Source organism: Triturus cristatus, chromosome 12, assembly GCF_964204655.1.
Source record: "Triturus cristatus chromosome 12, aTriCri1.1, whole genome shotgun sequence".
In the NCBI taxonomy this organism is placed as follows: domain Eukaryota; kingdom Metazoa; phylum Chordata; class Amphibia; order Caudata; family Salamandridae; genus Triturus; species Triturus cristatus.
In genome coordinates, this window is record NC_140595.1 from 558,890,943 (window position 1) to 558,963,031 (window position 72,089).

Below are 72,089 nucleotides of genomic sequence, written 5' to 3' on the forward strand. Positions count from 1 at the left end.
CATATATGATTCCTATTTTATTTGACATCCTCGCTATTCCTATGCAATTCGTGGGCTTTCAGGATTCCACCAGAACTGGGAAGTGTCTCCTGCACAGCACACTACTAAACTAATAGATTTATGTGTACACTGTCGGCTGATAGGGAACGGTGAGGGGGGGCGGCGGTTAGAAAATAAAAGAAGACTTACCTGCTGGTCGCCAGTCTCCAGACACCACCTCTCCTTCACCCTCCCTGTTTTCCTGGCAGCACCCAAGCTCCCCTAACCAATCAAGGAGCTGCTGTCACCAGCTTCCAGTCCCAGACACTGCGACTGCATTTGTTACAACATTGCAATTTAAGGGTACCTCTCGGACCATGGAGCAATGATTATTTCGTCAGTGGAGTACTACAGAAGTTGTCTCCACATGTGAACACTTAATGAACTGTGGTTACTCATAGAGTCTTGAAGAAAAATGTTTAGCGTTTTAGCTTTCTAGCATTGATGTGTCAAGTTCATGGAATCCTTTACTCAAAACAACAGATGAGTTGCCTGTATCGTTCATTTATCTTATGAAAAAGGCATTTACATTGAACAATAACATACAACATTACATTTAAATCAAAGACAATGAATTAATCAAGGCAAAACACCAATGAAATACTGACAAAACAAATCATATATACATACTAAAAACAGGACATTCTTAACTATCTGTACTGGAAAATTTCACATAAAATGGGGACATGCTATGCAATAGATGTACCCTATTGTCCTACAATGCCACTTAATTGGTGTAATAAATTATGTGTGTCCGAATTTTACTTAGAGTCGGAAACTATTGTTGGTGTTCTCAATTTTATACTACTGAAGGGCCCTGAGTGAGGTCAGAGGAAGGGTGTAAATGTTCTTGACTCAGCCATGTGAATTGAGCTTGTATGTTCAGTGCTTTTACGCAGTGAGTTTCCACATGGTGACTCTTGGCCTCAAAAGAAAGGGCACACATCTTTAGGCCTTACATCTTAGTAGATATGGCCCATTCCTGTTCTCTCCCTGTCATGCAACACCACACAGCACATTGTCTTGCTACATTGTGTTGTATGACAATTTGACAAGGTGTCAAGCTATACTAATATTTTAGCCAAAAGTGTAGTTTGCTAAAATGGGCCTGGGAACAATCGGCATTTTTTAATTGTAGGTTTTTTTTAATCAGAGCCTCCTGAACCCCACATCACTTAAAAAAGTAGATCCACGATAGAATCCTCCTGAACCTTTCCTATGCCCCCAAAAGAAGCACCACTTTACTCCTTCAGTCCATAGGAGGAATGTTTTTTTCAGTCTTCCAGGTCTCCAGAACCACAGTAGAAGCAGTAGCTTGATGGAGCACTGGGCCCTGAAACATAATCTCTTAGTCAACTCATCAAAGATTCTGCTCCACTGGTTATATGGACATTTATTAGCTGACTTGAAGCATTGAAAGTGACAAAAACTTCAGCAATACATTTCCTACTAGTGAAGCCAATGTGGCTCCACAAGGGCCAGGAATCACTGAATATAGTTAAAGAGTATTATACCGGCCGCTCAATCAATCCAGTATATGTGCAAACCAAAAATAGATACAATAAATGCAGCAACAGTAAAGGTAAGCTGAAGAATCTCAGTAGGTTAAGGCAAAACAAAATGACATATTGAATTGGAATTACCACAATTGTATAAACACAAATTAACGTGTACAGGTGTTCCATAAAGAAACCTAGGAAAGGGATGTTTCTCTCCCCTAAACAAAGATCAAATATAGGGTCCTCTACTGAGGATCTCTAAGTCGGAAGCACTGAAGAAGAAGGTGTCAGCATGATCAGAATTCAGTAAAAGTCCAAAAATAAAAAGAAATAAGTGTTTAGCATAAGGCTTCACACTTGTAAGATTAATACTTCACACATGTAAGAAAAGGGCAAGCAGGGTAGTCTGCTCTACCTTCAGCTTTGTGAACACCAATTTAAAAGTAACAAGAGAGTCAGAAGCATTCTTATCTCCTTCAAATCACCAGCGACCAATCAGAACACTATTGAGTGCAACTGACACATGGCTTCAGGTTCACATCACATCAGACTAAAGCTTTGGTTCCCAACCTTGAGCAACTTGCCATCCAGGTACATGATGAACAAAAGGCTTCTTTCTACCATTGTGTCCACACATTTACTACTAAGTTTCTCTCAAGCTTCTATCCGTTGTTTAATACAGGCAATAAATGTTTCTCTAGCTAATGTAAATCATTTTAATTAGCCAGCAAGAAAAAGAGAAAACATGCTGGCGAAGTAAAAAGCATTTCAACTGAGGCGTTTAGTCAGGCTAAATTTAGTTAAGCATTTAATGAGCACCTCGAATACATGGTTATACATGCAGACATGTAACTTTAAAATAAATGCAACCTGAGCAAAAGATTACATGTTTACATAAGCAAATATCTCAAAGTGTAAAGGTAAAATGTGAATAAAGAAATACATGTCTTTGTGTTTAAACTAAACATTAGTGCACACATGTATATACATCTCTAGTTTGTACAGTGAATACATTTAAGTAATGTATTTAGATGCTTCACACAAGTTAATAAGATTAAGCCACACAGTGCATATAATGTCAGGTACACGTATATTCTGTGACGTGAAAGGGTGGAGATATAATAAAGCTGCTCCAATCCCCCCTCTGATGGCGATGTTAGCTATCATAATCAACATATGAATCTTATCAGATGAGATTAAATCAAAACCCTGAAATTTCATAATTTTTCATTTACAATCTTCCAGGTACTTCATAAAATGTGTACTGACTCTTCTCTAGTTCTATGTCCTTTCTTTTTCTTTTTCTATTCCCCTCTTTTCCTGCTGTACTTATCTTTTTGCTTTCATACACTTGTATCCCTTAAAGATTACAAACAGCCATATTGCACACAGGGTAATAATTATAACAAGAGGTTTTAAACAAAACCAACTATTCAACTTGTAAGGTTTCCAAACCAATTTCCCACTGCAGCAAATCCATTTACACTCGCTTCACAAGCACCTTTAGCTTCCCACGTCTTTAAATCTTCCTTTAGGTCTGTCAGGCTCTTAATGTATTTCTTCACCTCTTCACCCTTGTCAGGTATATAGGTGCAGCATTGCTGAATATTTAAGATCTTGCAGACTCCGCCCTGTGTGAGACGGATGTCTAATGCAAGGCGGTTCTTCATTACCTTAGTCCTTATCGATATCTTTTCAGTGTCCATAGCTAACAATGAACTTGCAGTACTAGTAGAAAGCTTTTCAACTATAGTGGACGACATGTGCCATACCATCCTCGTGGTAATGTGAACTAGGCTTGATCTCCACAAACATAATAAAGCCCAGGAATAGCAGGGTCTTGTCCTCACATAATTAATGGCCAATTACCTTCACATTCAAAAATTGATCACAGTCACTCCTTCCAGTGTTTCTAGTGCTAACTGCAGATTTGAATTTCCGCACACACAACTTTCCTTTTTGATTCCAATTTAAACGGAATTCATGTATAACTGCTGATAATTGAACTCCTCCTTAGCCCATTGGTTTCTATACCTCTGATCCCACCCTGGTTTCCAATGAACATCTATTGACCTTCTCCTGTCCTCTCCAAATCTAAAAATGTATTTTCTACATCAGTTAGGATACAAGTTAAATGGTTTCTATTGGTGTGAGAAACATCTAACGTTAGAATGTTGCAAGAGACTAGCAGCCGATTCTATCTCTTGAGCTTTGGGGTGGTGATCCAAAAGTTTGAACAAAGGGATTTCAGAAAGCACTACATCATAATTCGTGAAATAATACTGGAAATGACCCTTTCCATATAAAAGATGCATCAATAAACTACATGAAACTCCATATGTAAGAGGAATATGGTGGTAGGTGATACCTTCTGCGGCTAATGCAGGCAACTGCGTACAAAGGTAGCAGTCCTTTGCATCCACGGTGTCAATGTACTCATAAAGCAACTTGAAATAGGCGTTTGAGGAAACATCTCCTCTTAACAAATGTACATGCTATGTTTTAAAATCAAATGCATGTAAGGTATTGTCAGTAGGATTTGGAGTTCTAGGGGTAGTTCTAGATCTAAACTCAACTGAATTGGGAAATGTGGGGGAATATAGTCTCAGAAGCAAAATAATTAGTCCTACAGTTACAGCAATCAATACACCTGCTAAAATAATCCTACTCCTGCTGTGGTTAACAGTTTCCATTCCTTCTCTAGAATCCGGCCGTTGAGCAGACATTTGCAGCAAGCCAATTTCTTTGTGCATTTCTACTTATGCAGATGACAAACAAAGTCTGTGTATCATGTGATGAGTTTGTTTTACAAAGTTTTCGTGAGTCTTCCTTAACCCTGCTCATTCTGCAGCCTCGGGCCTAGGTAATTTTCTTAATTCTTTTTAACAAAGTCTATTTAATTGTCTCTAGTAAAAGCGTATATCAAAGTTCAGCTTAGAGATTAGAGCAATGATAAATCATGTCAGTCTATTCAGTGCCAAGGAAAATATGAAATGCAGTTCCGCCACAATCTTTAGTTCACAGAGGTTCAACTGGCATTACACTGTTACCCTCCAAATCTCAAAGTTATCTCACTCTCTGTCATTGTGGCAAAGTATGTCAATTCAGGGGATAACTACATCGGACAGGGCACTCTAGCTCTCTTTGATCTCCTGAGTCCAGGTATTTTGTTTTTACTTTCACTCAGCCCAGAATGCTCAGTTTCCTCTGGGATATTGTGGGGCACATGCTCTGTAGGCAGATGCAGTCTCTCTCTCGCTCTTACCTTCATGCCAACTGTCTTCAGCTCACACTCGGATTGCTACAGCACTAAGCCCTTCGCTAGGGTCTGAATTTAGCTCAGTTAACACCACAGGACTCTTTTGTCTCAATCTCAGCTGTCGACTCATCAAGACCCCCCTCAGTCTGAGCACATGCTGTTTCAAGTTCTTGCCAAATTTCTGTAATTTTCTCAAACTCCTCCTGCTGCCTTTCAGTTGCAACTTGCACTTCTGGGAGAGGTACACATCATCAAGGGAATGCTTCACCCTGCGAGTATGGGCAGCATGGATCCAGTTGGGGAGACCTCCACGCTTAACAACAGGGTTTGTTATGAGGATAGCAGGATAAGGTCCCCGCCATCGAGGTTCCAGACACATTTTCCAAAACTGATTGTTCACCAGGACCCAGTCACCAGGACTGAGGTCGTGGCACTGCTCCTGACATGATGGGGCGGAAGCAGCTCCAACCTGGTGAGACACAGAATGCACCATATCAGCAGATCCTTTGCAGTAATCATTAATCATGTCATCTGTAATTCTCAAAATCATTTTCAGGTACAGCTGAAAGTCTCACTGCTTTACCCATCATGATTTCATGGGGTGACAATCCTGTCCTCCAATCAGGAATGCTGCAAAAACTCATGAACACAAGGGGCGCATCTGGCCATTTCAAAGACGTTAAAGCACACACAATTTTGCCAATCTGGATTTCAAAGTGCAGTTGACCTGCTCCACTATACCTGAAGCCTCAGGTCGGTAACTGCTCCACTTGTAATGCTGCACACAACATCTTCAGGACCTCATTATTGAAATTAGTCCCTCAGCATGGCTACAACGAAGTCGGGAAACCAAACATCGCTATGAGCTCCCTCAACAACTTAGCTACTGTGAGATTATCATTTCTTCCGGTAGGGTAGGCTTCAACCCAACGTGAGACGATACACACAATTACCAGGATGTATTTCAGGCTGTTGCACACAGGCATCTTGATGAAGTCTAATTTCATCCTGTTGAATGGCCCACCTGATCTTCCTATGTGGCTCACTGTCACTACAGTTCTTTTCCCTACGTTCATCTGTTGGCACACAACAAATATGAGGCACAATCCTTCAGCCATCAACCTAAATCGGGGATTAAATCAATTCTGGAAAAAAATCTGACCATTGCATCCCTCCCAGCATGTGTGGGGCCATGGAAATGTCTAGCCATTGGAGACAACAGGCTATCTGGCAATACAGGTCTTCTATCTGCTGAAACCTACATTAATCTCCTTTTGCACAACCTGCTCTGACCCAACTCTGCTGTTCTACCTCTTAGACTTCCTCCTGTATTCTCTTCACTTGCTACCAAGTTACAGCTGTTGTCAACAAAAGGTTGTAATTGGTCTCACCTTCAGACTCATTTACATATTCACCATTGAATGTTTGGCTCCCATAGGCAGAATACTTTGCAACCTCATCAGCATATCATTTGCTTATTGTCACATAGTCCTCTCTGTGCCGATGGGTAAAACTCTTCACAACTGCAATTTTGGTAGGCAGTCGCAGTGCTTCTAGCAATCTCATAACATGTGCACAGTTTTGGATTGGAGATCCTGATGAAGTCATGAATCCCCTCTGAGACCTAGCTGACCGAAGTCTTGAATAACACCAAATCCAAACTGACTATCAGTGAAAATTATCACTTTAAGCTGTTCAGAAATACAGCATGCCCTAGTAGAGCGATTAATTCAGCCACTTGTGTGGATGTCACTTCTTGAAGCCAGGAGGCTTCCACTACTCCTGTGAGTTTAAAGACTGCATAACCAACTCTTAAGGTTCCTCCATCATCTCTCAGGAAGGGCCCACCAAGAAACTTTATGAGATCAGACTCAGTCAGTGGTTCATCCTGTATATCTAGTCTTGGCTTGGTGCACAGTTCAGGGACATCAAGACATTCATGCTCTACTTCTTTGTCATCACCATCAATTTCAGGCATGGGTAAAAGGGTTGCAGGATTTAAGGTAGCACACCTCTTAAAGATGATGTTCTCATCTGCAAGAATAATCTGCTCAGTCAGTCGACTGTGGGTCAGGTATTGAGTGCATGTATAAGTCAAATCTACAAAAAGGAGCTGAAGGGGCAGAGAACAGGTCGTCCCCCACTCAGTGCACTGTATACAAAAGGACCTGTCCACACTGTGAGCGAGTGATTCATACATCCGTACCTGTTGTCATGCATTTTAGACAATCTATAAAGCAAGCGAATATTTCATCTATGCTATTTCGTCGGTGTAGCTCACTTGAGAAAATAAAAGGATAGATAAATATTATGTATACGAGGTAGAGCAGAATAACTGTCAATGCGTCTAAAAACTTATGTCTCCAACACCCAAACGTGATGAAAAAAGAGTGAATGGGAGTGTTGGTGCCTCACGGTAGCAACACCAAGGAGGGTTAAGCAGGATGGTACTCGCCTGCTACCTCAAGATCTCATCATCAGCTACCAACACTCCAAAAGCAAGAAATATGTGTAGGAAAAACAATAATTGACTGTACAAGTGCTAGGGTATGTGGTTAAAGAAAAAAGAACTGTGCTATAGTATGTGCACCATATTGAACCCCATAGTGATATACAATGATATCGCAATTTTGAGCTAGATCACACTGGCTTGTGTTTTTTATTCTAAGCTGCGTGATTGCTCATGTTTAAAATGCCGACATGCTTCATTGCCACTGGACAAAAACTCACGGCAACTTCTTCAGGGCGTGGGGTCTGTTCATTTCACCCTGCACCTCTGTTTGTCAATTAAAAACAATTCGGGATATTGCCCACCATGGGCATACCTTTACCCTTGAGTCCTTGTGGCTGTATATATGCATTCAAGGCTCCGCCTGTTCAACTCCAATCGTGAGTCCTTCAAGCGTCCGTGCTGGGCTGAGTAAACGCCAGACACGGACGCTTGAAGGACTCACGATTGGAGTTGAACAGGCGGAGCCTTGAATGCATATATACAGCCACAAGGACTCAAGGGTAAAGGTATGCCCATGGTGGGCAATATCCCGAATTGTTTTTAATTGACAAACAGAGGTGCAGGGTGAAATGAACAGACCCCACGCCCTGAAGAAGTTGCCGTGAGTTTTTGTCCAGTGGCAATGAAACATGTCGGCATTTTAAACATGAGCAATCACGCAGCTTAGAATAAAAAACGCAAGCCAGTGTGATCTAGCTCAAAATTGCGATATCATTGTATATCACTATGGGGTTCAATATGGTGCACATACTATAGCACAGTTCTTTTTTCTTTAACCACATACCCTAGCACTTGTACAGTCAATTATTGTTTTTCCTACACATATTTCTTGCTTTTGGAGTGTTGGTAGCTGATGATGAGATCTTGAGGTAGCAGGCGAGTACCATCCTGCTTAACCCTCCTTGGTGTTGCTACCGTGAGGCACCAACACTCCCATTCACTCTTTTTTCATCACGTTTGGGTGTTGGAGACATAAGTTTTTAGACGCATTGACAGTTATTCTCCTCTACCTCGTATACATAATATTTATCTATCCTTTTCTTTTCTCAAGTGAGCTACACCAACGAAATAGCATAGATGAAATATTCGCTTGCTTTATAGATTGTCTAAAATGCATGACAACAGGTACGGATGTATGAATCACTCGCTCACAGTGTGAACAGGTCCTTTTGTATACAGTGCATGTATAAGTCAACAAGATCTCCACAGAATGGGGCGCAAATACAGTAAGGGGATGTTAGAAATGGGAGTCTCTCTGCAATCGTTTGCACCTTGGTTTAAGTAGGGACCCTTCTTCCTTGTCAGGGTAAGGGGGATACACCTCTAAAATAACCCCGGCTTAGCCACTTGGTAGCTTGGCATGAGCAGACAGGCTTATCTCAGAGGCAGTGTGTGAAGCATTTGTGCACATATACAGTAATACAGTGAAAACACTACAAAACGACACCACACCAGTTCAGAAAAATAAGTAATCTTTATCTGTGTCAGTTCCTTACACGCCGGGAAGGTGATGAGCCGGTTCCTTGCTCCAGGGGAGGTGATGCTTCGGTTCCTTACTGGAGAGAAGGTGATGCATCGCTTTTGTACAGTTCGAGGAGGTGATGCGTCGGTTTCTTACTGCGACCTTGGCGTTGTTGCAGACTTGGCACCCCGGGATGATGCATGGAGTACTTGATGCTGCTGCGGCACACTGGTGCTGCGTTGACATCTTCCCATGATGCATTTGTTCTGGCAGCCACACAGCAGGGCTCTGCGTTGGTCTCTTCAGCCACACGCTGGCGATGTGAGGAAAGATTTTCGTGCACGGCGGTGTTGTGTCACAAACAGGTGCGGGAAAACACAATGCATCGTTTTTCTTCAGTACTTTCAGGTTTCTCAGCTCCCAGTCACAGGAATAACCTCCAGAGGCCCAGAATTGGGGCAGGCACCTCCTGGCAGGTCAGAACTCCCAGTAAGGAAGTTCAGGAGAGCTGCTGGTGAAGTCTTTGTGTCCCTGAGACTTCAGAACAGGAGGCAAGCTCTACTTCAAGCCCATGGAGATCTTCTTCAAGCACGATACACAGCTCACAGCAAAGTCTTTGTCCTATCATTGGCACTGCAGGCCACAGCAAGGGGGCAGTACTTCTCCTTCAGCTTTCCCAGCTTTTCTCCTTGGCAGAGGTTCCTCTTGAGTCCAGAAGTATTTTAGATTTCTGGGGTCAGGGCCCCAATATTTATACAGCATTTCTTTGTTCTCTTGTGACAGAGAGGCTCTGTGCTCAGTCAAAACCAGTTCTGTCCTCTCTGGTCCAGCTTCCCGGCAAGAGGTGGAGACAGCATTGTGTAAGGCAGACCAGGCCCATGCAGGTGCAAGGAAATCTCCTCCCCCACTCTATTTGCAGCCCAGGTCTATTCAGCCCAGCCCTGACTCATACAGGAAAGGCAGGACATACCTCAACCCCCCAGGGGCTGTTTACAGTGAATGCACATCCTCAGCCCCTGTCACTCTAAAGCCAGATTGTCAATCCACAAACCAGCAGTGGCACACAGGATGGCTAAGCAAGAAAATACCCACTTTCTAAAAGTTGTATTTTTAAAACACACAATATACAAATCATCTTTACTAAAAGATGTATTTTTATATTCTGATTTCAGGAATACTAAACTCTATTCCTCTATCTAGTCCCAATTGGAAGTTATACTTATAAGAAGTTATAAGTAAACTCCCATTCTATCCTATGGGACAGAAGCCTTTCAATAGTGAAAAACGAAATACACTGTACTTCACTATCAGGATATGTCACACACATTATTACATGTCCTACCTCTCACATACACTGCACCTTGCCCACGGGAATATCTTGGGCCTACCTTAGGGGTGACTCACATGTAATAAAAGGGATGAGTAGGGCCTGGCAAGTGGGTGCACATGCCAGGTCGACATGGCAGTAGAGACTGAGTGCAGACACTGCAGTGGCAGGTCTGAGACCCCTTTGAAAGTCTGCTTTTGTGGGTGGCGCAATCAGTGCTGCAGGCCCACTAGCAGCATTTGACTTACAGGCGCCGGGTACACGCAGTGCACTGTACTAGGGACTTAGTAGTAAGTCCAACAAGCCAATTATGGAAACACCAATCCATATTCACAATTTACAAAGGGAGCACTTGCACTTTGGCACTGATCAGCAGTGGCAAAGTATCTAGACCAGCAAAAATGATATTCAGCACACAGAAAAAATACAGGCGGCAGAGGCGAAAAGATAGGGGAAAAACCACGCCAAGGATGCCAGGTCTAACAGGGGATGACCGATGACAATACTTTCACACTGCTCTATGCTGACACCTAGAGCTGCCATGGCTTTAAGACATCCGGCAACCCTGTGGCTACAGGGTCATGGGTGGCAGAAAAATAAGGCACAGGTCTTCATGTATTTTCATGAATTTGTGCAGGCACTGAGAGAGTGGAACCCTCCCTCTCATGGCAGAAAAGAGCAAAAGCATTATGTCAGGCTTCTCTTCTTCGCACCTCAAATAACACAGGAGCAGAAAGGACGTAAGTTCCCAATATCCCTCTTAGGATGTTCCTGTCAGGTTCTTAATGTTCCTTTACAGGTAAGTACCAAGGGCGGAAAGGGGATTGGGACAGAGAAAAGTCTGTTTACTGGCTGCTCTGCTTGTTCAGCTTCGTCTTCTTCTTTCTTCTTACTGAACTGTAAACAAATACATTCTCAATACTTCCTTACTGTAACCTTTTGCATATTAAACAAGGTTATTTGATCTTACCAGTACAACCATGAAGCTAAGCCTCTCTTCTAAAGATTTTCTCCAGTAAAATTAACTTTATTCACTGGAGAAGATGCTGACTCAACTCCTTCTTTTTCTCTTACAGGAGGTGAATTGTGTATTCGTGTCCTGCACTAATGCGAAGGAACACAGGTAAGTACAATTATATAACAGAGGGGTTAATAGAGACCTTAGCATTTACTATCTAGTAAATGTCTGTTTACTCACTAGAAGTTTGAGTCCTTTTATCCTTTCTGTGAATTCGATAGGAATCTTTTTTAGTGAATAAATGTGTTTGACTACTGCTGCATTTACCATGTGTATTTAGCCTGTCTATAGAATTCTTATTGACTCCTAATGTCTCATAAATAAATTAACACAGCGCGAGGAATTCACGCGGCTGTGTTCTCTCACTCCTCTAGTAATTTAAGGTAACCCTTTGGCTCTAGACACAAGTCCTTTTATTCTCGACACTTCGATACTTAGTAGCGCAATGCGTCGCCATGAATTGTTCGCGCCCGCACTACGCGCTTCACATCAATGACTGAAACACTTTTCTCTGGTAAACATGCGCAGTTCTATGCTGAAGAGTACTGCGGGCATGCATCTTGGGATAAACACTAACCTGAATCAGGAAATGAACTGGAAACCGCCGAAGCTAGAACACGACACACAGACGCCAGCTACCCTAACTAACTCTCGCGGCGAGGATTAGGTGAGCTGCCTCTCTGGGTGGAAATCTTCGGTGAACTGCGCCATAGAACATTGGCGCGCGCTTCACCAAACCTGGAAATCTTAATGAGAACTAGACCGCTGAACAGCAGGAATGCTGGCGGCCATGTTGGAAGTCCAGCGCCGCCAGCATGCACTCCAGCTAAGGGTCTCTGGCTGGGTTGAAGGATTTGGGGGGCAGAGACAATAGTCACAGTAGGGTCACGAGGAGGAAACCTCCCATGAACCCTGACACGTTATTATAATTGGGTATTCCCAGTGCTGTGCACGACAGTAACTTTCTATCAGCTCTAGGAAGGCAACCAAGCAATCATTATCCCATGGTACCAGATCAGACACATCCTTATGTGTCAATCTCTGTAAAGGCTTGGCCACTTTGGAAAAGTTGGGTATTCAATGTCAACAGAAACCCACTATTCCCAAAAACATCCTGACTTCTCTCTGGGTGGTTGGTGGATTCATTTTCAGAATCACAGAGATTCTTCTTGAGACACCTGCCCTACTCCCTTCTCAGTGTATGACCGAAATACAGAACTTCTTTTTGACAATACTGTAACTTATTCGGTGTCAGGAACACAGTCAGGGACTTGAGCAAGTACTGGGAACTGGGTAGAAAACGTACCGTGCACAGAAAGAGTAGTACAGTGCTGCCCAGGATCACACAGGGAGTCAGAGGAGAAAAAGAGATCCAAAGGGGAAGCCTGTACAGTGAACAAAATTGCTAAGACTCAGCGAGGAAGGGCACTCACAAGGTAATTTAGCATTCAGACTACACCCAGGACGGACGTGCAAGACATATATATAATACAACATTAACAATAAAGGGAATGTGGGGTAAAGCACTCAGGAGCTCCACACGGTAAGACTGAAGATTAGTACGTTCCTCACCCACAATTGCTGTTACAGATACTGACTGGAAATACCCACATATAGGATATGTATGCAAAGGCAGGACCTGTGGAGCTTATACCTAAGGTGATGTTATAACTGTAACTCAAAGACAATACTTACAGTGAACAAGAAACACCACCTAGGTAGTCAGCTGTGCCCACGGATCCTGGCGATCAAACAGAAAAACACAAGGCAGTAACAGCAAAGGAATAGAACCAAACACAAGCACAATAGACAAGGCGCTAGCAAGGAGGAGTGCTTAACAGGAAAGGAAGGAAATCACAGGGCACACTTGGCAGAAAGCAGGTAACAAACATACAACAGACGCAAGACAGCAGAATAGAAAGACAGCAAACTAGGAACTGGAACCAAGGAAATGGGAAGAAAGGCAGGGACTGGAAAAGGATATACAGAAGGGGAGGCTACAAGGGTATACTAGAATAGTGCAGATTCAGGAATCAAGAAGTCAAAGTAGCATAGATGGCAGTGCTGGGACAGGAACAAGAATTGAGCTAAGGCTCAGGAGTCAAGGTAGCACTGCAGGCAGTGCTGGTTCAGGAACAGGGAATTACTAAAGCTTCAGGAGTCAAGGTAGCACTGCAGGCATTGCTAGTTCAGGAACAGGGAAATTACTATAGCTCAGGAGTCAAGGTAGCACTGCAGGCAGTACTGGTTCAAGGAAACTGGAAATAGCTACAGCTCAGGAAACAAGGAGTCAAGAGAGCACTGCAAGCAGTGCAAATCAGGAACAAGAAATAGCTGAAGCCCAGGATGACTATAGCTCAGGAAACAAGGTAGCACTGCAGGCAGTGCTAATTCAGGTACAAGGATTAGCTATAGCTCAGGAATCAAGGAACAAGTATTAACTATAGCTCTGGAATCAAGGAATATCACAAACTCAGGAAATAAGGAACGGTCTCACCGGAAAACAGCTACAATGACCAACCCTGGGCTGAAGGGAGCTGGGGCTTAAATGAGCTCACAGTAATCACATGCATCAGATGGTAGCAGGCTAGCAGCAGCCAGCCACAGGTGACCTGAATTCCTCCACCCATCCTTGGCCTGCAGGGGTGGAGACGAAGCAGTCAGCAGGGAATTCTGGGTAATGGAGTGTCAAACATGAGCAGGCTGGCTTCAAGCATGAGCAGGCTGGCTTTCACAAAACCGGGCATGGATTGGGAATGGATGTCAATTCCCCAATAGTGTCCAAGTGGCTGGAAGTTAGAATATGCATGAAGGGGAGAATCCAGTAGCTTATTATGACACTGGCGAGTCCCACAGTTCAGCCCCCTGGTGGTGGACACGGGAACACAGGGAGCAAGTTGTGACATTCGGGGGCTGAAATCTGCGTAGCGAGTTGCTAAAGGAGAATATGAAATTGCCGACAGAGCACTAAAGAAGATTGATATCAGCCAACCCGTTCACCGTACCACGCGACTAAAAGACAAACGGAATAGACCAATACCACGTTGTTCCCTAACAAACGCCTGTGGAGATTTCACAGCTCCATGAGTAGCCCCTAGGGGCTAGCGAGCCACCAACACTACGAGAAAGGCTTGGAAAAAGCAAAGCGAAAATACGAACCAAACAAACACATGAGGAAATGTGCAACTGACTTTTAGGATCGCAACACGGTCTTACAAAGTATTGATTTCATTGCTAAGGAGAAGAACGTCATCATCAACATCGACTGTGGGGACAACTCTCACTACGTGCACAATACTAGAATACAGAACATTAATCCCCTCATCTTTGCCCGCGATAAATTCGCAAACAAAAAGGTCCTGAAGAAGGTGGCAAGAAAAGAAATTAGATCCACCGAAACGTGCGTCGACCGAGACAGAGTGTCACACCCTAGTAATTGGCACCATAATCTTAGGGTTGAGTAATTAGCCCAGCTCTGGCTAGTCCAGCAACATCGATGGTGCATATCTGGGGTGTAGTGTGAATGTGTTGTATGATAGTGAAATGTATGTGGTATGAACAGAGGAGTGATTGCTGTGGGGATTTTCTCTCAAATCACAGGAGAGAGGTTTTTTATAATGAGTATTTGCTTATATCTTCAAGTATATTGTTGATAATATGAAACAAGCACAGTAATTCAAAATATCACTGTATAAGGTGTGTTTAGGAATAAGATGATATTTGTATAGAATGTATGTAAATAGAAAAATGTATATGAGCAAGTAAATATCTTAAAAATAATTTATATAAAAAATAACAAATAAAAAATAAATACATGAGTTGATATGCCCATATACAATTGTCTGTCTCCTTTTCATGTGAACCCACACGAAATCATTTGTTAAGTAAAAGAAATAGAGGTCAAGAGGGATACCTATCAGTCTTTGTTTACAGTGACATTCGGGGGACCCTTCATGTCAATTCTCAGTCAAACGGTTCAGCAGGGCAATTGTGCCTATGGTAGGGGAGGGCTCAGAGGAAAGAAAGTTTGAAGAGCTCTGCCCTAAGGGCTTTACCAGACCGTATGTCATTCCAAAGGAGCCTTTCGACCCGACTGTACTCTGCCATATGCCCCTATTCACAGCATTCCGTCAGCTGAGTAGCCCTAGTCCCAGTTCCAGGACACCTTAGACACAGCAATGTGCTTTACAAGTGTTATTTACATTACATTGCAGTCACACCTATGACTAGACTGCTCATGGATTTCTTCAGCAAGTGCACTAATCAACAGAGTTTTCTAACTGTTGTTATACGCTAGGAATTTCTGGGTAAAAAGATCACTTCAGCAGGTGCATTGACCTGTTAAATATTTTAAAACGGAATCTGTTTGCGATCAGCAACATCAGCCAGAACAGATTAATTCTCAAATATGTAAATTGACTGCCTATCTGCTCCTCAGGACTCCGCCCCCGTGACTCCACTCTCTTTCTGTTGCAATCCCACAGTGAATTTTTCCATTACCATTAATGCTGACAGTCCTTATAATAATCATTCATGGCACACTGAAGTGAACTCAAACGGCCTCTAAAATGCATAGTTGGTTATACAGCTCTGTTAGCATTCTTAAGGTCTCCTTTAACAAAATTATTTAATGAGATCGAGTGCCTCACCTGCATTAGGTCTGCCATGCCAGTCTCATTTACCATGGCACGAGAGCGTACATTCAGGGGTAAATTAAGTGCACATGGTACAACGTCAGACTGTCATTGTGCGCCCCAGTCTCAAACCAAACTATTTCTGCTAAGCGTCACGCAAAGTGCTGAGCAGTGCTGCGAAACTTAGTAAGGGGCTCTGATCTGCTCGAGATTGTGCAAGAACTCCCGCTCCCTTCTTAAATGTCCTCATCAGAGACCACTGCTCAAAGCCCGGCCCCTGTGAATCATTGGTGGCAGTGTTTGATCTTCGCAATACAATCAGGTCTCTCTCTGCTAAGACTGCGTCAAAACATTCCAAACTTCATCGTTCAAATATGTCTGGCCGTGGCCGACCAATCCTCTGCAATTTTAAAAGGAGATGGGGGCAGTTCGAGGGGTGTGGGATGGATGGCTCTTGAATGCATCCCTGTTTTTTGACAAAGGATCGTGTCCGCATTTTTGCACTGGTAACGTGATCAGCAAACGAGTATAATCTGTCTGAAAAACAGCACAACTAAACTAATTAATTGGTATGACAATTTTGGCAATCACTGAAAAAGTGAACACATGGGGAGCACCGAGTGATACACAAATGAAACACTTGTATGTTGCTGTTTCCTAGTCAAATGCTGATTTGTTTCTGTCTTCTCTGGTGATTTGCAGGGTTGTCTTTGCTGCCTTCTCTGCTGTTTCTTTTAATTCCTAAGTCTGATGTTCAGTCTTACTACTTCCATATTTTCCAGAACCTCTTCAGTTAGCCCAAAGTAATGAAATCGTGTACCTAATGTCCATGTGTGTGTGGCACTGCAGGAGAGGTCGAGCAGTGTGGGCTTTTACAGTGCAATCTTGGGTGTGACTGTGACCTTTTCAGGTTTCTGATTTAGTTGTGTCAGTAAGTATGGACTTCCAGTATGGAAAGCCTGCATTTAGTGAGAGTTTGCCTGTGGTTTGTGTTTCTGACACAGTCACGTATATTGCAAGTTGGATATCTGGAGAAAGTCTTCAGTAGCCTTCTGTTTCTGGGTTGCTCAGGCAGCATCTCCCAGTTCACTATGTTTTGCATTTCTGAGGCTTCTCTTAACTTTCAGATCAGCACCTCCTTGGGTATAGGGGTTCTAATACTGTGCTGCTCAACAGTGACACTGCTGGGGAAGCCACCACTGCGTTCTGTATATTTCACTTTCAGTGATAAATAACTCATAACTGAATTTTCACTTTCGATGAGTTCCTTGTTCTCCACCGCAATTCATTCTCCTTCCATCCGCCCCATGGTCTATCCTAATGTCTAAGTCCTAGTGTTCCTATTATAGCACCCTCTCTTCATATGTTCGCAGTCTTCATTCCCACTCACTTTCACTAGTGTCTCTTGATCTTGTTTCATCACATTTGGCTGAAAACCATGACCAACAGAGGTAGTTTTAGATCCCAAAGGTTAGAACAAATCTTTATTCTGGAACTAATAACCTTCTCTCCAGATTGCCCCATATCAAATGCTCTTTCCATTCTCTGTGGCCTGCAGTCTTAGGATGAGAACAATAAATCTGCCACTGACATCTGCAGACAGTAAAGTGCTGCTCTGAAATGTCAAGGACAGATTTCCAGCATGGAGGCTCCGAATTAGTCAATGGGCCTGTGGGAGAAAGGCGAGCTGGACTTGCAGCATACGTGTTGCACTGTTCTGCCAAGGGAGCCGTTGACAACTGATGAACCAGGCGTGCACCAAGAGCATTAGTGTAGGTTAACTACAAAGTCCATTGTGAGGTGAGATCCTTCTCCTATCCGGCAGAACATATTCCCTAGGTAGAAATCAAAAATTCACCCAAGATGGCCGCCGTCGCCCAGGCACCAAAACAAAAGGGGAACACACCATGTGTCATTCTTTCTGGCAGAGGGGAGAAGGATCTCAAGTGTGAGGACTGCATCCAGGAAGATGGACGAGGAGGTAAAGCACTGTGCTGGCAAGCCTACCATTGACTACCAATGAATCAGACATGCCCCAAGTGCTTTAGTGTAAGTTGACTACAAAAAACCATGAGGGGAGACTCAAGGCCTTCACACACATGGGTCTTCCCATCTAACCATGTGGAACAGAGTGCAGCATTGTTTTCATGGACATGTTTGATCAGGTCAATGAAGGATAATGTTGAAGGTTCAATTCTTTACCCTAACCTATTAGTACAAATAAAACCCTCTACACAGTGGGCAGTGACACTTATTTTTGAGCACAGATAGGGAGGAGGAAGAGAAAGTTAGGAAACGAATAACAAAGGGAAAAAGCAGGCTGCAAAGATGTGATAAGGAGACATCCTAGCAAACACTTAGAGCACTCATGTTTTTACAAATCAAGCACTGCCCGCATACAAATGTTTATGGCCTTCATGTGTAGTGATGTAAAGGGATTGTATTGTACTGCAGAGAGGACATAATTTTTTTTTCTCAAAGTCAGAAATCCTATAGGGGGCCAGGGGAAAGCATAGAGACTTGTGCATCAGCGTCAATAAGGAATGCTCAGATATCTGTGTCTGCCTCGCCTTGACCCTGCCTACATATGCACTCTTTGATGTTATGATGTAGACCACTAGCAAGGTATTTAGTACCATTGTGATAAAGAAGCACTTTTATTTTGCACAGCTTTTATTCCTCGCTTTGTCTATTCTGCACCATCCATATTCATGCCCACAGAGATATACTGTTATAGTAAAGAGAATTCAAGATGAAATAACTCTGAGCTCTGCATATCAGTGCCATGTGTACTTCTGAGTCCATGTGTCTACATATGTTCATCTAACCCTTTCATATGTTTGTATCTGACCCTGCATCTCTGCCCCTTGTACTTTACTGGCTATGAACTGCATCCACTGAGCTATTTGCATGTGTAAGTTAGGGTTAGATGTGCAGATAACCTTACCTACCAGTGTGAAACTACTTTTCAAATTCAGAAAAGTTGGTTTTACACTCACATGTTGATTTACTTGCACAGAGGTTTCCATGTGAGTAAATATACTTCTCCTGTTTGTGGCAAGTTCAATGGTGTGGATGTTCTGTCGTTCACACAACAAATATTTGTTTTATGATACCTTGCCACTCAGGAAATAATCAGAATTATTCATAAAGCAGTAAATCCACTTTATGAACGGAAAGGAGAAGGAAACATCCCCAAATTTGGAGAATTGTACAATTACTCCACAGAGAACGGATTATTCCCAAGGAGAAAAAAAGTTTTCAATTGGATTTACATTTGTTGTTTTTATTACATGCTAGAATATAAAAAATGTAATTCTCGCGTGCAGAGATACATTCACAAAACTTTCCTGGGATTATGCCTGGATAGCTGTGACTTGCAGAGGCTTCTATATGTAACCTGGTATGGTTTTGTTAATTCTTGAAATGTAAATATCTGCACCAATGCAAGGTAAAAACTCTCCTGGAACTTTCCTCTCCGAACGAGGCCTCATGTGTTTATCTGGGTACCCATGAACCTATTGTGGAGAAGTGTGGCTCAATGGTTAGAGCGGCAGACCTCGATGCAGAGCACTGGTCCGGGACCAGCGTTCGATTCCCGTCGCGGCAGGGTCTCGGGCTCTAAATTCCTCGGACCTGATATTCTCGCCTCAGTGCCTATTCTAATCATGGGTCCCACGCTGCAACTCTGGGCAATAGCTTGCTTAATCTCCACAACGGCCCCAACAGCGCTGGGATGCCTGGCTTCACCATGGGGGTGCCCAGGAGTGGACACTTCACACGGATAGCCAGGAAGGGTTCCTACAGTGGTATGAGTACAGCGCTGAGATACCCCTAAGGGTGATTCGGCGCTATATAAGCACATACACATTTACATCTCTGTAACTGTGTTCACCCTCTGTGACCTTTCACCATAAATGCTTCTGTACCTTTTATTGATTCCTGCTCCGTCCATGTTTGTCCAATGAATCTGCATCCTCGTGACCATTGCTTGCCTTCACTGCAGCAGTTCCTGTGTGGTTCTCCCATCCCCGCTGAGCCAATGGTAGTGGGGAATGAAACGTGAGAGCACTTGTTATGGGAGGGTTGGTCCCCAGGGTTTCAGATCAGGGAAGCTGGCGGTGCACACTTCAATACGTTTTCAAGCCAGGCTGGTCTCAGACCTGCCAACTTTTATTCTCCTCTATTGAGCATGTTATGGAGGTGTGGTGGAAAACGGCTACACCTGAAGGAGTTGATACTGGAATTAATGAGACAACACCACTCATTGGCTAGCAGTCAGAGCACAAAGGGCACTAGTGACCAGTAGTTGTCTCATCTACAAAGCTAAGCTGGTATGGCAAGGAAGATAAAGCAAGGGTAGTCTGCAGAACTTAAGATCGTCCCTATTTTTTTAATGAAACAAAGTATTTTTTTAATCTGCACAGCTTTAGCAAAACAAGTGATGGAGCATGGTTTTTGCTAATAATAATGCCTAATCAAGTCTCCTCATAAGTGTGTCATTAATGAACTAAACTAATAGTGTGAAAATTTTCAAAAGTACAACGTAAAAACGTGCAAGAAAGACACGACACATTTAGTAATCAGGAGCTGCAATGAATACATGTGCAGAAAGCATGGAAAACATGAGATTTTATGGAACTAAAATAACACGAGAGAAAAACTTGATAAATGTGCTAAGCAAACTTATAAGTAGAATGTTGAAAGTAATGATAATGAAAATGCTTAGAGTAAAATGTTTCATTATTATATTTTCTTGTTCATAACAAGAAAGTAACTGATTATTAATAGTTTACGTTTTGAAATTAGATTATACTTATGAGTTTAATTAGAATAATGAACCATTGAATATTGTTTTTCTTATGTATTTTTCTCCATTTCTTAACAGTAGTATGTCTTATTCTTCAGAAAATGATGATTTATGTTTTCTTAACGACGTCCTCAAATCTGCTAGAGTTATTTCCTATTTCTAACGTAGGCCTCAGAAGAACGTAATTTGTCCTTCATTATTTCTAAAATGCTGATTTATTATTTAGTTGTGCACAGCATAGTTGTGCACAGCATATCACTAGAATTTCCTTTCTGAAAGCGGAAGCAAGTGTGAGGACATGAAGAAGTTTCAATTTCCTTTCCTGCTTCCGTGGACTGATAAAGACATCTAAATTAACAAAGATCTGAATTGAAAAAGTTCCGGATGAACTAGCTTGGAGAAAAATCACCTCGAGAACTTAACCAATAGAACTGAGTAAAACTGTGACAATTAAACTTTTGGTGGTTGGAGCTGTGAACGTCGTAGGGTATAATAATTTCTGTGGAAAAAGAACTTGGAGAAGAGAGCCTTTTGCTGCTGTACTCTCTATGTTACTCTGGCTGGCTATTATCTTGCAAATCTGAGCATGACATGCTGTCAGTCCAAATTCTGAATTTTCCTTGAAACTGAACCTACCTGTTTCTTTGCACTTCATAGGCTGGTGATGTTGCTCAAGCTATACCTTTTCGGCCGAAGGGTTAGCTACTTCTGACTATTGCACTCTGTGCATTAGTTCATTGATCTTAGGTTGGTATGAATCTTGAATTGCATATTGATATTGCAATACATTATTTCTTATCTCTCTCTCCTCTTACACTTATTATTGATTTATGATGTATTTGCCATGAACTGTATTTCCTTACTGTGATTTTGCCTATAACATTGAAATAAAATAGAATTTACATTTTATAATGTATTTGGTGTATTTACCATTCTATTTTGAATATTAGATAAAAGGGACTTAATAAGTATACAGAGTTTGTCTTTATTTGACATTGATGCATACTGTCACTGTTACGGTTGTTTACGCATTTTCTTCATTATAGGTCCTCATGAAAAAAATAGCATCCGTCTCTCAATGTCAAAGTCCCTATTAGCTCTCCCAAAGATCTATCAGAGGCCCAGATGTTTATAAGTGGTTATTGAGTTTCCATGGGCCCAAACTCTTGATTATAATAACGTTTATGTTCATTGTAATATTGGTGGTATAGTAAATGAGCATAAAACAATTACACCGCTTCCACTGGATCACAAGTCAGGTTAGGATAATTAAGGGCCAGTGAATAATTCAGATGTGAATTAAATATAACCATGATTCTAAGCCATGACATAAGACATATGTGAAACTTACTGATCCTGACTATGGCTGCTGCACTTTATCAACTGCTGAGGGAGAAAGCAGGGTACTGCTGATGCTCTTGTTGCAGCGCAGAAACCTGGGTATCGGGAATCAAGACGAAACCCCTTACCTGATATCCTCCTTCTGTCACAGACCAAATATCACATTAACACATTCACTCCTACAATCATTGGTGGGGCCCATATCACCAACATTCACACTTCACTTCTCATTGGTCTGTACTTATAGGAGAGATGAATGTTCCAAGCGCTGACATGAAAGGAATACCTTATAATCCTATAGGAAGAAAATTATTTACACATCTGTACATTAAACCTTATCTCTACCCATCATAAACTTAAACATTAAGATACTCCTCCCACGTGATCAATGGATCATTTAGTTGAGTTGATATGGTGATTTAGTCCAGCTAAATACACTCAAGATCCTAATTTATCCCTTCTTAATAAACGACCAAAACACATTTGCTTGTTAATCAATATTTTGTTTATCTAGTTATTGCAAGAATTTAGTTTTATCTAGTAAATTTATAATCATTACGCAAATCACAGAACACCATATTTACCTATTCTGGCTATCGGTCGTCCTCTAAGTCATCAAATTTAGTAATCAACCAGTCAGAATTCGAAAGTTCTTCATGCAGCATACTACAGTCCCATGAATGATCAAGGACCAGAGCCGTGCTAGCATCTGTCGGTGCCCATAGATTTAGGAAGTCCTCAGTTCATCAAAGAAATGGGCAGCAATTCAGTCTGTCAAAGATTCAGGAACACAGCGTCACTGTCCTCTCCGTCAGCAAAGAAATTATAAGGAAAGAAGAGCAAGAAGCGCGCCCCTCTCTATTCTATTGTCATTTTATAATGAAAGTCAAGTCTGAATTATACATTTTACAAAATGTGGACTTCATCCATTGGTTAGTTAGGATCATTCGATGCTGAAGTAAGTAAATTTGGTATAATTCACGTGGTGATGTCATGATTCTTCTAAAGTCAGTCCATACTGGTTTGCTTGTGGAAGTCTATTGTTTTTCGTCTTGGCAGTCATCCCATAGTGACCTTGTTCAGGTACACCACGTTTAGAGTTCATGTTGAGGTCTAGAAGCCTTTGTCGCATCGGCGCACTTTGCTCCATGCCTCGTGGGACAATGGCCACTTTATCATGTCACGTCGGCGGCCATCTTTGTTTTTAGGCCCAAACGATAACTTAAGCAAAACAAACACAAAAGAATAATTAATACATAGAAATAATGAATAAAGTGTTAAACCCTCACTAATTTCCTTATGGGCTTGTAATTATCTAGCGTATAGCAACATTCAAAGCGTTCATATTCACCCATTGATGTCATCTGGTGCAACATTACGAAAAAATCACAAAAGCAACATATACCATGCAGTATCCTATTTTCTACAGTTAGTATGCGTACATGGATTAATAAATACAATTATTCAGCCATGCAAATGCTAATCCCTCGTATATTTTGATTATTAGTAATGTCGATTAGTTTTCATGCAAACACATTAATATTATAATTAATAGATTATTCTAATGAATATATGCATGCAAATTAAGAGGGGGGTATACAAAATGTTGTACTACCCGCTCCATCAATCCTACCTTTGGTGATTTTATCACCAAACCATAAAAAATGTGTATACTTTTTCATAGAGTCAAAGTTAATTCTTGCTTCCCTTATTACATCTCAGTCTCCCCAATTTCTTCAATTTTAGCTGTCTTATACATATCTTCTTGTATCTCTTCTAATTCTATTTCTTCAAATTCCCTCTTCTGTCTCTTATTCTGTCTCCTTAAATTTTCTCTTTTTAACTTTTTCTGAATGTTCTTCCTTTTATAACAAAAACATCCTAATCTTAATATTAATACTAAGAAAATCACACATGTTAATGGAAATAAGATTTTACCTATAGAGGTACTACCTAAATTTACTAAGAAATCTTTAATAGAAGATATTTTCTTAACAATCTTTTCCCAAACACCTTCAACCTCCAGTGGTGCAATTTCGTCATGCAAATCAGTTATATTTTTAATATAAATTTTCAAATCTTTACTTTCGTCTGGTATGCAAGTACAACAATGTTGGACTTTCAACATTCCACAGACTTCACCCTCTTTTGCCAATAATATGTCAAGGGCAAGTCGATTTTGCATTACCATGGCACGCATGGCAACCATTTCAGTATTTACCAATAAAAATCCTCCAGCGGTGCTTGTTGACAAGCGATCTACAACTGTTGATAGTTTTCTAATCTTATTTGCATTCAGAGATATTCCCACTGCTGGTATCAATGCTCCAAAGATGTCACCTACAATTTCTGACCAAGATTCTCTCTTTCTACGTGCTAAATAACTACCTAAATTATGTACACCATCTTCTGCTCTTTCCATATGAAAGATCTTTGGGAAAACCAGGCCTCCATAACATGTGCCATACCAATGGTCTGGCAAACGATAATACGCCCTGTTCCCACATATAAAATATAATCCTGGAAAAACTGGATCATTTCCTCCTTTAAATCCCCATCCACCCATGATTCGGTATGTAACATGGCACTCACTGTTACCTACAAAGTAATTATCATATGCAGTCTTATTCCTTCTAATACACAAATTTCCTTTCTGAGGCCAATCTAAAGCCATAGTTGGACTAGCTTCTCCCTTCAGGTGTTTTTCCATATCTTCATCCCAAACTGTCTTTTCTACCTTTCCTTCAGAGGCCTTCCCTTGCATTTTCAGTCTCCTTTCTTCAACCATATCTAAAAAGGTCTTTTCTTCTATCTTTAAACTGCAAGTCAAATTATTTTTATATATATATTTTAATGTTAATTCTTTAGTCTCTAAGAAAAATTCACCTAATACCTTTGCAGGTTTGACCTTATTTAGTTTGTTAATTGACGATACTTGTGAAAATATGTTATCTACATCTGAAAAATAATACTCTAGCTTTCCTGTTTGATAAAATAAACTAGCTATTACGCTACATGTTATTCCATAAGTCACAGGAAGGTGGTGATAAGTCACTCCCTCCGAAACAGATGCAGGTAACTGCATACAAACGTAGCAGTCCCTCACGTCCATTGTCTTTACATATTCATACAGTAATTTTGAAAATACATTGTTAGAAAAATCAGTTATAGACCTGTCTTTATGCAAATAATGTTTATCTATTCTGGTCTGATCTACCCTTTGAATCTGCTTTATATTAGTCCTATTTTCACTATGTCCTTCTATTGTGTCTAAGTTAACCTTAAATGTAATCATCAAGGCTAGTATACTCCATAGAAAGATTAGTAATCCTGTACAACAACAACACATTTTACACCATCGCTTCAAAAATATACATCTACCTTTTCTACCATCTGTGTTTGCCATTTCGTGAAATGAACAGTGACTTTTGTCTTAGCCTCTTCTACTTCACAACTAGTTTATCTAACCCAAGGCTCTAAGCACCTACTTGGTTCTACCAGTTTTTATCTTTTTCCTTATTTATTGTCTTTCCATCAGCAGCAATCTTGTCTTATTCAGTTTTGCATCTCATCATTCTTCACCTTTCCTTCGTTGTCTAGATATAGGATTTTCTGAACATCCGTCTCTTCTCCAATATCGGATAAGATAACTCTCAGGATTTCCGATTCTTTGTCTTCCTCAACCACTTCTGGTATAGTCACCTCTGGATTTTCTTGGCTATCTGCCTCTTCTTTAATTTCAGGCAGGGCTACATATGTCCATTCCGGTGACTTATACTTCTGGTTAGGCTTCCTCGTTCTTTTGCTTTCCTCAATTACAACTGTTTCTTCGTCTTTTGATTTTTCTTGACTTGTTATTTCATTCACCTGTTCAGCTCTTGGTGATTTTACTCGTGTCACTCGGTATATCAACTTCTTTATTTTATTCGGCCAAACTTCATCCTTTGCTGATCTTTTCAGTTTATTTCCTTTATCATTCCTTTCAGTCCTCGAAGCTCTCTTTCTTAAGACTCTACTTTCTGGTACTTCGTCTTCACTTACTTCCGACTCTGTTTCAACTTGCTTTTTCCTTCCAACCTCTTTTCTTTCTTTTGCTTTTTTCGTTTTCCCTACTTCTGTCCCTCCTCGGGTTTCTTGCGCACAATCTTCCTGCTGGCTGCTTGTCCCTTTCTCTAACTGGATGTAGGAATTCCCTACACCTCCTTGGGGGTCTTCCGCAAGAATCTTTCCCTCTCTCTCTCTGTATCTGGCACCTGTCCGTCTAATTTTGTTACTTCAGGTGGAATTTCTCTCAATTTTTCATCTGGAATTTCTTTATCAACTATTTATTTAATTGTCTTTTTGCTATCTTTTTCTTTTCTCGAATGTAAAGTTGCTTTTTCAGTCCCTGAGTCTGAGCTGGTGTCAGAAATTTGTAACCTTCTTTTCAATGAAATACTTTTTGGGACGACTGTTTGATCTGTCACCAATTTCCCCCTTTCATGGTTTTCTTTTGTTCTTGTCTCTTCCTCGTCTGATTCAGTACTTGATTCTGTCTCATCAAAATATTCCTTTTCTGTGCTATCCACTGGATTTGGGATTCTCAACGTGTGACTTGCATGAATCCAGTTTTTGATTCCAGCACACTTTACAGCTGTTGTTGTAGTCAAAATCACTTGTCGTGGTTTTCCCCACCTTGGAACCAAACAGTTTCTTCTTCTGTGTGCTTTGATTCTTACCCAGTCCCCTGGGCTTAGGTCATGAGCTTGCTTCTTTTCAAGGGTGGTGGCATCCACTCCAACCTGATGAAACACAGAATGAACTGCGCCAGTCAGGCTTTTACAGTAATCCAACACCATGTCATCAGTTATAGGCAACAGCTTGTTGACTGGTATGAACACATGGCGCATTGCTCTTCCCATGATAATTTCATGGGGGCTCAGCCCTGTGGTTCTGTCTGGAATTGATCTAATTGTCCTGAGTACTAGAGGCAAGACATCAGGTCATTTCATACCTGTGGCTAAACACAATTTCCCTATCCTGTTTTTGATAGTACCATTCATTCGTTCCACCACACCAGAAGCTTCTGGGCGATAGGCACAATGTAGTTTTTGCTGTACATTTAATGCCTCACAAATCAGTTTTATGATCTCATTCTGGAAATGTCTTCCTCGATCTGATTCAATTGTTACTGGGAACCCGAATCTGGGAATAAATTCCCTCAGAAGCAATTTTGCCAATGTGATTCCATCATTTCTTCTCGTTGGGTAAGCTTCTACCATCTCAAAAACAAACAGACCATAACTAGAACATACCTCAACCTGTTACAAGGAGGCATTTCAATGAAGTCTACTTGCATTCTGGTAAAAGGTCCTCCTTCTCGACCTATTGTTCCTAGACTCACCACTGTCTTTTTTCCTGGGTTATATTGCTGACATAAAAGACATCTCTGACAAAGACTTTCTGCTACAAGTCTAAATTTTGCATTGTACCAGGTCTGTTTAAACGACCTTATCATGGCATCTCTCCCTACGTGTCCCTGTCCATGATACATCCGTGCCATGGCAGACATCATGCTATCAGGCATAACTGGTCTTCCATCCCGATAGACCCAAACATGATCCTTCTCTCTTGGTGCACATCCTGCTTTTACCCACTGTTTCATATCCTCATGTCCTGCTTCTTCCTGCACTTGTCTCACTTCCTCCCAGGTACCCACAATGTTAGTAAACAGTAAGGTGCAAGTCACTTCTTTCTCCTTTCCCCTATTGATTGAATTCTGATTTCGTGCACAGTATTGAGCCATATCATTGGCATATTTGTTGCCTACGGCGATGTAATCGCCGGACTGATTATGTGCAGTACACTTCACAACAGTCAATTGTTTAGGCAGCTGTATCGCCTCAAGCAATTTTCCAACCACTTCAGCATTCTTAATGGGAGTTCCACTTGATGTCAGAAATCCTCTCTGTAGCCATATTTGGCCAAAGTCATGCACCACACCAAAACCATACTGGCTGTCAGTGATCACAGTCACTCTCACACCTTTCCCAATCTTACATGCTCTAGTCAAAGCAACAAGTTCAGCTACTTGGACTGATTTCACTCCTTTCAGATAGGATGCTTCCATTACTGCTGCAACCGTGCATACTGCATATGCTGCACTCAACATTCCATCATCTGTTCTCAAGCAAGAACCATCTACAAACATCACAAAATCACTTTCTTGCAATGGTACATCTTTTATATCTGGACGTGGCTTGGTACAGAAATCGAGTACATCCAGACAATCATGATCTGCTTCATCTCTGACTTCCACTTTCTCAGCATCAGGCAATAATGTTGAAGGATTCACATTCAAACACCTCTCAAGGCTCACATTCGTTGCACCTAATATGACTTTCTCATATTTAGTCAGCCAACTATGTGTCATGTATTGAGTGCGACTCCTTGTTAAAAGGATTGCCACATCATGAGGTACAAACACTTTCACAGGATACCCCTTCACTCTGTTCCCGGCTTCGACATGTAGCAGCCACTGCTTTCAAGCACCCAGGTAAAGCTACAGCTACTGGGTCTAGCATGGATGAAAAATATGCAATTGGTCTTCTCAGTTTTCCATGTTTCTGAATTAATACAGAAAGTGCACATCCATTCCTCTCACTGCAATACAACTCAAACTCCTTCTCATAGTCCGGCATTCCCAATGCTGGCGCTTCACAAAAACCATCTCTCAATTGTTTAAAAGCTGCCAATTCTTCTTTATTCAAATCAATGGATATCTCACATCACTTTTTGTCAAGCGTACCAATGGTTTTGCGATCAGGGAGAAATTGCTTATCCATTAACGACAATATCCAACCATTCCAAGAAACATCCTTACCTCTCTTTGAGTCATAGGGGCTCTCATTCCTTTCATGATCCTGATTCTGTCTATTGTTATTTTCCTCAGACCCTTTTCGAGGTTATGGCCTAAGTAATGTACTTCTTTCTTACAAAATTGCAATTTTGATGGTGACACCTTAAGTCCTTCATCAGCCAGATGATTCAACAATGTTATAGTGTCCGTTACACAGGCCTCACGAGTCTTTGACGCCACAAGTAGGTCGTCGATATATTGTACTAACACTGAATTCTCGGGCATCTCTAAACTTTCTAAAGATTTCTTCAATATCTGATTAAAGATTGAGGGGCTTTCTGTATACCCCTGTGGAATACGGCACCATGCCAAAATACGTTCGCCTAAACGAAACGCAAAAATCTGCTGTCTGTCATGGTACAATGGGATGGAAAAGAAAGCATGGCATAAATCAATTACAGTATACCATTCTGCTTCATGGGGAATCTGATACCGAATCACAGATGGATTTGGTACAATAGAACAACATGGCACAACAATTTTGTTTATCTTTCTCAAATATTGTACTAGCCTGAACTTTCCATTAGGTTTGTTCAGTCCCATAATTGGGGAATTACATGGACTACTCATTGTTTCCCTCAAAATGCCCTGTTGTATCATTTTCTCAATTATAGGGGTAACTCCTTCAATTATCTAAGGTGTCAATTTATATTGCGGGATATTTGGATAACTTATTCCTTCTTTCACTGTTATTTTTACTGGGTCAACATTTCTCATTAGTCCCACATCTTCTCCCGTGAAATCCCAGACTTCTGCCTTTACAGTTTGTTTCAATTCTTTGGGTAGGGTATCAGGGTTAAATACAGCATAGGCTTCAGTAACCTCAGTTTCTCTGTTTGCCATAGTCATTTTATACAATACATCTTCATCAGGGGTCTCAAGTGCTATACCATCAGGAGTGAAGAATATAGTGCAATTCATTTTGCACAACAAATCCCTTCCTAACAAATTCATAGGACTTGTATCGCACACAACAAAGCGGTGCATTTCAGAAAATTTCCCTATGCTAACTTTTACAGGTTCTGTCAGATAAGTTTTAATCTGTCTGTTGGATACACCAACTACTTGGATCGTTTCATCCGAGAGAGGAAGATTTTGAACATCAGCTGATCTAGCAGTTGATCGAGTAGCACCAGTATCTACTAGGAAAGTAACATTTTCATCATTTATCTTTCCATCCACAAATGGGCCTGTCTGGTCTACTTCTAGAGTTGCGCCAAGTACGCACTCTTCTCCCTCCCTTCGGCACCGTCAATAACCTTCTTTCGAATCGCTTGCATCACGTTGTAGCCAATACTGCGAAACAGCGCTAGCGCGCGGCAGCTTAGTCGCCTGTTCTTCGTTGTAGAATCCTGTCTCATTACTGTATTTCTGTGAATTTTTACTTTGCGGAAAAGGCGGTTTTGGCACCTGATTCTGTTGGGTTACAACCTGCTGCTGTTGCTGCGGTTGACCACTCACCTCATTCTGCACCTGTGGATTCAATGATGCATTTTCATTATTAGTACTTGGAGGAAATTTACACTCGGATTTCCAATGCCCTATCCTACAGCAATTATGACATGGGAATTTCTTTTTGGCTTCTTCTGTGTTAAAATTTCCCTTACCTTTCCCAGGAATTAACTTTTTGGGGCCTATATTATTCGCTTGGTCCACTAACTGGGCTTCCTGTCTCTCTGCCACCTTTACTTGTGCCCACATAGCCTTTTCTTTTAATTTACGTTGTTTGGCCTCAATCTCATCACTGAAATATTTTGTGTGTCTCAATACTTCATCTATTTTCTTGTTTTGCCAATCTACAGTATGTTTCTTGATAATTTCACTAATTTCTGGACGTAGACCATATACAAATCTGTATACAAAATGACTCAAGTCCTTTTCGCTCAAATTTTCATCACCACTAAAATGTTTAAAAGCCAAAATCAACCTCTCATAGTAGGCATGTACCGACTCCTTACTTTCCTGATGTGTTCTGTCAATTTTCACCCAATCGGTTTCTTTAGGAGGTACTTTATTTTTCAAAAAGACAATGACCTGTTCAAATTTTTTTATTACCTCCGGGTCAGGGGCTCCTGTTTTTGGATCCCTAGGGTATTCTTGTGTGGGCCAATTTATCATAAGTTTGCACTCTGTCCATAAATCTGCTGGTACTATTATGTCAAACAGGCTGTTTAGATCAATCCATAATACTTTAGATAATTTTACAAATCTGTCCACCTGCCTATGCCACTCGATGGGCTTTTTGCATAGTCGAGGGAAATCATTTGTGAATGACAAAATATCTTGTCTAGTCCATGGGACATGTACATATCCCCCTCCTGGAATTTCTCTCATAGGGCATTCTGTTACTACCTTCTCCTTTTCTCTAACAGGGAAATCTGCAAAAGTTTTATCTGAGGCATCATCTTGTTTTCGATACCAACCGCTTCTCCATTTGTCCACATCTCCCCATTTTCTGAGCAGGATAATTATTTCCTTAATCTGACTCATTCGTCCCGCGGTATTCAAATTTTCAATGTCCTTTTCAGTGAAATCTATTCAATATGGTTTCTGCAAGGCCTTCACCTTTTCAATATCTATACCCATTTCATTTGCTACTTCTTCTAATCTTTCATGCAGACTTTTTGCTCTCCAAGTTATGCTTTTACACATAAACAGTAACTCCTCATCCTGGTAGGTTTTTAACTTCTCTGTGGGGATAGTTCCTACTATTAACTCTTCCAGTACCATTCGTAGTTTGGCTACATCTATTGATTGGGATTCTTTGTCTTTTCTCTGCAGACTTCTCAACTATTCGCTCAGTTCCTCTGAAGGTGGGCCTACTGGTTTTTCTACATTAGTTTGTTCTAAGTCCCTTTGGGTTTCAAATACTGATTCCATCTTCACAGTAAGGTTTTCTGCTACATTTGGGCCTAGAAATGGGTTATTCAAGGCATTTGGCTCGATGGTACCCATTGTCTGTCTCCATTGATTCTCATTTAAGCTCTGCTTTGGCTTTTCAATCTGTTTATTACTGTTATAAGGAACCCTTAAACAATGTTCACTATCCTTCTGTTTGTCAAAAATAGGCATACCAGGGCCTATAGTCACCGGAACAGTTACAGCTTCTAAATTTTTGGTCAATTCTCTTATCTTTTCAGTTAATTCTAAGGTTGTTTTTGCTAACTCTGCTGAATTTTCACTACTCATTTTATCATCTGATTTTCTCTCTATTTCTCCCATTGCTTTACTTTTCCCTAATTCTTGAGGAACTGGTTCTGTCTCAATGATTCGCAAAGTTTCTCTCTTTGGGGCACTTGGTGTCAACATTTCAGATTCTGGTTGATACGGAGGTGGATTTTTATAAAACATGTCATCCAGAACATCATCCTCTAGTTCGTTCAATCCATACCCCTTTGGTTATAAATTATGTCTTTTTTCCGTACATTGTTTACCTCCAACTCCTTCAACCATTCTTACAGGAAACAAACCCTCGGTCATACTCGCATTCTGCCACCTTCACATTCTCTCATCATGAGTATCATGCCCGTATCTGCCAAACATGTACTTATACCTTCCACCACTTCTCTGTCTTTCTCTGTCATGCATCTCATCTTCCCATTCTGTCAGTGCTTCAAACTGTGTTGGTCTAGGTCTTGGTTCTAGATTCATCATTCTTTCTCTCAAATTTCTCAAAACCGCTAAATTAAACGAACCATGCTCTGGAAATGCTAAAACTCCGTCATTCTTGGTATATTTCACTCAATTGTCTAACCAAATACAAGTGTGATATCCGTATTTCGTAACCATAAAGGATGCGGGGGTTTTCGGTGGGGGAAGCAACTGTCCTTCCCTCGTCACAATCGGTTTGTCCTTTTTAAACCACTTCTTGATTTTTCCAAACCAGGAGTTTTTCTCCTTTTCAGATGGATCGTAATACATCATTTTCTCTTTTCGTGTATCGCTAGTCTCTCCTTTACGACTATTCTGCTATTTTAGCCAATCGTAGCGCGACTCACACTAACGCACCAATCCGAAGCGTCTACGTCACCCTGTAATTCTCCACTCCTAGCGCGACTCACACTAACGCACCAATCAGGAGCGTCTACGTCACCCTGTAATTCTCCAATCCTATCGCGACTCACACTAACGCACCAATCCGGAGCGTCTACGTCTCTAGCTGACTGGCCAATCCCAGCGCGGTCTTTCTGACGTCAGCAGCCGCTGCTCTTACTCCAGCTTCTACTGACCCCTCCTTTACAAAATGTTCTCGGTACAAATCTGTTAGTAACAACATAAAAATGCCACCATTGTTTGCTTTGCTAACCAAGAATAGTTAATGACCTTTCTCACAAGAATTCCGTCTTTCCCGAGAGCAGTGCTTACCTCTGCCCTACTAAGGAATCGTTACTTCCGTTGATAAAGTAGCACATCCCTCTACCTTACCCTTCTAACAAGCATTAGCTAACCATTTCTCCAGAATTAAGACACCTAGTTGGAGACCCAATGCTCCTGAGAAATAAAACCAGAGTTTCACAATTAACCCGAATGCTATTTCATTCACGCACTGGAAAATGTAGTTCATTCACACAGAATTCTGTCTTTCCCGAAAACAGCGAACAGTCTGTCCTACTACAGAGTTATGACACACGTTAATAAAGTAGCACTTCCCTCTACTTTATCCTTCTATCAAGCTTAGGGAGCACCTATTACCTTTCTAGTGATAAGCGTTATCGGAGTGCCTTCGGGACCCCTGGTACCTAAGACCAAAATTCCACAGGTGACCTTCACTACCATACACTTATTTCATACAGGAGATATTTTCTAATGGCAACACGCAACGATGTCACCAAATCGAACCCAGACAATGCGTTGCGCAACTTCACTTGTTACACGTTTCCCCTGCGTACCTACAGGGCAACAACAATTCTGTCTTTCCCGAGAGCAGCGCTTACCTCTGCTCTACTACGGAACCGTTACAAACTTCCGACTTCCTACATCCCAGAAGCCGTGCAAACAACATAGAACTCAACGCGACTGAACATAGAGTGTTAATACATAAACTAATACTTATCCACAATCAATAATCAATAAGCTATTTACAAGCAATAATCACCAAATCAAAACAATAAAAACCATCCTCTGCTACCAGAAATAAACTGTTGCAGCGCGGAAACCTGGGTATCAGGAATCAAGACGAAACCCCTTACCTGATATCCTCCTTCTGTCACAGACCAAATATCACATTAACACATTCACTCCTACAATCATTGGTGGGGCCCATATCACCAACATTCACACTTCACTTCTCATTGGTCTGTACTTATAAGAGAGATGAATGTTCCAAGCACTGACATAAAAGGAATACCTCATAATCCTATAGGAAGAAAATTATTTACACATCTGTACATTAAACCTTATCTCTACCCATCATAAACTTAAACATTAAGATACTCCTCCCACGTGATCAATGGATCATTTAGTTGAGTTGATATGGTGATTTAGTCCAGCTAAATACACTCAAGATCCTGATTTATCCTTTCTTAATAAACAACCAAAACACATTTGCTTGTTAATCAATATTTTGTTTATCTAGTTATTGCAAGAATATAGTTTTATCTAGTAAATTTATTAATCATTACGCAAATCACAGAACACCATATTTACCTATTCTGTCTATCGGTCGCCCTCTAAGTCATCAAATTTAGTCATCAACCAGTCAGAATTCGAAAGTTCTTCCTGCAGCACACTACAGTCCCATGAATGATCAAGGACCAGAGCCGTGCTAACATCTGTCGGTGCCCATAGATTTAGGAAGTCCTCAGTTCATCAAAGAAATGGGCAGCAATTCAGTCTGTCAAAGATTCAGGAGCACAGCGTCACTGTCATCTCCGTCAGCAAAGAAATTATAAGGAAAGAAGAGCAAGAAGTGCGCCCCTCTCTATTCTATTGTCATTTTATAATGAAAGTGTGAGGATGGGTGTTGACCCGTGAGTGGACCAAAGAGAGTCAGAGGCCGTATCGAGGAGTATGGTCTATCTTTAATGCGTTTAGTACACAATATAGCTCGGGACAGGTCCCGATCTTCTCCTCGTCGGCTCCGGAGTTCCTCTTTGTCTCCTCCCCCTGGGGTTCTGGCTCTGGCGTTGGGACTCCGCGGGGCATGAAAGGAAGAGAGACCACACTTTAGACTTCTTGTTTGTGTCTCCAGGACGGGGTAGGGGAAAGGGAGTGAGGAGTCACCAGGGTCCTCCACCAAGGATACGAATGGCCGTGAACCAGGGAGAATGTGATGGGAAGTTAACCCGTGACCTCCCCAACGACAAAAAGACAGTTATCTCCCTCCCAGTGTATATACAAAACCCAGGACCCGGTCCCGTACCTTTCCCAGCCACGCTCCTCCTGGCGCGTGGCGAGAAGCCGTGTAGTTGGCCTCCTGGCCCTCCGACTCTCCCGACGCTGGTTCCTTCTTCTCCTCCTCCTTGGCTCTCCACGATTCAACCTCCGTCTCCTGCTTCGCTCTCCGTCTCCGTCCTCGATCGCTCCCCGACTCCTTCTCCTCCGTGGGCTGACGCCCTTCCCTCGTCGCTGGCGTCCTCCTTACGTGAGAACTCCGCCGCCGATTGGTGCTCTGAGGGTGACGTCAGAGCAGGACTCCCAGCCTCCGAGGCGAGCCAGGCCGCCTTAAAGGGGCCGCCTTCGTCCTGCAGATGGGGCGGAAAGGTACAATCACCGAGGGTCCATTCCTGTTCCTTCTCTTCTCCTGAGCCTACGCGACAGAAAGTCAAGTCCGAATGATACATTTTACAAAATTTGAACTTCATCCATTGGTTAGTTAGGATTGTTCGATGCTGAAGTAAGCAAATTTGGTATACATCACGTGGTGATGTCATGGTTCTTCTAAAGTAAGTCCATACTGGTTTGCTTGTGGAAGTCCATTGTTTTTCGTCTTGGCAGTCATCCCATAGTGACCTTGTTCGGGTACACCACGTTTAGAGTTCATGTTGAGGTCTAGAAGCCTTTGTCGCATCGGCGCACTTCGCTCCATGCCTCGTGGGACAATGGCCACTTCGTCATGTCACATCGGCGGCCATCTTTGTTTTTAGGCCCAAACGATAACTTAAGCAAAACAAACACAAAAGAATAATTAATACATAGAAATAATGAATAAAGTGTTAAATCCTCACTAATTCCCTTATGTGCTTGTATTTATCTAGCGTATAGCAACATTCAAAGCGTTCATATTCACCCATTGATGTCATCTGGTGCAACATTACGAAAACATCACGAAAGCAACATATACCATGCAGTATCCTATTTTCTACAGTTAGTATGCGTACATGGGTTAATAAATAAAATTATTCAGCCATGCAAATGCTAATCCCACGTATATTTTGATTATTATAATGTTTATTAGTTTTCATGCAAACACATTAATATTATAATTGGTAGATTATTCTAATTAATATAGGCATGCAAATTAAGAGGGGGGTATACAAAATGTTGTACTACCCGCTCCATCACTCTCAATGTATTTCCTTGTGATACCACAAGGTGTCTGAAATGTTAGGTATGGAATATCTTTGTTAGTTTTATCTGTTGATTTTGGCTGGGGAGAATACTAAACTTCATCCTTCTCAGTTTGATGCTGCTCATAAATTTTGAAAAGTTATAGAGAAGCTGGCGAAAGACGTTAATTTGATGTTGCCTTTTGTTTTGTTTTCTGTAGCTTGCATATTACTGGAAAGTAAATAACCTAGAAACCCTTAGAACTATTTTGCCCAAAGGCATGCTGAAATACATCTTTATGCAATGTCTGTACATATGTGATTTGCAAAATAAATATATATTCCTATATGTGTTGTACCTCTTGCACATGGTTTGTGGATTCTTTATCCTTAGAAAAATAATTGTTGTATTGGGCCCATTCAGCAGGGTCGCCCCAGATTTGTGCCTCCCTTTTGCTGAACCTGTTTTTGTTGGCTTTTAGGGCCCTGCACACTTTACACCTGCTAGCCAGTGTGCCTTCTAAACAAGGTAAAACTGACCTACATCTGATTGGATTATTTAATTTAATGATAAGTCCCTAGCATATAGCACTGCATGTCTGTAAATTAAATGCTACAAGTGGGCTGCAGCACTCATTGTGCCACCCACTAAAGTATCTTATAAAATATGTCTCAGGCCTGCTATTGCAGGATATAGTGCAGTTTTAAACTGCCATTTCATCCTTGCAAAATAAACCTTTTGCCAAGCCTAAACCTGCCTTTTTAATACTTATATGTCACCTCTAAGGTAGGCCCTAAAGGCTCATAGGACAGGGTACATGGTATTTAAAGAGCAGGACAGGTGTATTTAAGTTTTACATGTCCTGAGATTGAAAAACATTAAGTAATTTTTCACTGTAGCAAAGCTTTCTCTCCCATAGACTAACACTGGACTACCTTAATACACTTAATAAAGGATAACTTCACTTTGGGAACAGAAAGAGAGATACTTCTTCCACCCATTTTGTATTGTAATTTAAAATCCTGTTTAAAGGTAAAGTTGGATTCTAAGTTACTATTTTGAAAATGCCACTCTTAGAAAGTTGCCATTTTTCTGCCTAAATAAACTGTGCCTTTCTACCAGTGTCCATGGTCACACTATTGTGAATGGCTCTCCTTGGGTTTTTGGTTTCCCTTTCCAGAACAAAACAGCTTTGGGTGTGGGGGCACGGTGTTGCTCTTCTGAGCAGGATGTCCTGTGGGCTTGTACTCAGCCCTTCCTGGGAATTACAGGCTAGCCTCAAGGCTTTCCCACCCCCTTCCTGACTTCTAAGGGCATCCTGCCCTGCCACAGACAAATGCAGCCATGCCTAGACATGCCTGCTCTGCGTTACCCTAGACTGTTTGGAGTCAAATCTTGGAAAGGAGGGAAAGTGAGACAAAGGGGTAATCTCTCACTCACAAGCTGGAACTGGGTTTAAGAATGGCAAACTCAGAACCTCTTAACAGAACGGTCCTGGATCTGTCAAAGATTCAGAAGATGGACTTCCCTGCTGGTCCAAGAACGAAGACTGGACCTGTTTGCCTTGATCCCAGGATACCCAGAAGTGACTCCCAGGGACAGTTGGCTGACCTCCTGTTTGAGTTACAGGGGCATAGATTTCCAGAGGCCTTCTCTGCAAATCCCCAGCTGACTTGCACCACCTGGATCTGCCTGAGCCCTGTTGCTGGTATCTGCTGGAGTGAGTTTTGATCCTCAGTAGGCACCCCCACCAGGTCCTGAATCCTTGGCTGACATCGTAGTTTATTCCTCCTGCCTCACAACTGAACTCCATATGAAAATCCAGCAGACTGGGGCTCTTTGAGACTGTGAGTGAGCTCCTCCATCAGCAATGATTGCCAGGTCTCCCACCAACGCTACGTTCCAATGGCGAGCTGCACTGCACACCAAACAGCAACCGCTCAGATCTCCCACCAGCATGATGCTCCAGCGACCACCTGCTCCACATGCCGTCAAATATCCCTTCACGTTGGCCCCCCAACACAGAGCTCCAGCTAAGGCGGCTCATGTGCACTTTGGGTCAAAGAAGGTAAGGTAGCCTGTTCACCGAGACAAAGCTGGTCCCTGTATTTGTCCCTTGCTACATCGCAGTTGGCCTGAGCTTGAGACTTTGACCCAGTACAGTGCAACCAGATACCTGTGAGTGATGCTCTTTGGCGCTATTTTCACCTGGAACATTAACAATGCATAATTCCAGTTCTACCTATTGGATTTTTGTCATCTTGATGTTATTTTACTTATTAAGTGGTGCTCTATCATTTTCAATTCATTTGGAATGTTTCTTTTGTTGTGTTTTCACTTTAATACAGTTTGAGTGCTGCATAAATACTTTACACTTTGCCTCTAAGTTAAGCCTGGTTTTGTACCAAGCTAACAGAGGGTTAATTTCAGGTTTATTTAGTGACTTTTGTGGTTCTACCTGACACGCACTGTGTTTGTTACATGAGTGGGGTCCCACCCATCTCAACTTTTTAACTAATAACCCAATTTCATACACACTCCACTGTTCATTCTAATAACAAACAACAATACAATACATCAAATGTATTACTTTGTAACATCCTGTTGAATATAGTTTTGCTCAATAATCAAAATCTTTAGAAATCAGAAATATTTTCATTATCCAGTGAAAAAGAGGGTGTAAGAATAAATATAAAAGGGACAGATTCAATAAAACAAGAAAAATTCAGAACTTTAACAATAAATTTAGGAATGTTTTCAACACACACTGATCCTCAAGAAAAATATTTCACAGGTGGTGTTCAGGAGATAGATGAAATGGTGTGACCACATGGTTAAATTAATAATCAAAAGGGCAGTCACTTTATTTTAGATCTTTTAATGACATTTGTCAGATTGATCAGATTGAACCTTTGCCAGCAACATAAGACCCTATTGAGATTGCAAGCAGGAACAATGTGGTTGCTGAAAGTTACTCTGCTTTACCTCATATCTTTTTCTGTCTTTTTTGATGCCCACATAGTTAGACTGAAAGATACATAGCTTCGGCCAAATATAGCCTTATGCAGTCAATAATACTTTTAAAATGTCATCCTTTGAAAATATCCTCTATATGTACTAAATGGGGAGGGTTGTGTCTGCCTTCTAGGTATAAGGGATTGCAGGCTCTAGAGTTTTTTACTCTCTTTGTCTCACCTTTAACATGACTAGTCCTATATGAGCTATTGTAAATGCTTCTAGTTTTAGCGCTGTTGCTACTGTCCCATACATGTACTTCCCCAAATTCTTCATAGGGGAATAATTATTGTGTTACCTATATTACTTGAAAACGTTGTTACAATTGTACTGTGGTTTAAGAAGATATTCCTGAATTTTATTTTTTTGCTCCCACTAACTTTGCTTCATTTTTTGTCTTGCTTCAGTTCATTTTCCTTTTCCAAACATTCCATTTAGAAGAAACCCAATTAATGTGCTTATAATTGTCCTAAATATATATTTCTTAGATATTTTGACAAGTTTTCTTGTTACATCCTATTTGATCTGAGCATAATGAGACCTGTTATCAGGACAACGTGATTTACATAGAAAACAAAATGTAATTGGTAAAAGGTGGCCAGAGCTGACCATTCTGAGAATGTGTGAGTAATGTCACCTTCTTGCAGAAAAATTCTTGGAGAATGATCATTTTACGAGGAAAAGTAGTTAATTGAAATTAGCTGAAAATATAGATGATACATTGAAAAATAATGCATCAAAATTTAGTTGCTTCACTCGAAGGAAGTGTTGATTCGATTGAGCCTTCACTCATGTTAGTCTTGTTTTTTATTGCATCCTTCTACCAACTTAATAAGCTCTTCTAAATTGCTTGTTGACTGAATTAACTACATATCTGAGCTGTGGTTTATCCAAGTTAATACCCCATTCTAGAATGCTGCACTACTGCTGGAAGTCAAAAATTTGCATAAATGGTCAAAATGGAAAGAGGTACTAAATTATGACCTTAGCTAGAAATGTGCAAACTCTGAGATTGTCATTATTACCAAGTCCACTATTTCCTTCTATGTCTTTAAGATACCCACCCAATGAGTTCATATTTTAAGGGATTTAAAGCCTGGGAATATTTCATTATTCCAAGTCTCTGAAAAGTCATGTAATGAGTAATGGTTTATCTCATTCTAAATATCTTCCTATAGCTCACAAGTATCTTAAATATTTTATTGTCAAACATTTTGAATGATCAGGACGAGTTGAAGAACTGTAGGAGGCCATTATGTCTGTTTAATGATACCACAGCTTGTTAGTTTCAAAATTGTGTTTTCTGCATGCTGATTCCCTTACAATTTGTAGTTTATGTCAGTAAGTAGCCCAGTACTACTTGTTGATGTCTAGACATGCCAACCCTTCTGTCTTTTTGGTATTAGAATGCCTAAATAGTTTATCGTCTACCTAGAAAATTGATCTCAATACATAAAAGTGCTCAACTTCACATAAATAAACATGCCACTTCCACAAGGAGTACCCCAAGTCTTTATCATCTCTCCCACTTTTTCAACGTCTCTATCGAACCTCTGAGTGCTCTCTTAAACAACGTCAATGTCTCATACCATTTCTGTGCAGATGACCTACAGCTGTGCGTAAAGCCCTTTTCACCCAAGATATAAAAGAGTTCCTGTCCCTGATACTACAGAACAATAGAATCATGGATGTCCCAACATCACCTAAACCTGGACCCACAAAAGACAGAATTCTTACTGATCTCACCCCCTCCCACAGCATTACACCAGTTCAAAAATGGAGGAAATCCAGCAATATCCTCAACTGCAAACCATCTATAGTAAACTGCACAGCTTCAAATAAAACTACTACAGAGGATAGAACACTTCATTCCTCTTGAGAACTTCAGACAGGTGGTTCCATTTCTCATTCAATCAAGACTAAACTATGAAAATGTGCTTCTCACTGGGATACCTAAACTCCATCTTGCATCCCTTAAAGCAGCCCTCCACTCCATAGCTATACTTGTATCAGATTCAAGAAAATATGGTCACATCACACCATCCTGATGTCCCTAAGTTGGCTACCAATTGAAACCAGAAGTATCCTGAAACTAACCTACATTATTCACAATGTGCTAGACACAAAGATCCTGATCTATCCGGCTAAGGATCTGACCAACTCAGGAGTTCAATGCCTCTTGCAGAGCACCAATAACCTCCTACTTGAAATACTGTGCTGCAAAAGTAAACAAAGCCTCAAACAAGCTTCTCTGGATGCACTCCCAGGATCTGGAACAACATTTCTTCAATCAAAAGCAACCGCTCTCTGGAGGTTTTGAATATGAAGATGAAAAAGGTACTCTTTCAACAATTTTTCTTCAAGGACTTGCTACCTTCTTTTTGTAGCTAAGAAGAAAAGGAACAACCCATGTTATGAAGTATAGCCTGATGTTTGAATAAATATAGATAGATTTACAACTTCTATTTGAGCTGTCATGTTCACCAGAGAACACCCCTGATCTGATAACTACTTGCACGAACATGCTACAAACACGAACTGAAAACTGTCTAACCTCAAGGTCCCACCGAAGCAAATGATGACTAGTAACACTAAAATGGCACAAACACAGTGCGGGTCACATTAACATCGGGTCCACAAGAACAAACTGGACTAAATCACAACCAAAACTACCCAGCCATAAACAGGAAAAAGACTACACTCCAAACAATGCTACCCATCTACACTGAAAATTATAGACCTTTTTGCCTTCATAACTTGCTTGCTTATGGACCTCCTGTAATAAGAAATCAGTGTATTACTAATGGACCTCATAGAAAAAATGAAACTTTCACCAATACATTAATTGCGCACCAGTGTATATTTTGAAACGGTAATTTTGACATATGACTATACATAGCTCACAAAAGAAATGTTGTGAAATCTTTATTGTATCTGGAAAGCGCGCTGACATCCCTTGCGGGTTAATAGTCTGTTCTACATAAAAACCCTCAAATAACTAACAAACTAAATAAATAAATTAGAACTCTTGGGAGCCAAACAGTTGCATATAAATCTAGTCAGTCTTTCATCCATTTTTTCAAAGAAAGATTTGTCTCATAATTGGTGACACATGAGGATGTGTGTTTTGTTAATAAAATAATTTTCTAGAAGTTAATTATCTCGAGTAACTGTATGTTCTGATTTCGAGCAAAAACAGCATTCATTTCTTTCTATACAATAGATATCTGCATCATTTCTGTCATACTCTCTAGGAAGATAACACCACATGTTTAATTGTCGATGTCTTAATCATTCTATAAGGTAAAGTGCAATGCAAACATTAACTTTGCATCTTGACATCCTCTTGTGTTTTTTGTACCTTTGGCCATACTTTACCCGAATGGGCAGTTACCACAATAAATAATTTGTCTACAATATACTTTTAAATCTGACCTTGTTTACAATTAGATGTTTAAGTTCATATAAATTGAGTGTAATGGAGTTTAGTTCTGTATTGCATCTCCTACTGGCTACAGCTTAGCCTGTATTTACATGGCATTAGAGTCAATATACAGAGCAGGACCATTACAAATGTTGGCGGGGCCTAACAAGTACTACTCTCCAATGGTCTCTAACATAGAAATATCTGTCTGTACTACAGGAATCAAGTAGTACCTCACTGATGAGTCTCAATGAGGCTGGAACTGGCATGTAGTTGCTTTTGCATGCATTCAAAGTGGACATGGCCTGGTGGTCTGAGCTTGATTACCTTGTACAGTATTCTGGAGGTTAGCAAAGTTCTATAATTCTATTATAGCTGAATAAATAAATCAATGTTCACCTTTCTAATATAGGTACTCAGATGACACTTGGTCCAATAACTGATGCTTTCCGTACAGTCAAGGACTTCTTAAAGGAGGATTTCTGTGACGAGATAGAGCCATCCTTAGCTAGGCATCTGTATCTGCAATTCCAGTATGAGACTTTGCCCTCCATTCTAGGAGGCCTAGGCCTGAGGACTGGTGGTGTTTGTCTTGTGGCGACCCTAAAGAAACCATCGAGCATGTTCTGTTCTTCTGCCCAGCCTACATGAGCAGTAGGAGGTGCTGAATAATCCTGCTGTACTGTAAACTGGTGTTAGGGAGCCCAAGGAGGCTCCAAGGATTTTGAGATCAAACACTAGCAAATTGATGATTTTTGCACTAACTCAATATCTGATGGTAATGTGGAGAGTTAGGAAAAACGTGTGTGCTTTCCTTGAGAAATTAACCTGTGTCGATCCACATGGTGTGAAATATATTTATTACTTACTTTAATATCCTCAGCCTGAGTATTGTTTGACCCAAAACTGAATGATGTATGAATATCACATTATTTTATATTGTTTTAACTTATTTGTCGCCTACAGATTATTAGGGGAACATTTATTGATTCTAAAGATCATGCTTGCTGATTATTTGTGGAATTATAATGCTTGGACCAATTTTGTTCTTATACATTTTTATGTAATGATCTTTTTTATGTGCTTTAATGGCCAATGTGCCAAAATAAAGATCTTTTCTTGATTGATTGAATGCAGGCACAATGTTTTTGCCACCAAGGTACTCAATTGTTTTGACATCGACAGAGAATGTAATTACTATGTGGGTGTAGCAAACAGGGCAGCAGACACGTGTTGTTTTTAGACTGTCTGGAAAAAAAACATTTTTTTCAGATGCGTAAGGAAGGGCACACAACTTTATCTCCTGCTAATCACTTCTTTTTAAAATAATTTGTGGTCAGAGCACCATGAGCCACTACAGAAAATTAACTAAAAGATATTAAATCCAATCTTAATTCAAGATGTTTTACAGTGCAGGAGTACTGACAAAACCACAGACCCGGTTGCAAAGAATGTTTGGTTCACTACAAAAGGTAAAAAAAAGATATAGCAAAATATGCCCATTTGCATCCACCAGCACCGCAGTAACACAGCATAAAAAAATACCAGTTTTTCACATAGGTGTTATCTTCACAATCTTCTTCCCTTATTTTGTGTACACCCTTTGCATATTGAGACAGCCTCCTGCAGTGTTCTTGTAAACTCTGTGTTGTATCTGTGGTTATGCTTTATTGATTTAGACAAATAAGAGAGGTACCTCTGAAGTACAACAGCCCTGCTGCTTTTCATTTTTTTCATTTCAAACAGGAAAGCATCTCTTGCTTTTTCCTTAGAACTCTCAGCCCCATACCACTGTGTGGCATGCTTCATCCTTGAGTTCACGTCCAGTCATTTAGAAACCTCCGGACAGGCCCAACCCTTATCCTTTCACAGATGAGAAGTGATCTCTTTGATTTATATTGTGTGGAATCCAGTTTTTTAAAATATTAAAATGGCCTTCCAATCCCCTAATACTACTTTTATTTAAATCATATGGACATGTAAGGGGAGAAAGAAGTATCTCCCACAACTAAATAGATCGACATGTTTCAGATTCACAAGTGCCACTAAGGTTCAAACTGTTTTTTTCAGGAGTTAGGGATCCCAAGAGATTAGGCTCTCTTGGAGTCCTACACCCTTACACACTTGTGCATTTGTTCTGACTGTATAAGCCACATGTATACAAACCAACACTTTGGTTGACTGCACTCAGTAATTCCTGGCATATGTTACCTACAAAAAAACAAGGAAACAATATAAACATATCTTTAATCAAACTCATTGCCTGATTTGGCAAACTGTGTACCACTGTACACTCTGTTTCTTGTGTTCTAGGTCCATAGCCTGGCCACTCTGTGTTCAGACATCTTGGAACGCTATGACACTGTCAACTAAAGTTAACTTTATACTCCAGTATGTGTCATGCCACTGAAACTCACATTCAAAGTTATGACTGTTCTCTTACAATCTGATTGTAGTATGTGCTTAGGAAGTGAAGCACTTACACCATTCCAAACTTCATAAACAATTAGGGCTTTAGTGGTATTATGTGTTTTAGTACAACATTTGTGTGCCCTAGTTCCCCTTGTAGTCTCTGTTCACAAAATTAAATGGGGTATAATCACAGTTACATATACCTACACTTAATGGAGTTGGCTACTGCTCCATAGGAGAGTGTATGTGGGCAGGCACAGGTGTTACAATCTGGATGGGAACATAGAAGGAAAAATCAAACAAACTCATCAATAATGGGTGTCTTAATTAGGTTTTGTCCCCCAGTCCCTTTTGACTCAGTACTCCATGGGGTTGCATGACTCCTTCACCTGTGTTATCCATGCACCTCATGTATTGGTGGAGTATTCTATGAGGGCAAGCATTTTAACATCTGCCATGGTGGGGATGGAACTGGTGCATGGCTGGCTCTTCCACATTTGGTACATGGATGGCCTAAATGGTGGTGGTGATGGTCTCTTATTAGAGATGAAACGGGAAGGGAGTTTGAATGATGGAATATCTTTTGGGATCTTTCTAATTTACATGCCAATCTTAGTATTACCGCTATGCATGGCCACCCTCCCTGAGCCTTCTCAGGCCCCGGGGACCCCAACACCTGTTTTTGTAAAAGGGAGGTGGGCAGCACAGTCCTTCTCCCAAGGCTGTTTTGGCCCCAGGAGATGGCCTCCATTAATAAAATATGGGTTGGGGCCATGGAGGGAGCCACAGGGCCCCCAAGGCCACAGACAGCTAGCACCTAGTGTGGGAGCTGGCATTTCTCCTGCCCAGAGGTAGCAGCTGTTTTTTTCAATCCCCCTTGGGCAGGAGCATCATGTGTTTTGTTTCCCGGCATGCATCAGTGCATACAGGGAAACAGACACCAAGCCTGCTCCCAGCTCATGGGAGCATGTTGGAGCTCCCGCTAGCTGGGACCAGACTTAGGGCCTGATTACAACTTTGGTGGTGGGGCACCAAGTCCGTCCCGCCACCACACCCCCAAAGCCATGGTCGGGCTGCCTGCCAGATTAAGAGTTTCCTCTGTCTGGCAGACTTTTTTTGGTGTTACCTCGGTGGTGCCTCTAAAAATGGGCACCGCAATGAGAACGCCAAAAACTGTTCCTGCACGGCATGAACTGAAAATTCCATGCTGTGCAGGAACTGGGATGCATGCACACAGGGGGGCCACATTGTGCTCATCTGCATGCAGCCCTGGGCGCAGAAGCATAAGGGGGCACTTTGTTTCTTCTCGGCCAGGATTTTCAGGGAGGAGCAACAGCCAGTAAAACCATGTTGAAGAGGAAATTCGTAATATGCATGGCAGGATCGCGACGGTCCTGGCAAGCATATTGATGCCTCCTGACTGCTGCAACACCGCCAGGGAACGGGCGGTTCCATGGCGCCTGCGGTGGGGCAATGGCAGTCTGACCACCCTAATTGTAAAAGGGTGGTCAGGAGACCGCCGCTCCCCCACTCCCCCCTTATATCATTTTTCGAGAAACCCTTTCGACAGTCCCTCGAAGCCAACCGTCTAGGCATACAAATATATTTAAACCTTCATATCTGAAAAACTACTGAATGTATTTACACCAAATGACAAAAAAACCTACTTTCTTGACCAAGATCTAGCTTCCTGCCAAATTTGCTGCAATTCCATTTGGCAGTTTTTGCAGTAGCACTGTCTAAAATGGTGTATGGAGAATACATAGGGATTTTGCATTTTGGGACCCCACCCCATTTGTCTCGTCCCTCGCTTGACAGATCACCCTAAAACTTTCCATGCCCAAACTAGGCAAAAAAGAGCACCTTTTGTTAAAGTTTCATAAAGATTGGTCAAATGGCGCCTCAACTTATTAGCAAATCAAAAGACATTTCCTATGGAAACGCTGTTGGCTTACCTAACTATAACTACCCAGTGGTGACTGGTTATATATAAAAAGCAAAAATGCGTAGTGTTTATTCTTGCAAGGTACTTTGCTTCAAAAATGTGTCAGAAACAAGCAGTCACGCATGTGCAAGATGCACAACCTTTCCTTGTCACACAAGGTTGTCGCATCATGATGTAGCACTGCATCGCTAATTTGAAATATGTCATCCCATCCTAGTTAGAGAGCCGTGCATTTGTCAGATTTAAGATATGCTGCATAGATTTGTAGCACAAATGTGACAGAAATCCGTTGTGCATACATTCACAGCAGTCATGTGTTAGTTATGAGCCTCAGAGAGGCTTTGCTTCTTGTGAACACATAAAAGGCAATCTTAACTCATGAGCGTTAGAATTTTATTTCTTTCCAGAATTCCATTTGTGATTCATATATTCTCCATCCGCAGTGAACATATACGATTTGTTTATGCACATCACTACAGCTAGTCCTCTTTAAGTCCACACCTTCACTGTAACCATCTGAAATGAACGGACCGGGGCTGCCTCTGAAATGCAAATGAAAACAAACAAGCAAATCCCCCTGGACGGTGCAAATCATACAAGAAATGAACTATTTATCACATCAGCTTCTTGAAGTCCTCCTTTGAGCGAAAATTCTTTCTGTACTAAAGAGAGATCACTGAAGTACAGTAACTAGAAAGGGGGTTCTCGTGGGACTGCGTAGGTAACGTCGACCCCGTTCTGCTTTCGAGAATTTAGGCTCTCTTTTTTAAATTCTTGCATGGTAAAGAGGGCCTGCTCTGCATCACGTGAGTCCTAACTCAAGATGGCGGCTTTATTCCTTACTTTACCTAAAAATTAAAAATGGCCTTCCTGTAACAACTGTTGCCAACTGCTTCCTCATCATATTGAACATAGCGTGCTTGCCTCACCTCCTTTACTTAACACATAGGTAAGTGATACCCAGATTTTTCGATGCTTTTCATAAGCGAGGAGATGAGATTAATCAATTACAGCTAACTTTAAGTGCTGACGTTTTACCATGGAACAAACCAAGGCATGTAATAAGCTCATTGACCATGGTTGGAACCTCCTACCTGTGCCACACAGAGATATCAGTGTGTTTAATCTGTAACCTACAAGTTACACAACTCACAGGCTGCACACACATCTCTAGGTGAGGTGCATTAAACTATGACCTCTCTTACCAGCGTTGGAACCAGTGACCAGGGCCGGACTGACCGTTGCGGGCATCAGGCTTTTCCCCGGGAGGCTGAAAGGGTGGGGGCGATTTTGCAGTGGAGAGGGCCATTTTTGCTACTGGGGGTAGGTTTTTGCCGTGGTGCTGCTATATCGGCCCCCAGTAACAAAAGCAGCAGGGGGCTGGTCCATCAAAATTGCCAGGGCTGCTCTGGGCTTCTAGTCCGGCCCTGCCAGTGACCTTACCAGGGTTGGAGCATGTAAACTACAGTTTTAGAGATAGATGTTTGCAATCGGCACATTCTGGCTCTGAACCACCTCACAGGGACTGTAACCTGTGGTAACATGTGGCATAAATGGCCAAGGCCTTCAGATCCAGATGGTTGGTGTCTGTTACTCATGGCTTGTGGGCTCTTGCCTACAGAAAGTTTCAGATAGGCAGAGTGGCACCCAAGGCTCATGCCGTGTGTCTCAGGACTCCCCTTATGCTCTTATACTGTGCCAGCTTCATGACTATGATATTTTAAGAATGCAACTGCTTTGTTGAATCAATCTTCGTTCTTATGGAGTGTCGCTAATCCCCCGTTAGGGTCTCAAGGCAATTTGTTGTGAATAGTTTAGTCAGTTTCCAAACTTTCTGGATATGAAATGAAGTGACTACATAAATTTAACCATTTGAAGGCGGGTCAGATGACTATGTAAGTGTACAAGAATTTTGTAAAGATTAGCCCGGTGCACATAATGGAGCAAAAACATGTAGCACCATGTTTTTTCTTCTTGCCTGAAAGGTAGTGGGGAAAATAGATCTAAGAATGGTCTGGAATGGATGTTTTACTCCAGATAAAAGAAACATCCACATTGATTTGCACCAATTTTACTTTTTTTGTAATAATAAACGAGCAAGAAACAGTTTGCTCCAATTTTTAGGTCTGGCGTTAACCATGACCTTTTCATTTTAGTAAAATTATAAACAGAATATACTTTACTTGCAGGGGCTTTTAGCCAGCCCGTTTTTTCAGTGGTCTGTTGGTTGTCTTCCACCAAGAACACAGCAAGAGGTAATGGGTCAGCTCACTTCTTGATTGGCTTACCTCACTGTGATTGACAGCATTCCACCCTTTCACAAGGAGTACATCCACAACCAATGTACTTCCATTCTGTGCCAAGGACTACTATGACAATATGAACTTTTTCAGAGCAAAACAAATATTTTAGCTTTTTTCTATTTTTTTTCTACTGGTAGAGTCCAGCAGCCATCAAAATGTTTTATAAAAGCCATGGCAAAACAAAAGAAGCATTGACAAATCCAAAATGCAGGCACTCAATTCTAGACCAAATGGCTTTGCCAATGCTTGTTTGAAAGGGGGCCAAGTTTGACATGAAGCCATTTTTTATATTGTTAGCATGACAATAGTGCAAAATGAATGTGCACGGACTTTGCTCCATCAAAATTCATTTAGGAAAGCCAACTTTTCAGATGCTGTAGGACCCATTAGTTTGCACTGACATGATTTGCTGTAAAATCCTCCATTTATTTATAATACAGCAATTTGACATCTATTTGCTTTAGCAATCTTTTGGAAAGAGCCTACAACACTCTAAAAAAGAATTCAATACTTTATTTTGGAGTTTGCGGTTTTACGTTTATATTTCAAAGAGAAAATATACAGGGTTTTGTTGAATTTTGCCTTTAGCCAGTCCCAATGTTTTAGCCAGATGTGAGATGAAAATATAATTGTTCCTCAACTATTGTGGAGGTGACACCTCTATATACATGCGAAAACCTTTCAAACATTCAAAAACATGTGGAAACACCTCCCAATTACACTAATGAGTCAACATCAAGAAGTAAATTAATTGGCAAATAGTGCAGATTTAAAAATCATACACTTCACTTTGTGAACACTGTGCTCTCTTGACCTTCGGCCTATTTTATCTCTTTACAGTCTAGGTGTGTAGAATGATCTATGTTTGCAGTGGGCAACTAGGAGTGAGAATAGTTGACTCATGGTGTAAATCTGTCTTCTTACCCAAATCACATTACTTAGGACTTGTGTCTGTGTTCCCATGTGCTCTCCTCTGTAACTTGAATCTAAAAGGAACCTGTGAGGCATTGTTTTCTTAAGCCAATTAGGCTGTACTGTGGCAATGACATGAAATTTAACATTTGCACCAAAGTAATAAACCTGCAAATGAACATTTATTGGCACACTCCTAGTAAATATCATGTTTAATATAGACAGAAATACACAATATAAACAAATGTACATTTTTTAACAAAACATGATGTGTGGTTGTCCATGTTTACATTAACGTTTAACTCTGAAATTATTTTAATTAAGTAATCAATACATCATCAAGATCTTTCACCTGTCAAGATTTCCCAGCTGATGTGGTAAAGAGACAGCTATGTTTGCAGGTAGAAAGGACATTAGTTGGGGCACAGTGCACACTTCACAATGTGAACACTTCAAAATAGTGTTTTAAATACTTAGGGGCAGATTTATCAACATTTCACGAAGTGCAGCAAGCCACCCTGCTGTGCTGCATGAAAAGGGCAGCAAGGCACCATATTTAACATTATTCAGCGCATTCCTGCCCTTTCTTTGTGCTGATGCAGAATGTGCTGTCTTGCGCCAATGCAGGCACTCTTGCACCATGCTGCAAGAGTGTCTGCATTGTAAGCAGGATGTTTGTGTGCAGGAAGGGAAGCAAAATGCAGCACACATAGAAAGAGGGAAAAACTAGCAGAAATAAACATATTGCTCCTTGTTACATCTCACTTAGGGTGGCGTAGCATTTTGACGCATTCCCAGTTCTACCAGTAATGGTAAGTCTGGGAATGTGCCAAAATCCATGGGTGGATGTGTTAGCGCGGGAAGATTTTACTCTCATGACCTTAACCTCAACACTCCTACTAGGTCCATGGAGTAGGATTTTACTCAGGCTCAATACTTCACCTTGGAGATAGCCCTCCAATGGACCTTTCTCTGTCGTAGTGAGGGGTGAGGAAACAAAATTTCCAAATGTCAGCTCCCCAAAGAGGACCATTAATTGGTAGCCAACTCACAAATTGGTAATCAGGTTCAGGTAAATTACTCTCAAGGCCATGCTATGGAAATACAGTATGGCAATTGCTAGGCCAAACCTCCTGAAGAAGTTTAGTCTAATAAGAATCATGCAAATGAAAGCTATGCCGTGGCTACAAATAGCAAGAGCAAAATAACCTGATGTTCTGAAAATAATCTTTGACTGTCTCTATTATGCATTTAGAAATTTGCACAGTTTCTGTAAAATAGTATTAGACACAATAAGACTCAGACACTTTAGAAAATGTGATTATTGTATAAAAGATCCAAAATCAATGCCTGTAAGTAACATTTTGAGAAGTTCAGTCATAAATCCAAAAGTTCGGAATATAAAGTTACACATCTAGTTGAAGTAATTTATCCCTAAATGGAAGAATACATAAGAGGATGGTTTTTGGTTAGCAATAGAGTCTCTACCACCAACAAAGCAAGAAGTTGGTTCTCGAAGGTTCTCTTTGCATGGGCAAAGGGATCCAAGTTAAAGTGCACTAGGGGCAAAGTCCATAGGCAAGGGGGAATGGAGCATAAATCAGTAATGTTCATGTCTGGTATCTCACCAAACTGCTCCAAATCATCTGAGAGACAAGTTCATCAGCAAGGGCAAAAAGAAAAGGGCTTAATAAAGATAGTTCGGCAGGCAGGTTGGAGGCAAGGAAAAATGTCAAAGGGTAGGCTGAGCTTAAATGTTAGCTTTCCTCAAAAGGCCTTTACTTCATTAGGTCTCGCCTGGCGAACACAGCGCAAAAGCGCTGTCGCGAGCGAGATCTATTGTTGCTGACTTGCCTCGGAAGTGGGACAGGAGATGGGCACGCGCAAGGCTTTTGGTGGATTTGAGCCGGTGTACGCGCACGTGAACACGCACGTCCACACACGCGATGTGCACATCTTCTGTCCCCCTTCCGACCACATGCCAGCCCCGTTGGAGCGGCCCGCTGCAAGACGGGGCCGCTCAGAATGCCAAAAGGACACTTTGCACCAACAATAGCCCACACAGAGCCCCCCAGCCCTTCTTCACTCACCGGGCTGCTCTTCTGGGGGGGGGGGGCTCCTCCTCGCGGCTGCAGCACTTCACTTGTGGGGCTTCCTTGCACTCCTGGGAGCCCCGCGCTGCTGTGGGCAGCCTCGGCCGCCTCACTCTTCACCCGGGCCCCCTCCTGGGACCCGGGGCTTCTCTCCACTCCAGCCGCCACCGCGGGGCTCTCCCTTCAGCATGGGAGCCCCGCGTTAGCACGGCACGCCGGTTTCTGTTTCTGCCGGAGCAGGCCCCGCCCACATCCCGGGCAAGGGCGCCTGACTTCCGGCTTGAAGACTAGTTCTTTTTGTTAGTGCCAAAATGGGTTTATATTGGTTTTCTCCCGCCTGAAACGGCCTCTGCTTCAATGGAAGTCAGCGGGAGAAATACATTCTCCCGATTATTTATTTAAAATATCACACTTTACTCATCTAAAATGTTGGCATGTATGTCTTACAGTTCTACACGGGTGCACCATCCCGAAAAAAGGGGTGGCACTAATGAATCATTTATTAAACAGTAAACAAGATGTCACGGAAATGTAAATCACAGCAAACATTGCGAGTTCGCACACACAAACCTAAACATGATAACCAAAAGGTGCAACAAAGGATGATTTGTGACAAGACGTGAATAGGTTGTTTTGCAGAGCTGACGGGGAGGTTTAATGTTCAGTTTAATCCAAATCTCAACCCATAGCAATAACCGAAACTAATAAAAACTTATAGACACACAAAGAATCGATGTCTTCGATATCCCACATGATAAAAACAAACTATAGCAAAGGCAACTTTTCAAACAAATCGTAACCAATTTCCTTTTAGAATGCATTTGAACAAGAGTCCGGCACATTAGGTTCCATCGAGATTGGAACTCAAATCACTGGATACAGAGTACGGGTGTTAACCGTTATACATGGAACCATCTTTCAGCGTGATTGTATTTGCTGATATCAGAGTACACGAATATCCGTTGATTGTACTATGTAGTTGTGGAGTTCAGTTATTCTACTTTTCCTCTTGAAGAATATAGAAAAACAGTGAATCAGAAGATATTTAAATAAATACACATTAATATAAACATCTAATCTATACATGTGGAGCACACACCAACCTTGGGGAGCAGAAAAGTGAACCACCCCGAAAAGATATCCAGACATGAGAACTAAGAAGCATAGTTACGTACTTCACAGGAAGTGATGTCCCTCAGCCTTATCCCTCAATTATAACAAGCATTGACATAGCCAATAGGTCTCGCCTTTGGGACCTTTTAAGTGTTTAGCCATGCAACAACTGATGTTGTTGCACCAAGGATAATGTGTCGCATTTGCGAGAGTTTATGCTATTGGCATTGTAAATGACAATGCCTCTTATTTACTTGTTTAAAAAACCAACACATTAATAAAAGGCAATGTAATCTGCAATGCCAATGGCTCAAACTCTAGTAAATGCGAGACCTATTGCATTGCAAATGCTTGTTTTTTTAATGCAACTAGGTATTGGAAACCCCTTAAATGATTTAGCCCCCTGGTTCAAAGTCGGCTCGCTTAATATGCCGTTCCTTCTTGAGTTGACTTCTTTTTCAGATATGTAACCTGTCTGGAGGTGTGAGGAATCACACTTTCCTCCAACACTGGGTGAATATCTTCAATATCCTCAGTATTGTCTTTCATTTCAATCCATAAATCCTCATAGATAATGGTGTCTGTCAGTCCATCCATACGTCCATCTGACCATCCATCCATCCATCTCCAAATACAGTCCCTTTAAAAGCTTCATTTAAAGGAATGTTATTGTTATGCTCTAAACTGTAAATAGCAGTTTTGGTGAGACTCAGAACCTTAAATCTCCTTCCCATGCACTGCATGCGATCACACTCGAGTCATCACATATAGCATCACCAATGACATGAAATATGATATCATACTTCACCAAGAGTATAACCTATGGGAGCACTGATGGCGGCGAACTATCGCAGGCTTCTTGTTTCCAATTCACGTGCAGTGTCACTCTACCTGAAGTATTGTCCTCACTGTCCACATTGCTTTCTCTGTCATGCTCTATCCTATGGAATCAGAACTAATTTGGAGGTCACATGTAGTCTGTTTGGGAGAATAATATTTAGCATAGGATGCACTAAGTGAGTTTTAACATGACACAGTGAGTACACTGATTACTGCTTGTGAAGGGACCTACGTATGTAACTAACAGATTATGGACATCAGTGTGCAACCTGGTAACTTTGCCATTCTAAGAGTGACTGAGCATCAGGGATTGAGTGAGTGCTCAACTGGAGGGAGGCAAAGTGAGGTTCCATGTGAAAAAGTAACATAAGACACCAAAGTGAAGGTGTCATCAAATAGCCCAAATTACTGTTAACTGGTGATAACCTCCACATGCACTGAAAATGCTGTGTTTTGTTGTATCAAGTTTTCAATTCATTTTCCTAACAAAGTCCATCACATAGAAAAGTAGTGCTTTGTTAATGCTATGAAATGCCTTCCTGCGGGTTGGAAATGGCAAAATATGCAGTGGAAATATTAACCTTAACCCTGGAAGTTTAATCAAGGTCCCATAAGTGCAGCTTAACAGCCCAAAAAGAAAATCATTAACTTTATTACTATCATCCTATGTCTCTGGTTTAATTATCATGTGCAGAACCAGTGCTAAATGTGCCCTAAAACAGTCGTTTTATTCTTTCAAAGAGTTCTGACGTGTCTTCGGGGACGCATTAGATTTTTATAATGGTCACAAACTTTGCTTTCTTATCTCGGCTGTGGATCTCAAGTACATCACGGTGCAAAAAGTGGTTACAAAACGCCAATTGCGCTTTTAGAATTTGAGATGATTTACCTCTGGGTTTTTGGACCGAATTTAAAGGTTTGTATTCAAATTGAGGAATAAGAGTCCCAAACATTTCTTTCCCATTTTACACCCGTTATGATTACATTTTCAGTTTCTTCCACTTAATTTTGCAACTATTAACTAGAGGTAAAACCGAACCCTAAAGCCTTCAAACCATTTCTTTTTTAGGGCTGCAACCAGTTCTAAATGTGTCATGATATCCCCAAAAGAGCAATTGTTTACTACCAGGGGCGGCTGGTGACATTTGAAGGTGGTGAGGCGTGGAGGTCCGAGTTGAGTGCCCGGTGGTGGGAGGGGCAAGGAGGGTGCGGGAAAACTGCAAGCCCCGCACAGCTGAGGTGTGTGACCGAGAAAGGCAGAAAGCGGCATTACAGCAAATAGCCATCCGAGGCAGCATAGCTGGCTACACAAGGAACGAGAACCAGGGGAACACATGGTATCAAGCAGCGCTGACAAGAGTGGCAAAGAATACAGTTACACCCACTCAATTCGGCGCTGTAACACCGGCGCAACTAAACCCTACGGAAGCCATCTCAACGGTGCCAGGCGTGTGCCACCCACAGACCAATCACCCACAGCCGGGAGCTTCATCACCTAAGGTCTTGATAGCACAGTGCCTGCGGTCCGTGTACTCTTTATTCCTCTGTATATTCTGCCAGGGGCACTCACATACCTCGATGCAGTAGAACAGAACACACGGTCATACCTGCATCTCTGAACCTAAACGTTAAGCACAGCAAACCATGTAGGTGTACACAGACCTCGAAACGGAGCTAAGAGCAATGCTGAAAGTCAAAGAAGAATATTTAGCTACTGCATTTCACTGCAACACACCTTGTCAGTTAGTCCATGGCCTGATACCCAGAACGTGCCTCCTTAACCTTGCTCAGTGAATTTACAATGGTCTTTTTAACTTACATTTTTGGTGCTGCTCTGTTGCTACCTGTCCACTGGTTTCTATTGAATAGAAGCAGATGTTACAGTTGGGCACCCTTTTTTTTGGTCCGCTTCTTCTTGAGGAATGACTCTTTCCTCTGTCTTATTTTTTTTTTTAATCCTGCATATCGTGGCCACAACCATGTATAAACAATGACAGCTTGCAGCAAATTATACAACGAGAACCATCGCACCCAACACAACCTGAAACACAAAAGGAAGTCCAAGACATTTAGGTCTTGTTTCGCTTGACACATTTTCACTGCATCGTGTGACATTGTAGTCCACATTTTCAAGGCTTAAAGCAGTGCTTATTTTTAGCCGGTGGTTTCCGAGCACTGGCACTTAATTGTCCGAACCAGGCCCTATGACAGTCTGCCACGAGGTGGTGCTGTCTGGCTAATTTAGAGATCACTTCAACAACAGTTAATTATTAACTCAATATACATTAAAAATGAACATTAGATGCCTGCCACCCAGAACTGTGTCTTTGCCCAACACCATGGGCCACTTCGAAGAATATGTTTCACTGGAGGGTTGGGGGCCCTGAATCGAATGTCGGGTAGAGGGGGCCCTGCGACATTCATTTTGAGCCGATGGGCAAGTACGAGTACACAGTTACCATGTTGTTGTTAACTACGAATGCAAGGTGCAGTGGAAGTTTCATTATGTGGACACAGCCCTGGACAAAGCAACTGACTCACAACCCTTCAAGCAGATACCGGAAGCTCTCAATCCTCGTCGAAGCAGCGCCGCCTTTCATCGCACTTCAGAAATACAAAGCTGTATTACAACAGAAAGCATTTTAATCGATAGCCTGCCCGGGTATATCTCCTGCACCGAATTAATTGTTCGGGTTGGTTTTGTTACACTTGTGTGATGGCACGGAGCACTTTCTCCACCTGGCATCGTCTGCGGGGCATTCCTTGTTATTAAATTATTAGTCATTCCCAGTGTCCCGTCGAGAAAGAAAGTTGCCACAATGAAATGCTAAGCTTTCGACCAGCCTTTTCAAAATTCAGTCAGACGGCAGAGAGAAGCGCCTTCAAAGTTCCAGCAGCAAGCACCAATTCAGCCCTGCTAAGGGGGGGAAATAGCGCGACGCCAGATCTTTGTCTGACTGAGACACTAGCCCACCCAGAGCACTGGCAGAGAGCTCGAGTCTTAAGTTCGGTCCTGCTCACTTCAAGTCATGTAACAGCCTGGGGTGAACCAACGCAAGAGGCAGCGACGGCCCGGGTCACAGTCAGGAAACCACCCTAAAATAAATTAAAAAACACTTACATGACCGGTGATCGCCTCGTCTTCTCCTGGCCCGCGTTGGCGCCTCTCTGCTCCTTCAAACGGTCCGGACGAACACCACGTCCACGTGACGCAAGTGACTGGCAACCCGGCCCTCAGCCAATCCTGGCGTTGCAGCAGCGCCAGGATTGGCTGACGGCACCGCCTACTCCTCGCCCGCCGCCTGCCCATTAGGAGACCGAAGGGCTCCTAATGGGCATGCGCAAGGCAGCAAAAACACAAGTACGCATGACTGGGCACGGAGTAAAAATTAAGCTCCATGCCCACTCATGCGCACTTGTGCTGCCTTTCCCAAAGGCGTCTGACAATGATGTCAGTCAACATGACGCCGGACTGCCCACGGTCTGACGTCATGCTGACTGACATGACATTCTCAGAGGAGGGAGAGCTGTGGGCGCGAGGCGCGGGCAGGGGACTGACATTCTCAGAGGAGGGAGAGCTGCGGGCGCGAGGCGCGCGACATTCTCAGAGGAGGGAGAGCTGAGGGCGCGAGGCGCGGGCGGGGGGACTACGCCCCCACGCCCCAATGGACGCACCGCGCCTACGGTCAAGTCTTTAACTTGTATTGCCAAATCAAGGGTGTTACTGAGTATATTTGTGATGTAATCAATGATGCCACGCTTGAGATCATGATCAGAGAATGGCAGGTGGCACAGGTATAGCTGCATAGGTCACCAGCAGGTGCCAAACATAACATCTCTTAACAGCACTTTTCAGTGAATTTGTTTGACTCTGTAATAATGTGCTATTGATTCTGCCCACAATACATTGTGCCATCTAAACCCTGCTCCAAATGGCACCACTTTTGGCCAGACGATGTGCCCAGTAAGCCTGCTCATGTATGTTCTGACCATGGCCTGTAGTCTTGCTATGCAAGCACTCAGCTCCTTGCTTAGACTTCAGACACGCCCTGCGCCCTGGCTTGCATCTCTAGCAACAAGGGTGGCATGGTGAGCAAAAGAATGATGAATTTAACTTAGATCTCTTGACTGGCGGTGAAAGTTTTGATTTGCTCCGCATTCTGCCCATCATTTGTGTTTCTTTTGCTTTCTTGCCCTAAGTGCGCCGGATATGCCCAGACGTGGGGCCCGTGCTCTCCGTGCCACTGGATTCAAGCTACCATGGCTGATGAGGGGTGAAACCATGAAACAGGCCCCAGGATGCTTGTTTCCGGTCCAGGGAGGACCTGGCTTGGCAGTTCGGGCTGGACTGTTCCCATGAGGAGCAGGGTCAAGACAGACTTGCATAGGGCTGGGTCTGCACTGGGGTGGTATTGTGAGCAAAACAACGATGGTTTTAACCCTGATCTTTTTACTGGGAATGAATGTTTGATTTGTTCCACGTTCCGTACATCATTTGTGTGTCTTCATCTTTCGTAGCTGGACACTTGCATTGGGTGTCGTCTTTCACAATACACTGAGTGTAATAATATTGCTAACTCAAGTACCTACTTGGCACGGCATGAAGCACTGCTCAATAGTGTCCAGTTACCAATGAGCATGAACTTGTGTCATAGCCTCTGGGCCCAGTGAGAGTGGCCCTAGCCAAAACCTGCACCCATTGGTCTTGCCTCCCAGATGTTGTGGCCACTTCCAACAAGCATTTGACATGCAGCATTGAGAGTAGCCAGACACCAGGCCTGCAGGCAGTGGCACAGTGAACCCCACACTTAAGCAGCTTAGGAGGGGGCTGCCACTGAGGCCGAGGAGATGGTGACTTGGGTTCCACTAAGTAATTGGTTGTTTATGGGCCGCATCCTTCTGCAGACAAAATACTCATAATAGCACTGTTAGGGAATACCATGACAGGTTGTAGGAGGTAGACGGGCATGTCCAGTGAGGGAGAGAAATAACGAAAGGATGCAAAACCGATAAACAAAGTGAGACAGGGATAAACAGAAATGTGTGAATGAGGAAGGAAAACAAGAAAGAAAAGGTAAGGGTGAGAGACAAAATAATGGCAGAACCAGGACACAAAGAACAAATGGTGAAAGGACTGAAGGAAACTAAGAGGAAAACAAGGAAGAAAAGTAGCAGGGAGTACCGAAAAGACGGAAGTGTGAAAGAATGCCTAGAAGAGTGATAGGATGTATAGATTGAAGGCGGAAAGGATGGACTTCAAGAGTGAAAGGATCAATAGGTGAAAGGATGAGTGAACGGAAGGATGGCAGAATGGACAAATGGGAAAAGAGAAAAGATGGATTGGTGAAAGGATGGATAGATGGGTACATGGATGGATGTATGGATGAGATAAAGTATGGTTGTACTGATGGGAGAATGGTCCTGTGGATGGAAAGGAGAAGGGATGGACCGATGAAGAGATAGAAGAGTGATAGAAAGAATGGGTGGATGGATGGAAGGAGGATGAAAGAGTAAAGGAACTCTCCTAAGGAGGGTCAGGTTTGCTTGCTTCGTGCAGACAGTGCGATTAGAGGCATAGTTGAAGGGGGGGGGGGGGGATTTTCATTTTCTGGCCTCTCTCAGGCCTGCAGGTTCAGTATGCCCAAGTCCCGGGCTCGAAATTGCGCAGACCAGTTATGAGATCGTCTATAATAGGTGCGGTCACCTACTCAATACCTCTTAAAGGGCACCATCTTGCCTGTTTTAGGCATAGGAATAGACTATTAAATACAGAGTTGAAGCTGAGCTAATACTGCACCAACGTGACTGAGTCCTTTATTTTTTGTTAGTGTTTTACAGCTTGTCAACTCAGGTATTTTGATTACATTTTGTACTGTGCTGAGGGATTCTTCGAAAATCTACCGGCAGAAAGAAATATAAAACTTTTTTTTTAAATTATTATTTTATTGGTTTTAAAAAAGCCTGACAAGCCATACGTAGAGATCATACCCCAACAGTATATTCCCCCAAAGCACGAAATCTAGTGTTTGGCTTTTGATAGCTCTATGCATCTAATTTAGAAACGATGACAAACAGAATCATGCAGAACATCTTAAATTTTACTCCCTGTGGAGTCTCCTGCATTTCTGACCTATTTAGACTCAGATTTTGAATTTGTACAGAAAATATAGTGCAGAGGGCTGGTCTCGTTCTTGCATTGGCTGCTCCAGGAAGAGCAAACGCCTCTATACTTGTGAGTGAACTGAGGTGATGAAATCATGCATTTACCATAATACTTCTGGGAGAAGTGTCTGCTCCCCCCTCCCTTGTGTTCTTAACATTACCGTCAGCCATTTTTGCAAGATGTTTCACACAGACAAAGATTTTGAGGAATAGCCAGTGGAAACAGTTGGCCTGATTTAGAGTAGAGCCGAGAGGGTACTCTGTAGGAATGGTGTCAGGATAGCCTTTCAGCCATTCTGAGGGTATGCCAACCACATTTAGAGTGGGAAAAACCTTCAGAATGTCAGAGACGGAGACTATTCTGTCTCTGCCGCCTACATACACCTCTGGGGCAGAATTTGATTGGTTAGTATGAGAAGAAAGACTGGAAATAGTAAGAGATGGAGTGGGAGCTGAAAGCACAAGTTGGGAGTAGGATTGTAGTGAAGAGATGAGAAAGGATAACATAAAAAAACATAACGTGTATCTGTAAAGTGCACATTCACCTTGAAATGTGTCTTAGATCTGAAATAACAGATGTTTAGTGCTACCAAACTCAATGGTACTTATTTTATTAAACTCAGGCAAATAAAAGATTGAATTGACCTTTCAAGATTGGAACCCATGAGGTCAAATAAAGATCCCAGTAATGGATGCATTAGTCCACTGAGTCACCAGACGCTACCAAATTGGGAATAGAGGTGAGAGGTGTAAGATAAGGTGAGGACGAAGTGGAAGGAGGTTTGGAACAATCCTTCTTCTCTGTGCTTGGTTTGCGAGTGACGAGGTGGTGGTTGGGGCACGGTGAGGAATTGCTGTGGTCTGAAATGCTCTGAAGGATAGATATGGAGGTTATGTGTGAGTGATCGGCTGGAGCAGGAAGAGGATGAGTGTGGAAAGTTTGGGGGAGCGGCGGGGGTAAGTTCTCTCTCAGGGAGTGAGGGTGCGCACACTCAAAATGCAATAAACTGTTTTTATCAGTAGGTTTTGTGAAAACCATTGCTTTTAATGTTCCCATATCTGCTCTAGTTGTCACATCTAGGCAGGAGATTTCCATGGTGCTCATTGTTAGGGTGAATTTTAAATATGTGTTGCAGCTATTCAACCATACACGTAACAGAGAAGCTGAGTACCTACTCGAAGGCAAGATGAAAGAACCCCAGCCAGGGATAAGCAACATGTTTTTTAAATATTTTTTTTAATAGTTTTATATGGAGCGAACTAGACCCGAAGATATTGGGTATCAGAGCGCTTTACATAGCACCAGTTTTGTTACACAAGTTGACCTAGTGGTCAACCTCACCAATGAGGTATTGGCAGAAGATGAAACCCGGTTTCTCAATAAAGAGCTAGGCTTTGTCCTCACTAGTCCTTCAGATTAAAATTGAGGTGTGGATTAGATGACAATTTCTAGAATAGAGAGTAAAGGCTTTCTTTGATTCCTCTGAACCCACAGCCGACCCAACACATGCAGGGCTCAAGAAAAAATCCCTTTTCATTCACCAGCATCTAAGATTCCATCAGAAGTGATAGCCTTTGAGGAGGCAGTTACAACAGACATATAAGCTGTGAACAGCAGAAAAATACAACATCACAACCTCAATAAGAAAGAACAGTGAGGATTAAGAACACTTCAGGACAGAAAAAACATAGTGATGAAACAAGCAGACAAGAGCGGGGCAATAGTCATTCAAACCACTATCATGAAACATGCATGGCCCTCTTAAGAGATGGAAGGGATTACCTCATACTACACACTGACCCTATCAAGAATCTACAAAAAGAAATCAAGGCCATAGTGAAGGATGTTAAATATCATGATTGGATAACAAAGAAGGAGGGTGAATTTCTGATAACAGAGAAACCCAAAACTCTGAAATTTTACACATACATAAGATATATAAACATAAGAACCCACAACCCGTACAACCCAAAGTATCGATCGGGAATTGGCTCTGTGCTTGAACCATTATCCACCTTTCTGGATTAGTTCCTACAACCTCTAGTGACACAAATGAGGTCCTACCGACATCAACTTTGTCCCCAATGGATTAGCCGCGACATGAAGGCTCGCCACACAAGCATGTCACAGGAGGAAAACCTCCACATCATTGAAGACCTTCTTAAAGAGGGAGAATGGTCTTTCAAGGATCCAACAGATTTGCTAATGAAACTTGCCGGATTAGCCTTGAAAAAAAATCACTTAGAATTTGAGAAAATAAGAGCCACTCCTGGTGGAGACACGTCTTTTCAATACTCGGCCCCATGAACTGAGCACTTGATGCTGTGACTATTTGGAACTATGTTTCCCAGGAGGCTTTGCGTATTACTTCACCACACATGTTGATGACAATGCGAGCACCGGTTGGAGAATGCCATATAACGTTGAAGAAGAGACACCCACTGCTATCCCTTGAGCAGACAAGAAGAAACTGGGCTGCAACTATGTGTCTAATAGTGATATGGCACTCTTGATGATGTAAGTACTACAATTTATGCTGTTTGGTGAACACGCTCCATGCAACACCAAGCAGCAATTTGTTGTTCCTTTTAAGCATCCTGATGTTTTGTTAGGACTTCACTATTGTCCCTTCAGTGTGTGACTACAGACGCATGCCTCCCCCTCCTTATTTCACACGAAAGTTCCCACAAAAGTGTAACACAGATACGACAGTGAAGTGTTTTCAACCATTTAAGACTTGCTGTGCTATGTGCCGTTAAATATAACAAGTGTTCACATTTCATGTTTACCTGTTGTCACATATGAAAACCATATATAATCCTACTAGGAGAGAAAATTGCATTTTCTTGCATGTTTGTTTGCTGTGGTTTATATGTTGATTTGGACACAGAAACCTGGAATCAAATTTGATAATAGAAGGGTGGTGTGATACTACAGTTAATTTCTGTGATATTTTTTACAGCAACCTTCCTCCATGCAAAGAACTGAGGGTAAGTAGACACATTGCATGTTTTACATTGTCTATGTGTGTTCTGAGACAATAGGGAAAGGATGACGAAGGGTGAAAAATACACAAATATTATCTCTGGGGCTATTGTTTCTAGTCCTGATGAAAGCCTGGAACCCTCAGTGGCCGATAAGCAGAGGCTGAAATATATAGACACTAGAAAGGGTGTAGGACCTTTACACTCCACAGACAAACCCAAACCCCTGTGCACCGCATACTTTTGCAAGTGCATGTGCTTAGTGACAATTTCTGTGCCTGTAGTTTAGACTCCTTGTAGACCTGATCCCAAGCAGTATTTGCACCGAAGATTTCCAGCCTCCACTCCACGACTGTCCTGTGGGCTGGTGCTTTGCAGACTTGCTTGAGGTCTCCTCGCGATCCCTGGTCCGTTGACCTGTGGGTCCTATCGAGGGTCACCTTGCTAATTCTTGGGCTTACCTGGTTGCTCCAGATGTGCCCTGACTTTCCCTTGCTTGGGGAGTCCCCTGGACCTTGCTGGTCCACACCGTAACCTGTTTTCTCTGACTGCGTGGGTTGCAGTTGCCAAGGCTTGTTGGTGCTCCAGCTGGACATCGACCCCTCAGCTCTCGAAATCCTTTGTGGGACAGCTCACCTCCGGACTTTGGTCATCCTTGACGTCTCCTGGTCCCCGTGGCTGCAGAGTCAAGCAACCCGTCTTCATCCCTGAAGCACTCGACTTCGGTGGGCATTCGACTACCGAGCCCCTGGTCACCTGAAGTGACCCAGACTCTGTCCACTCTGCTTTCAGGTTCTTTTCACCTCGAATCCAGGCTTGGATTCCACCGGACACTCTTCGCCACCCTGGCAGCAGGATTTCCTTGCAGCTCTCCATTGAAAACGACAAAGGTTTCCGACACCACTTGACCCCTATGCACCCGGCTCCTCTGGGATAGGTAACACGGGTACTTCGGTAGTCACTGGTGGGTTGGCCTTAGAACCTCCTAAGTTCCAAAGGGTTGCTCGAAGTCCTCTTAGAAGTGTCCTTAACTTATAATTTTCCATCCGCGACTTTCCCATAGAGTTGTACGGAGTACGCGTCTGTGTTCCCTCACTGCACCCGTCCTCCCTGGGCTCCCTGTGTCACTCCTCTGGGTGGTTCCTTGGGGTCCCAGCGATTCTACGTGATCTAGGCCCTGTGTCTATTGAAGTCGTTGTTGTTATACCATTTTTTAGTATATGGTTCGGTCTCCCCCTGGAGGCCGCTGGGTATTTCGCTATTTACGAATGTTCTATTTATTTAGTATTGTGTTCTTTGTGCCCTAGTGTTATGTAGAGACTAGTAGAGAGTGTTATATTAATAAATACATAGTTTTATATAAACACTGTGTGGTTCTCCTTTCATTTAATCATTTAGGAGGTGATATTCTGGTAAAACAAGCCGCTTTACATTCCTTCAAGATTAAGCCTGAATGCTGCTCTCCATAGCTACCACTATGATAGCTTTCAATAAGGTTATCTTTGACCTCAGACATCATAAGGGTTGTGTAGCCTGGTACCAGGTGCCCACTTTAACTAGTGGACAGCATATACCAACCCACCTTCTCACAGTTTGTAGTCAGGTGAAACCACAAGGATACAACCATTCACATTCATGACACCTAACTACCCTGAAATGGCCTCTCATATTGCATTGTGAAATATTTCTGTGATGGAAAAAACTCCAATGCGGAGTTGCTTGTGTCTTTGTAGGCAGAACTGAGTGGTGATAGTCACGATGTAACAAAACTGGGGGTATCGCTTCAGTTGACAATATCCTGCATTCAATTAAAGATATAAGAAAAAGCAAACACTGCTGAGCTCTGTAATGATATTGGAAAGGGTTGGGGAGATGCGCCATCCACGGTTGATGGCTTTCTTGGGAAGATCCACTTCGCTGTTCGAGTGGATTTTCCCTAACATTCGATGTTCACGGCGGGAAAACCATGGAGTAGAATCATCTACTTTCTCAATGGTGTCCAGTATCTCCAGCTTTTGAAAGTGGTGCATGTAAAATGGCATGTGCCATTGATGAAGAACAACTGAGGGAACGCTGAACTCAATATGTAGGGGGAACCTATTTGTTCTTTAGTTTGCTAATGTTGAGAAATAGTGTTTAGAACATGGATTGCAGTTCCTGCATTGGATCCTGGAGAACTTTGTTGCGTATGTAGACCAGGTAAATCTGTGAGAAATCATAGGAGTGTGTCTGACAAACAGTTTCATATGTGAAAGTTGGTAGGGTAGGGTAGTGTTAGATAGAAGAACTACTAGGAAACTGTGAACTGTTTTCAATATAATTTGCTTTGCTTGACACACACTTGCAGTAAATTGCTTAATGAGCCAACTGTAGCGCTGGGCTAATCCTTGTTCTGGCTACTTTAATGACAAAGTGGTTTGGGTTCTGCACACGACCTCAAGCAGAGTTTGGAAGAAGCCAGCACACAGGACTGGGTGTCATCTTGAAGAAACAGTTGCTTTCATGGTCTAGTTGTTTTTACATGGACTCGGTTTAAACTTCCGGGACAGTAACTACGGCTCTTCCCAATCTACCATGACAAGACACCAGGATCTTCTCTTTGCAGATCCTGTTGTTGGTTTGTGTGGTTGGTAACTTTGGGGCAAGTTTTGCAATATTGTTTGTGTTTTTCAATCCACTTGCTCGAATTCACAAACAAATCCTTTGACAATTCGCTCATTTTCCTCTTGAGCTATTCATGCAGATTTAGTGATACAATATTCAAGGTTCCAAACGTCTGGTGAAAAAAACAGCACGTAAATTGAATGATGATTGTCTATCAATTTTGTTATAATCCAGGTTTCTGATTAGGGATTATTGATTATTCAAGTGAATTATGACCCCAATTTCTGCCAGTGTCTACTTTTGAATTGTATAAATTATTAATTGAATTCAGGATTTGCATGAACAATTGAATATAATGAGCTAATTAAGAGATTCTGAAATGTATAAATTGGTTTATTTTCTCGCTTAAGAAATTTGAGACTTTAACTCATTGCGATTATAACAATTCTTAGCTCTCTTTAGTTTGAAAACAATAAACTTGAAATACAGAGAGCAACCAACCGATATGCAGCAGTAATAACCGTTATTAGAAATTAAGGGATCCTGAGATGTGTTACAAACAACTGACACCAACTAAGTAGTAATTGAATGTTCTTTGCCTGCTATTCTTTTACGAAACAACCAGCGGCCAATTACTATCCATTGACTAGTTGCTTTCCCTTCTTGTAGCACTGGAGCTTGGTGCCTCCTGAGAAGGTGTGAAATGTTAAAAGTAATTCAGGATACCTCTATGGTGGAACTGACAGGTACTGCCATATGTGCATATGTCTGCGTGGGACTTGGCAAGTGGAGCATATGGCTTTAGTGTCATGACACCAACAGCCATAATATTTACTGATGCCAATGTTTCTGTTTTTTCTGTAAGGGCACTCACTGGTCTGACATTGTTTATAGCGATGAGACATTGTGGTTGGTGCTGTTTGTTTTGCTATTTTATAAGTATTTGAGGGGCCAAAGACAAAGGTGTTGTTTTCTTGGGGCTACGTGTGCATCCTTTGGGTGTATGATATGTTATGTTATGTTATGTTAGGAGATTTGTAGAGCGCATGGCTGTCCCGGCAAAGGGACGTTACAGCGCTAATTGCCAGGAGAGAGGGTGGGAGTGGAAACTACTAATCATTGAAAAAGCCAGGTCTTCACCGCCCTTCTAAAGGCTAGAAGGTTAGAGATGTTTCTGATGGAAAGTGGTAGAGAATTCCAGAGAGTCAGTGCTAGCACCTTGAATAGAGACTGGTGCTGATATTAGTTTGTCAAAGGGTGCTTCTCTTGAGAGATGTGGTGACAACGGTTTGAACAGGTATTGGGAATTATCTAAAAAGTTATTGATATGTATGTGTTATGGGATCTGTGAGCTCAGAGGTGAGTGTAGCAAATGAACCCATATCGGTTGAGTTTGATACACGTTCAGCACTGCAAGTTTTATGCAGGCATTTTCACCCTGTTTCGGTAAGAACTCCCCAATGATTTCTAGATTGTAACAAGTGTATTGGTAGTGTAATGACACACAGCAAACCTCTGTTGTGTGTTTTAAAGAGTCATAGAGGTGTTGGTACATAGTTAGTTAATTAAGGTACCTACCAAAGGCATCTGAGAGAGGCAAGCTTCAATGAGTAAAGCTTGTGTTTCTACGACGTCATGGCCCTTTGCATTCTTCAGCATCCTCATGTGGAAGTTGCAGTAGAAGTGGTATTGAAGTAGTGTCACACCATACATCATGTGTTGTATAGCACATTTCACAAGGGTGAAGGGTAAATAGGCACCCATTGATCATACCAAAATTATCAGTATTAACATGCATATAGATCGATCAATCGTTACTATCCATAGGGATCACTGTGAAGTCATCCGAGCTGCCATTCTGTGGTTGCGCGAGATAAGATTGCAAGGGTGCCCACATATCTGTGAGTCGGGCCTAAGAAGCAGCATATTGGCACACAATTCTGCATTAGTGTTGCAGGTTTCAAAATGTCTAAACCAACTCTCTCTCATGGGAAGGGGACCTCTCATCCAGTGAAGGCTCATCTCGATTTTGGCCAGTAGTAGAAGCAGTGCCCCCAAAAGCCACATAGGTTTTGATAATTTAGCAATATATCCAGACGCTGTGACATCCGGAGTGGTGGGACATCATGCCCAGGGATTTGGGAAACCTTAGCTAACATTGTGGTCTGGTAAGCTGCAAGAGATGTGTCCCTTAACTTCTCTCTAGTGGGTGAAAAAGTGGAGGAAATCTGTAGCTGTTTGAGCCAGTGGACCCAGAGCTGGCCTAGACTAGAGGCCTTCATACTGTGGGGGTCTGTGACTGCATTACCAGGGATCACAAATGCTTCAGCAAATAAGTGTGAATGAGATCACCTGGAAATGCGATCTTACTTATGTGGTGCATTTTCAGGCGGTCTTTATTTACAAATAGACCTACATAAAAAAGTATGAGATCTGTTAACTGGAATGAAACAGGGACGGGGGTCATTGAGTGTGGTGGCAGGGTCAAAGATGTGGCTAAAAAGAACAAATTATTCTGTAAGCATTTTGTTATTTTCTTGCATCCACTTAACTGCATGTAAAATAACACACACAATGAATTGAAAAAGAAATGCAATTTAAACCTCACATGATCACTTAATCTCCCCCTATAGGCAAGATTAATGCACTTGAGCATACCCTAGGCACCTAATCTGCCAAAAAACATGAGTGTGGCCTTGTGTAATGTAAATGATGCTCATATAAAGCGTTCCAATACCTTCCAGGCAAGTTTGAGCTGTATAAAACTACAAAAAAAAACTAATCAATTGGAAATGTGAAGCTTGAGTTGGTTAATGTACTCACTGCAGATGTCTATGTGTGTGAGATCAGAAAGGCACAGAACTGAACCTTAGCTGGTGCAGTTTGGGATGGTGACGTACGTATACAGTACTACACTGTTGCAGCCTGTGACAGAAAGCGCTGTGAATATATAAGTTAATATTTTAAAATAGTATTACACACAGTAAAAGCTTTGCTGACGCACATTCTTTTGGGAGTTTTATATAGCGCGGACTCAACCCGGTCAACCAACAACCCAATTGCTCACATTGGTGCAGTGGTGAGGATTAGGACTTTTGTTTGTACAGTGCCGTACTGTGACTTTGTGTACACTTCCATCCCATATCTGAGGCCAATTCGAGTTTAAATTGCAAAGATGGAGTTTGAGCTGGTCAACATGGATGCGTACACTGTGGCCCAACTCAATGAGTTCTGGAAAGATAGGGGACTTCCAAAAAAGAGCACCACCAGAAAGATGGAGCTTCTAAAGGTACTGAGGGCCTAGACAGACGTCCACCACTCACTGGTTACAACAACAGAAGGAGATGATAATGTGGACAGGCAAGGGGAGGATCTGGATACAAGTCCTGGGAGAAAGAAGCCTGCTGAGGGGAATGAGGTACCTCCTGAGTTGGAGGAAAGAAACTGGCCATAGAGGAGAGACTGGTCTTAGAGTGACTGGCTCATGAAAGAATCGTCAAAGAGCTGGACCTCAAAGCCAGGTGGGCAGAGTCCAGCATTATTGTGGCAGCATATCTGCAGTGTCCTCAGGAGACAAGAGGGTCCATATTCCCAAAGGTCTGGTGATTGACTTTACTATGGCAGATGACATGCTCAAGTGATTTGAAGCATATGAGGTGGCTTTCCATCTATATGCATAAGATCCTTGAGAAGGAGTTGGCTGGTTAGCCTCTGGAAGCATATCTCCAGCAAGGGGAAGGACACCCACTGGCCCTAGATAAGGGGGACAGGATGAGGTATCCACCATGAAAGACACACTTGTCAGAAACTATGGACTCACCCCAGAGAAGTACAGGCAAACGTTTAGGGACAGACAGACAGAAGATGACCCTACAGTCCTGGGTGGCTTGTGTGAACTCCTATTGCAAGGCCCCTGGATGGTTGGGTGAAAAGCAGTGAAGTAAAGGATTATAAGAGGCTGTACAATTTGACTGCGAGAGAGCACATGTTCAGTCTTTGTTTTTCAGATCTGCACCAGCACCTTAGTGACACCAAGCTCACTGATCCTAGGGAGCTTGCTAAGGAGGAAGACCACTGGCTCAGCACCAGACATCCATAGGAAGGGATCTGGGCAGGATCACCACAAGGCTGGGTAAGATCTCCACCAGAAGAAAAGGGGGTGAGATAGGCATAAAAAGAAATAGTTCTCTAAAGGTATCAAAACTAGTTCTAAGGATTCGGGACTCCCAGCCTCCACTTGAACAGAAGAAGATATGGCTCCCTGGTAGTAAGCCTTTGGGGAAGGCACCCCTAAATGCTATCAGTGTCAACATGTTTGGCACTACAAGGGGGATGCCAACTGTCCTATGTGGACACAGCCCCACTCCTTGTGGGCAGACACCAGGATTATTTAGTGCAGTGTTTGGGGAGGAGATTGCCCCAGATAGTGTGGAAGAATCGTAGAGGTAGACCTAGTGTCCCTGGGTGATGTTGAGATGGTGCAGAGGACTCACATGCCTAGTAACACTAGTAAATACAGGCAATGGGTCACAATCGATGGGCAGAGAGTGCAGGCACTGAGAGACACTGGAGCCAGCATGACAACTGTCAGATATCATCTGGTGACCTCAGAGCAGGTAGTGAATGCATTCCACCAGGTTATTGCAGCAACAACCATGAGAGTCACTACCTAGTGGCTCTGCTTCCCTTTGAGTGGGGGGGTCCTCAGGTTTCTTGAGGATAGCCGTGAGTTCATCCATATCTGTGGATTGTCTGCTTGGCAATGACCTCGACCACACCATCTGTTATGTTATGTTATGTTATGTTACATACATTTGTAATGCGCACTGCTGCCCCAGCTAAGGGGCGTCCAGGCGCATGGCAGGTAAAAATGCAACACCACAGGAAACACAACAGAAAGGAGGAAAGTGAATTTATTAAAACAAAAAGGTTTTTAAGGCTTTACGAAAGACTAAAAGATCATCTAGCAGTCGCAACTCTACAGGAAGGGAGTTCCAGAGCTCGGCTGCTCTGACCCGGAAAGAACGGCCACCGACCCGACACAGCCTGTATCGGGGAATCACAGTGAGTGCATGACCCATGGATCTCAGGGGCCGAGTAGGCACATACCAAGACAAAAGGTCCGCAAGAATAGGGGGACCTACCCCCCTCAGAATCTTGAACGCCATACACAGCACTTTAAACTGAATTCTGGCCCTGATAGGCAGCCAGTGCAGTGATCTCAATGTGCTGGAGGCAGAACAGGTACGGGGTAGGCCAACAATGGCACTCGCCGCAGCGTTCTGGACACGTTGGAGGCGGGTAACCTCAGCCACATTGGACCCTACCAGAAGAGAGCTGGCATAGTCCAGGCGAGATAACACTGTAGCCTGGACTATCAGCTGCCTGGTGCGATGGTCAAAGAACTTCAAAACAGGGCGAAGCGACCGTAAGATACCAAAGCAACAGGCCGCGATTTTCTTCGTGTGGCCAACGTAGCTGAGGGAGGGATCCATCCATACTCCTAAGTTCTTTAATTCCGTGACCGGAAGGGGGGCCGGCCCCAGCTCCATAGGCCACCACCTGTCCCCCCATAGCTCCGATCTCTTGCCTACGATCATGATCTCTGTTTTCTTGGCGTTGAGCTGGAGACAGTTGTTCTTCATCCAGCTCGCCACCGCCCTAAGTCCACTCTGAAACCTGGGGGCATCCCGGTCCGCATCCCCGCTGATCGTAACCGCTAGCTGAGTGTCGTCAGCATATGAGACCATAGTCATGCCCCATTGCTTGACGACCTCAGCCAGCGGTCTCACGTAGAGATTAAACAAGGTGGGGCTCAGCGAGGATCCTTGCGGCACCCCCTGTTTCAAAGGATGGAATTGGGACTGGAACGGTGGGACGGCAACGCTAAAGAAACGATCGTCTAGAAAAGACCGGAACCACTGGAGGGCAGGTCCACCCAGCCCAATCTCCTCCAGGCGATGCAACAGGATAGGATGCGAAACAGTATCAAAC